Source organism: Lotus japonicus, chromosome 1, assembly GCF_012489685.1.
Source record: "Lotus japonicus ecotype B-129 chromosome 1, LjGifu_v1.2".
In the NCBI taxonomy this organism is placed as follows: domain Eukaryota; kingdom Viridiplantae; phylum Streptophyta; class Magnoliopsida; order Fabales; family Fabaceae; genus Lotus; species Lotus japonicus.
In genome coordinates this window covers 109,795,979-109,865,618 of record NC_080041.1, presented here as the reverse complement: position 1 = coordinate 109,865,618, position 69,640 = coordinate 109,795,979, and the positions used below count along the sequence as shown (strand labels likewise).

Below are 69,640 nucleotides of genomic sequence, written 5' to 3'. Positions count from 1 at the left end.
CTCTAGATAACAAGGGAGTAAGAGAACAAAACCCATCAAAAGAATCAAACTTCTTAGAAAGGCTTGATACCCATCCACTTTAAGTAAAAATAAATTAAAAAGACAGAATATCAACAAATTAAAATTAAATCCAACAAGCACCAAAAAACGTAAGGTGATCGACAACAACCTTTAATTACACCACTCCCATTATGCTCTGCCCCAGAGCACAATGCAACCAGCATGCACTAAAACCAAATGAGAAGTTTAGGGGCCCTGGCAGTAGTTAGTTATTCAAGTGAGAAGTCTTGCAATGGTGTGGGTGTTAATTTTAACACATAAAATAATTAATTTAGTTAGGTATTCTTGTTTCACTACAACATTTTGTGATTGTTTTTAACCATCAGACACTGTATGTTAAAAAAAAATGCAGATTGTAAACTGACACAATTATGTTTATTTTTTTTTAACATACACAAATTATAACGTTTAATTTTAAAACCACCATAAAATTTATATGCCAGAGGTGGAACTTGTAAAAAATATATGAAGGGGCCAATTGTGAGAGAATTTTTTACTTAATATACCAAACGTGGCCCTCTCTCAAGATGATACCTGCCCCATATTCACATATATTTACAGTTCTTAGTATTTTAATATTTATATTCTCTCTTTTTTTAGTCCAATAAAGACCACAAGACTCATTATCAAAAAAGAAGACCACAAGACTTCTATGTTGTGACATTTTAGACTAAGACTTCAATTTCAAGGTTTACGTATCTCATCAATTATCTCAAAATGACAGGTGTCATCAAATCATCAATTATCTCAAAATGACAGGTGTCATCAAAGTTCAACCTCAACATCTCTAAAATGGATACAAGTGCAAACTAACTATTCTTGTGCTTTCACCAGGTTTTCACCACGTTAACAAAGCCACCAGCTCTTCTTCCAACAAAAAACTCATTCAACACATGACTCCGTGTGTCCAAAGAGAATCACAAACTTGCATAACACAATGATACGTGTTATACATTGAGAATATCTATATTTTTTTTTTATATTTCTCTTTTAATTACATCACATCAAATCACATATTATATTTATCACTTATGTCTCATCTTTTTTTAACTCATTCTTTTCGGAGCATATATATTTTGTGGCATTTTAAACCATTACAACATTCATAACATAAACTTCCAAAATCATGTCTATATTTTTTTAACAAATATAAATTATGACAGTTAAAAACCGTAACAAAACCCATATGTAGCCGATGTTGCCACTAAGTTCACCAGTGTCCATAACAAAAAAACATGGTGAATTCTGTGGTACCCACAATTTTTTTTTGGGTGTGATACCCACATTAGGTGATTCAGTAGACTAATGATATGTTGTAATTGAATTTATAATTCTCAATGTTATAATTCTAGTCCCAATAGTACTCTAATTCATTGGGCAACTCAACTGTCCCTCGACGACTTTTGTTGATGTCCACCACGACCTTGCAGAGGTTGCAGTGAATCTCAACCTTAACATTGAGTCTGAGCGACATGATTTTGATCAAGTGAGAGGCTTAACACCCATCTAATCGACGTCATTAATCTTAAGGTACATTATTGAAAAAATACAATTGCTAACTCATGTGATACATAAGTCTTTATTATTATGCTAACTCATTTAGGGTATCATACCTTGACCTGAAGTAAGGTACCGCAGCAAGCACCAAAAAAACATTACCATGAATACTTTAGTATATGTTTGTTTTTCAATTACATCCTAACATTTTTTCTCTTTAAAGTTCAAGTGATTGAAATTTGAGAATGCCCCTAAAAGTGCAAACGCTCGTTCGGGCAAATATATATACCCTTATTAGAGGGAATTATAAAATGAAGTTGAAGGTTATGCATGTATGGACATTAATTATTGATAATCACGATAGTATATAGTTTGAATAGCTATTATGGCTTTTGAAAAGCATTGAAAGAGATAATTTAATTAACGAATTGAATACTTGATATATAGTATATATTTTTGCCATGTTGTGTACTATATTAAGAATACTTTCATTGGTCATTAATTGGTTGGTAAACTTTGTCCATTTGGTATATCTCTGTGTCCCGTTTCATATAAATAGGGAATGCAAGCCTCAACCTCATATCCTAAACCAAGGAACACTAGCTACTACTTACGTAATAATCACTTTTTGATTCAAAGTGCTTCATCAACTTTCAGCACAATGGCAATTGAGCAAGTCCTTCACATGAATGGAGGTGATGGAGATGCAAGCTACGCCAACAACTCCTCATTTCAGGTACCATGTTCACTCTTTGATATAATATTTATATTTGTAGTGTTTGCATGCTATGCCAATTAAACGGTTTTGGTAATTAAATCACATCTATATGTTATATGATAATCCATAAGATGTAATTAAATATATTCACATCATAATTAGAAGTGCTTAAAATGCAAATAGTATTATGTTAATAGTATCATATTGATTAACCTATTCTCGTTCTTCACATGCAGAGAAACGTGATGCTGACCACAAAACATATACTTGAAGATAGCATAATAAGGCTGTATTGTGCAACATTTCCAAGCTGTTTGAAAGTGGCAGATTTGGGTTGCTCATCAGGTCCAAACGCGCTTATGGTGGCATCTAACATCATCAACACTGTTGATGCAGTGAGCCAAAACCTGAACCTTGAGCAACCAGTGTTTCAATTCTTCCTCAATGACCTCTTTGGAAATGATTTCAACACCACCTTCAAGTCACTACCTGATTTTTATAAGAGATTGCAACAAGAGAAGGGTCACAAGTTTGGTCCATGTTTCTTTAGTGGAACTCCTGGGTCATTTTATGGGAGACTCTTTCCCAATGATTCTGTTCATTTCTTTCATTCCTCCTATAGTCTGCATTGGCTTTCTAAGGTAAATTATACAACCTTCACTTGTATTTAAGTTTTTAGCCAACATATGATAGCATGCCGAGAGTGACTAAACCACTTAGAGCGTAGTCAACTAAGGTCTCGTGTTCGAGTCCTTGTAAATCCGTTAAATACTTGGTAAGAAGGGCTTTGAGGCTCATAGTGGTCTTATCCAACTGAAATAAAATTGACTCAGTTAATGATACATGTGATTTAAAATAAAAAAATAGAATGACTAAATAGAAATAAAGTCATGACTTAAAAATATAAGCTTTCCAACAGTGACCAAATTTTTAGTCCCTAATACATTAAAATCATTCGCTAACCGTTTAGCGACCAAATTAGCGAGTGATTTGCGCTAAATCGGTTACTATGCAGTGAATTCCTAGTAATAAAAGACAACGTGAAAAAAAATAAATTAGTGGGAACTAAAATTATAATGTGTAAATTTTCATATTACAACGTGATAATTGCTTTGGATTTTGTTGTTGTTTTGTCAACAGACTCCGGATGAATTGACTGTTGTTGCAGAACCATTGAATAAAGGGGCCATCTACCTAACAAAGACAAGTCCTCCAGCAGTGCACAAAGCATATTTTGCACAGTTTCGAGAAGACTTCAAGTTATTTCTGGGATCACGTTCATGTGAACTGCTTCCTGGTGGTGCAATGGTCATAACACTTATTGGTAGAGATGAAAATAATGAACTCATAAATGCTTGGGTGGTAATTGGTATGGTTCTCAATGACATGGCCTCAGAGGTATGTTATACATGCATATATACATAAATACAAATTCTGAGTGCCTGTTTGGATCACAGCGTTATGAGAATTTTGGTTTTGGATAGAATTCATTTTAATAAAATTAATTATGGTAAATATGAGTTGAAAGTGAAGTGATTTATGTTTAAATATGTTTATTGGAAAAGTGATTTCTATATGGTAATGTTGTGAAATCCGGTTATAAAATTTCTCAATTCATTATGTCAACAATACTCTCTCAAGTTTCCTGCAGAATTTGAGACTAAAAACAATTTTTTATGTGGATTGTCAAACATTCTTATAACTATCTAAAAGTGATTTTGAGGTTCGCAAACATGAAACCAAACACACTAAAACTTGCTTTTGGTGCAGAATTTGATTGAGAAGGCAAAATTGGACGCTTTTAACATACCGTCATACTGTCCTACTGCTGAGGAGATACGACAAGTAATTGAGGAAGAAGGGTCTTTTGATATTCAAAGGTTGGAGACAATAAGAACGGATTGGATCAAAAACATCAACGTGAGCGATGATATTGATGAAGACACAAGAGCTGAGGCAGTGGCAAAGTACATAAGAGCTGTTGCAGAGTCAATTCTGAAGTCAGAGTTTGGTGAAGCAATCATGGATGAATTGTTCCGCAGGTTCAAAAACAAGATTGTCAAACTTCATGGGGTAGAGAAATTGGAGCTTGCTAATCTAGTTATGCACATCACAAAAAGCACTTGAAGCCTTCATGAAAGGAGCCTCTATGGATAATAATAATTCCTATTATATATATGTGTGCGTGTGTGTGCAATTTGGATCTATGTAGCAGAGGTTCTCTACAACTCTCTCCTGCACAATTATAGGCACTTGATCTTTGTAATCAGTGATTGAGATTAATCTAATAAAATATAGCTTATATACATCAGATTGGATTACATGCTGCTATCATGTTCACTAAATTACCCCCAAGAAACAAAAAAGAGCAATTTTGACATTATTTAATTTTGAACATGAGTTCATAAAAAACAAAGCAAATGGTAAAGGGAGCCATTGGCAGTAGCAATTCCTTTGTACAACATCATCCTTGAAGCCATAAGTTTCTCGCTTTTAGCAAACACCCACACAGATCTTCCCTTTCTTTCAAAGATGGATTACGATCCTCTCATGTGGAATCTTCACATGACACTATTATATTGAAACTTTTGTGTCTATCTCACTTCATAAGTATTGATTAGGTGGAATCCTCTGAATATTTATGAAGAAAAAGATAAAAAATGTTTCACTTGATATTGTTATCTAATATGAGAGGATCCTAATCCCTTTAGCATACATGCTCAACATGGTTCTACGGCTCATGGACCATAAGAAAGCACCAAACCACGTTTGATAAATCTTCTGAAGGTGAAAATTTGTCTAGCAAAACAACTGCAAACTTACAATTTCAAAAACCAGAAACAATCTGAAGAAGGGAGAAAGAATCTAACAGGTTTTAAACTGCCATCTTCATCTCAATCTTCTGGTGAGGATTATAGCCTACAAGCTTGAAATCAGCAGCTACAAAAGAGTCTATATCTTTCTTCTCTGAATTTATCTTCAAAGTCTGCATTGGAGTTAAGATAGTCATCAAGACTAAAGAGTAAAGAGTCAAAAGACACAAATCTAAAGGAGTGATAAATGGTAAAATATTTGTGGCCAATTATGTAAAGCAAATAATTTTCTAAAGTATTCACACATACAGGAAAAGGTTTAGGTAGGTTAAGAAGCTGCTCCTGCAAAGGCCGCACATGATTGTGGTAAACATGTGCATCCCCAATAACATGGACGAAATCACCTGGAACGAGTTCTGAAATGAAAAAAAAAAAGGATTTGTTTAGTCAATTTTTAAAGCACTTTTTGGAGCTGTATTTTTTCAATTGTAATCTTATCAACCCAATAAACTTCTCGAACCTGAACCCAACTACAACCAACCCTCAGTGGTGAAACAAAAACTTACTGACAAATTTCTTCTGAAACAACCCTAACAAAAAAGCTATAAAAATGATGGAAAGTGCATTATGTGATAAAATATAACCAAAAAAAACAACAGAAAAATAAAAGCTTCATAATCTTGAATGCAAAACTTCAGAAGATACTAATCAACTTCTTCACATGACTGAAGTCCAAAAGAAAATATTAGTTTTAACTTTTTAACAAACCAACTGAGGCGAAGTTTCAAGCGTCAATCTTAGTTAAACAAATAAAATCAGGCTTGGGCTGAGCTGAGCACATTAAAGTCATATTATTACCCCCCACCCCCCTGTAAAGAAAATAAATTGGATCATGACAATAAATCTATGAGAACCACCACCAATTATTATGCTTAAAGCCATTTACAACAAAATGAAATGGCATTACATCACCTCTCATTACAGCTGGAAACCTCAACATTTACGATGAAGTATACACATGATAATATTTAAGTCTATAGCAAATGCTTTGATCATTTACATACCACAAACATGAGCAATCATGCATGTCAGGAGCGCATAAGATGCAATATTAAATGGCACGCCCAGGCCCATGTCAGCAGATCGCTGATACATTTGACATGATAATTCTCCATTTGCTACAAAGAACTGCAAGTTACAAATTAAAAATTAACAAAAATTAAAAGATTTAAAAAGGAGAGGGAGACTTTTCAAAGAGAACCCTAACTAAAGCTGCAGACCTGTGCAAACATGTGGCAGGGTGGAAGTGCCATCAATTTAAGATCAACTGGATTCCATGCAGAGAGAATGATACGTCGATCATTAGGATTATGCTTTATCTTGTTAATAACATCTAAAAGCTGATCATATCCTTGGCCGGAGTAGTCCTTATGCATGTCACTATACCTATAAAATGTAAGATGGAAAGTAAAGAGCAGAGCAATGCCACATTAAACAGTTTATTAAATATTCACCACCTGAGAAAAATAACTAGTTGTCCACCTACCTGGCACCAAAGTGCCTCCACTGAAACCCATAAACAGGTCCTAAGTCACCCTCCTCCCTCTCTGTCAAACCAATACTGTAGTAAAAAAATGTAATGCCAGTTAGTAACTGCAAGAAGAAGATAAGTGTACAATCTGTATTTAAAAGTTGAACAAATGACAATCATGCTTGCCTATCCAGGTATTCTCTGGATGCATTGCCATCCCATATATGAATGCCTTTTTCCTGCAACACCTGTCAATATAGAATGCTTTCTGAATATAGGTCATAATAACCGTATGTCCTTATCTACTATACCAACAAAGTAGCACAAAAACGAAGGAGCTAGAAAGAATTACAACCAGATTTTACTGTTCAACACCACATAACCAAACCTAAGGGACTAGTACATACCATATTCATGTGTGTAGAAAAGATTGTCAAAAGTTATAATTACCTTGGCATTTGTTGAGCCACTGATAAACCAAAGAAGTTCTTCAACAACCCCTCGCCAAAATACTTTCTAGAAACCCAATGAAGAAATCATGTCAGCTTCTCTATCAAAATGTACAAATAGACATTCCTCTTTAACCGTAAACATCCAAAGTAATTAAAAAGAAAATAATGTTTTGCACAGTAGATTAAAAACATATCCTAAACCATAACCACAATTGCATGCCTTGGTTGTTAGAAGAGGAAAGCTTCTGCGGAGATTGAACCTCATCTGTAGAATTATAGAGATAAAGTCAGCATATAAATTATGATAAACTCAATATATCAATTGACACATTACCTGGCAACCAAATTTTGACAAGGTACCAGTCCCTGTCCTATCATCCTTAGTTGTACCTTCAGATATGATTTCTTGAATCAGCCTAAGATACATGTATTCCTCATGTCTCTGAAGAATCATTTCAGGAAGAAAGTCAAAGTTTTGAACCTCAAACTTTAGGGAATCTGAATTATTATCAAAAAGTGGATCAGTATTCTGACTCAGGGACTCTGCTGCAGAACTCTGAACACGCACATACGTGGCGAAAGAATAGCGGATGTCGTTTTCCACCTTAGGAAAGGATGAGTACCATAACTGATATTTAGTGGAATCAACTGGAGGCATAAAAGTGTCACACTCAATGCTTGCATGAATTTCAGTGAAGTGGATAGCTTCACATCCAGGTGCATTAAGAACTTCTCTGTACATTGAAATTATCAGCCATAAGTCTATAGCAGAAAAGGATGGAGCACAAGAAGGGGGAGAAGAACATATACCTAAATATCTGACCGCCTCCTATGACAAATACTTTCTCAATTGACAGACAGTAAGGAGAAGCAGCTAAAAGTTCTAATGCAGAAGAGATACTTCCACAAATCACAACATTCTCTGCCGTTCCAATATCAAAGCTACCTGAGCGTGTGAGAACAACATTAAGCCGACCGGGTAGAGGCCTATACTTAAGAGGGATACTCTCCCATGTTTTTCTTCCCATTACTATGGCATTCTTCTTCCCGGGATCAGATGTTGCGGTAGTGATCTCCTTAAAAAACTTGAGATCGGTAAATAATCTCCAGGGTAATTTTCCATCCTTACCAATGCCCATATCTTTGGTGGCAGCAACCACCACTTGGTAAGTCCTCTGCAGATTAGGTAGTGGGTTGATACTGCCATTGCCATTTCCACTAGAGACTACAAAAGAATCACCAGTCATCATAGAACTCAAAAACCGACAGAAGCTCGAAGACACCGTCTGAAAACAAGGGCTGCACGGCCTATTCTTCGGGAACTGCAGTGGAATCTGAAACTCAAAAACGTAATAAATCAAAGTTAATAATTATAAGTGGCACCACTCATGCAAAACAAGATCAGATGAAATGCATACATACAGCATAAGAAAAAAAAAATGAGGATATGCAGAAAAGACCTAAGCAATTTACATTGTGACAGCATAATAGTTAGTATTACCCTAGCATTTTGGTGGCGAATTAGTCTAATAATAATGGTGTGATATTATTGGATACCTATAAGCTATATACTACATGTTAGAATGAAAGGAAATATATACCTTCCATAATCGTGAGTATGAATTGATCATATTTTTTAAATTGAGAAGAGCAGAGTTATAGTCTTAAAGACATGACGATGATATCTGGGAAGAATTAAAATATTTCAGTAGAAACAGAAATGAATGAAATATCATGTCATATATAAACTAGCTAACATAACTATGTAAATGGTAGAGCTATCCTTATATAATAGGCATACCTGTAGGAGGTGGTGCTGGCGGGGTTGAGGGGGGCGTTTGGGTCGATACTTCTTCCCTTTCAAAAAATTGATAACCGATTATGACGATGCAAAACACTGAACTGAAGACAGTAATCAGATTATGGAAAGCATTCAGGATCAGGGGTTTTGCGACACTGGGTAGAAGAACAGAAGATAGTTTGAAAACAAAAAAAGGTTTTTCTTTTCTTTTTTGGGTCAATGGATCCAAATTATATGGATTGTAATGTATGGGCTGATCCACCACTCAATCGTAGTCCAATCCATATCTTTAAATCTCGCAATGATTTTGTGACCAAAATAAAATTGGAATGATTTTTAAATTAAAATATATCCCTCAATAGGACACTTTTTTCAAATTTAAAGATTAAATAAAATAGTTTTATTTTTGAAATTACTTAATTTCTGCAAAGGGGTTGTTCAATAAATAAAAGATAAAAACATTTCCAAATAAATCAACTAAACTAACTGATATGATATGATGTTGGTCTAGTGGTAAGCAAGTTAGACCTCCGAAAGAGTGATGACGCAGTTCAAACCCCAGTAAAATCATTTCTTGAGAAAGACGACTATAATTTCCATACAGATGGAGACATTCGAGTCAAGGACACAAAAAAATACTTTTGTCACTAATTAGAAGGGCTCTTCCAACCTCATTCTACACTTGTCAAGTGATGGGTTGTGTCGAGCAAGATTAAGATTGATTGGTAAGTTTGAGACCCCAACCCAACCCAACTCGCCAAATGTGTTGGGTTAGGCGGGCTTATAGGATTATTTATCGCCCTTATATAGAGCCATGTTATAAAAGATATGAAATCTCACAATTTCAGCATACAAGAGAAAACACGTATTAGATATAGTAAGTAACAACAATATGACTTAAAAAAAAAAACAATATCAATCCAATTTAAGTTTAATAATAATATATTACTTTCACGAATATTATGCTTTTAACTTTTAAGTATAAATTATAGATTTTAATACATGTCAGTTAAAGCCGTTGGATGACATTTCCTCTTTAGTGAATGGGCTAGGCATGAATCTAGACTTAGTGGAGCTCCATATTTAGTATCAGCTGACTTGTACTTCCAGCTAAATCCAGCTCAATTCTGAATATTCAAGTTATTAACAAGTTTCATGGGTAATGCCTCTCTCAATCTCCTGAATCAAACAAAATCATATAAACTGAATGTAATTTGTTAAAGAAAAAGTCCAAAAATAACTCATAATTTTCTGAAAAAGTGAGAATGCATAATGTAACTCAATTTCAATAACAATAATCAGACCAGTCATTTGTAAGAAAAAAAATTATGAGAAAAGGTTCTTCCGGACATTTTAAAATAAAATATGAGGCCATTTATTATATTTGAACAAGCAATTATTATTTGTACCAAAAAAGACAAGCAATTATTATGATTATCTCTAAATGTCAATAGGGTAAAAGTACATGAAGCAATGAGTGCAATGGAAGAGTCTATGTGGAGAGTATATGTGCAAAGGAGTGGCTTGCATTTTGCTAACACCAACTCCATCATCATGCAATCATGTTTGTGAATGAAACTGAAAAAAAGTCATCTCATAGAGGACCCTGTCAATGGAAAATGACTATGAATAAATAAATAGAAACAGCAAACTCTAAAATTGTCTAATAGTTGTTCCAACCTGTCTTACCTGTTTTGGTGGCCGCAATTTGAGAGATTTACTCGGATGATATATTTGCCTTTTTTTCTCTTTGTTTTGCAGCCTCTACATTCCGGTGTCAAGGTATCATCTCCTAAGATTCTTTCACCTGAGTATGATGTTGATCCATGAACAAGTTGATGCATTCATGTTTATCTAATTGCTTCAGCTGCATTTGATCATTAAGATATCTATCTATCTTCAATTTCTTGTTCTTTTTCGGGGTTTTTTTTATCCATGCATGCTAATATGAAGATGATTGATAGCATGTTTGGTTGCAGCATACAATGTTTTACAATCAATTCCGGTTAAAAACTACAATTCTTAGCTTCTACGTGCTTTGAATTCTGTGCAAATCGTAAAACCGAACATGTTATGATTGTTTGCTTGATTGCATTGAGAATAAGATGTTATGATTGTTTATTTGATTGCATAAAGAATTGGTTGTATAAGATTCTGACATGTTTTTCATGGTGAAAAGAAGGCGTAGGTGCACGTGAAAGGCTCAATATTGGGTACCTGATGTATGCTTGTACTTGATTTTTTTCTGCCTTGCGGCGATTTTTGCTGATTCAAGTAAGCTTACAAGATTCAACTCATCATGTGTGACCCTATGTCCGGACCTATGGACCGAACCGTGAAAATTGGTGAGTATAATAATTCGTTGAATTTCATATATCAGAACCTTCCCCTGCATCTTTTGCGGGTGTTTTCTGCATTGCTTGCTTATGTTTCATGCATACATCATCAAATATTTATCAATTCCATATGGTTACATTTGTAAAATTGTACTAACTAGAATTTGGGAATGGTACCCCATGACAATTTTGCATCCGTCTATGGTTTGGTTTCAGTTTCAATAAAACTAAATGTAAAGTTATAAACAAATGAATAACAGATCAAAGTTATGGACATGGACATGCAGAATGTATATATAGAAATGTAAGAGCAGTATAGTTCTTGTCATGTCTCAAATTCAACCAATGCTATTCATTAGGGAAATTGTTGGTTGTTAGCGTGTTTGGAACAACTTTTCTTTCATCAGAATCAATTCTAAAATCCAGAAGCTACTTGTTTTCAAACACTACTCACAAAAACTTCTCTCCAAAATTATTTCTGGCTTCAGAATCAATTGTACAGAGAATTTACAAACACGCTAGCAGTTTGCAATCCATATGTTATCAAGATGGGGAAACATGGTATTTATACTTGCATAGGTTGTTAAATGTTAATAGAAACAACAGCTGCAGCATGAAATGTATAATGTATGAAACTATGAATTTTTCTCTCTATCTTCCTATTCAAACTTCTATGAGTAAAATTTCTACTACTTGTAAACACAGGACCTGAAATTGAATATTCTGAGGATGAAAGGAAGACAAAGCTCGGATCCCTTAAGAAGGTGGCAATCAGTGCCTCATCTAAGTTCAGGCATTCCTTTACCAAGAAAGGAAGGAGGCACAGCAGGGTCATGTCTGTTTCGATTGCGGACGAACTCGACACAGAAGAGTTGCAGGCAGTTGATGCTTTTCGCCAAACACTTATATTGGAAGAGCTCTTACCTTCAAAGCATGATGATCATCACATGATGCTAAGGTAATATTTCTGACATTTTTTCTTGTTTGCTTAATCACTAATGGAAAATGCTTAGAGTTGCGATACGAAACACAAGAAGTGAAAGTTAACTACATTACACTCCATGATTTCCGCGAAATGATGCTGTTAGTTTTGCTTCGTTAGCATTTCTTACTTATTTCTTGGTGATATATTGCAGCTTTGTTTATTTTTATGAGTAGCTTTATCTAATGCCTAAATTTAGCAGCTCTGATTGCCTATAATTGTACTGTATGATGATTCAGATTCTTGAGAGCAAGGAAGTTTGATATTGAGAAAACAAAACAAATGTGGACAGATATGCTCAAGTGGAGGACGGAATTTGGTGCTGACACTATCATGGAGGTATTTCTGTTGAGAAGCATAATAATCAGTTTTCATGTTCTATTCTTCTGCATTAAATTTTTATGTACCGAATCATCATAACAAATTGTGTGTGTTTGTGAAGGATTTTGAATTCAAGGAAATAGATGAAGTTCTGAAGTACTACCCACATGGGCATCATGGAGTTGATAAGGAAGGACGACCTGTTTATATTGAAAAACTGGGTCAAGTTGACTCAACCAAGTTGATGCAAGTAACAACAATGGAACGTTACCTCAAGTACCATGTAAGAGAGTTTGAGAGGACCTTTAATGTTAAGTTGCCAGCATGTTCAATCGCAGCTAAGAAGCACATTGACCAAAGCACAACTATTTTGGATGTGCAAGGAGTGGTAAGTATATGATTGCAATGCTATTTTTCAGTTCTTCAATCATTCTATGCCCAAAGAAAAACCAATAAGAGGAGAAGAAAAAACTATTGTAACACCTTCAATGAATATGATAGTCACCATAATTTCAAGGAGACAATTCGCATGTTTGAATTAGCCTATTTTTCCTCAGAATCAAGTCTTTAGCCCAGAAGCTACTCATAGAAACTTCACATATTGATTCTCAATTAGAATCAATTGTAGATGGACTTCCAAACATGCACAATATCCATTTCTAGTCATAACTATGGATATCATGTCAATTGTTAAAAACGTTTTCCAAAATGAAGGAAACTTTATATAATTGTTGACAAGGACTCTTGTTCAGGGTCTTAAAAGTATGAACAAAGCAGCAAGGGATCTCCTCCAGAGGCTTCAGAAGATTGATGGTGACAACTATCCTGAGGTACTGGTTTATCTACATAAGCATGGCATTAGTTTAAATGGCCTTCTAAGTTCACCCTAATTTATTTTTCCTTTCTACACAGTCCCTGAACCGTATGTTTATCATCAATGCTGGTTCTGGATTTAGGCTCTTGTGGAATACTGTTAAGTCATTCCTAGACCCCAAGACCACTTCAAAAATCCATGTAAGCATTTCTAGGCTACTTATCATTTTGTAACAAGGTCGACTCTCAGTTAAGCAGGGACATTAAACAGATTAATGTTTTATTGATCAGGTTCTAGGTAACAAATACCAGAGCAAGTTGCTTGAAATGATTGATGCCAGGTTAACTTTATCTTCTTTCCATTCAAGTATTTCATCTAATACTCATATCCATAAATTTAGGCTATCCAAGGTCATCTTGTGATAGGGATACTCTCCTGGTGTCATGTTAAGTTTTGAAACAATCTCTCTCTTCATAAATATTTAGAGGGATGGATACAAAATAGTGATGAGAGAGATGGATACAAAATTTTAACACGACAGTCTTGATCCTGTTGTGACATGTTTCACTTATTTTTTAAGTATATTCATGCAATATGGAACCTGCATTACTACTCATTACTATAAATAACACTTACATTTGTTTGTTTCATATTTACCAGTGAACTTCCAGAGTTCTTGGGTGGCACTTGCACTTGTGCAGATAAAGGTGGTTGTATGCATTCTGACAAGGGGCCATGGAATGATCCAGATATCTTGAAGGTAGTAGCTTAATGCAGAGAGAAAACTTTCTTTAGTTATATAACTAGCAAAGAAAAACATTTAAGTGTTTCCTCTGGATAAACTAGATGGTTCAAAATGGCGAGGGAAAATGCAGCAGGAAAACCTTATCCATGATTGAGGAGAAAACAATCACAGAAGATGGAACAGCAAATCAAAAGGTACCCAGTTTCCTTCTGTTTGACAATTCCACAGTGCAAAGCTTTGTCCTGAAACTTCCGCTATGTATTCCTATTCCACATTGTATGACACTTGAGTATTTTTCTTTTTTGCCTTCAATGTTAAGGGGTTCAAAGATGCATTTCCACAATCACACGACGTGCAATGTTTATCGCCAACAATAAAGCAATGCAGTGTGTATCAGTATGATGCCTTTGTCCCAGTACTTGACAAGCCAGTTGATTCATCTTGGAAGAAAGTAGCACAAAATGATAAATTTGCACTTTCTAAAGGTATATGATTGATTCATTATGGAATAACTGCTGATAACAATTAGAACAAAAAAATTCAGTATTTTGAAGTTTATTCCCCTTATGCTGCAGATTGTTTCCCCAACAACAATAACAAGAACGCTAAAGTGATTAGCCATCAACTTGTCGGAGGAATCATGACCCTTGTTATGGGCATTGTGACCATTATCCGCATGGCAAGGAACATGCCTAGGAGAATCACTGAAGCAGCACTCTATGGTGGCTCAGAATGCTATGCTGGTGGCAATATGATGAAAGCGTGTATTTCAAGCAATGACTACATGGCCATGATTAAGCGCATGGCTGAACTAGAAGAGAGAGTCACTGTTCTCGCCGTTAGACCTGCCATGCCACCAGAACAAGAGGAGTTGCTCAACAATGCTCTGAACAGAGTCAGTACTGTGGAACAAGAGTTGGCTGCAACCAAAAAGGTATCACATTATATCGCCTATCATATCTCTTATTTCTATCTTCCATTAATATCTTTCTACCGGTGGTGTTCGTGAATATGAGGTGTGAATTAAATCTTTTTGTTCTGCTATAGGCACTTGATGATGCCCTTGCTCGCCAAGTAGAACTTCAAGACCAAATTGACAAGAAGAAAAAGAAGAAGTTGGTAAGTCATACTAGCCATCAATTTCTATGAAATTCTACTATGAAGTATAGCGTGCATTTATTCATACACTTTTTTTCTGGTTTATGATTACAGTTCCGTTGGTAAGGTGATGGTGTTCTTTGCTGCGTGTTCTCAAATATTTTGCATCAAGTTATGAAGTTTGAAGCTGTCCATATCATCAGCCTCCTTGCATTCAGCTATCTGCTTTATTCAGTATTCGATTGAAAACTTTCGTATAATATAAAGTTTGCCATTCCTTGACAATTGTGTATATATATATGTTGAATAAAACTAGTCACTGTTTTGTTTAAGAAAATTACATTTTCTTGCTTTGGAGATCATTGGTCTCAAATCCATTGGGAGCAAGACTAAGTTTGCATTATGATTGTGACCCTGCTTTGGCCCCTTCATCTTCAAACTTAATGGAAAGGATGTTTTTAGAAGTTTATCTTGCATTCATATAATTATGAACTATATTTATATGTTGGTCTTAAATGGATGATACCTCTCATTTCAAGGCAAAGAGGAAACAAAACTCTTCTTATTGTTTGAGATAAAAGTTTGTTCACATTGCACTTATATCTAAATACATTAGTTCCTTTTTGCACAGCTCGCCAAGAAAATATACAGCCTCGGCTCCAGATCGACTTAGCGAGATATTTCTTTTGTCCAACTTAGCAAATAGATTTTAAGATATTGCCTCTTGAGATAACTACTATCTACTAGGAAGGGATAGCAGAGAGACTAATGCTTGAATAACAGTGCAAGTAATGAGAAATGAGAAGAAATAAAGCTTTTCATACAACAAAAGCAAACAAAACTAAAGGATAAACAGGCTGCCGCAACAAAAGCGACAAAGCTCGTGTTTGACAAGATAGAAAAGATGTCATTCTTGATATTATACACACATTTGAAACAACACACCGTTTACTGATAGTACAATGAAAATGAGTGGGTCAGAGTCACATCATGTGCAAGGTCAACAACCCTCCATAAGAACACACTCCTTCAGAACAGCCGGGGAAGCTTCCTTCTTGAGAATCCTCTTCCTCTGTGAAGCCGCTTCTACCATCTATAATTCTCACCAGCAAAACCTCTTTTTCTGATTAAAACACAGCAAAATGAAGGGAAAATGAAATATCAGAAATCTGAAAAAACAAAAATCTTGTTAAAGGCTTTTACTTTGCTCAACTTACCCGTAACTTGGCTTCTGCTTGCCTATCAATGTAAGCAAGAAGCTCTTCTTGCCTCATTAGAGCCTCATAGAGAGCCTGTGCACAATCCACAAAATCCAAATATTAGGCCCTTACTTAGGTAAGAGGATCAATGAGACCCTGTATTCTTCACATCACACTACACCATGCCATTTTTTAAATGTACAAACAACTGCAGTTCCATGCAGATTGAAATTTTAATGTTGAACGCAACAAGCAGTCAAACATGAAGCAATGACATGTGCTTAGTTTCAAAATTTAAAGATGATAGAATAAGAGAAAAATAAGAAATGGATTTTCAATGCTTTTGGCATGGACTAAACTTCATTATTATATTTTCTCCAAAAGTAGTGAATAACAAGAGCATAGTTTGCTACCTTTTTAGTAGCAATTAACTCAGCTTCCAAAGCATCCACCCGGCATACAGCAGCATTCAACAATTCCTCTTTCTCGTAAGGCATCTCAGACGGCTTAGATTGGAGTGTGTCAACCTTCTCCTCAAGCTCTCCTAACCTTTTCAGCATGGAGGGAAGGAGATTTTCCTCTGTATGTGCTGGAGTTGATGAAGAAGGAATAACCTCCACAACAGTTGTATCAAAAGTTGGTTCTGAAGTACTCTGATCATGATTAGATGATATTGCAGGAAGTTTCTTGGTCACCCGGCACGCAACTTGACGGAAAATAGTAAATATGGTCAACAAGAAGGCAGTTATTGCAACCAAAATCCGAGCTTGAATCCCTTCTGGAGTTCTCTGTGTGGCAGGACGAGAAGGTGCCCCTGAATTGGAAATTCACTTTAATTTTAATGAAGAAAATTACAATAGATAATAACAAGATTCAAGAACCCAACCAACTCTACTCAAAGCTTGAACTCTTAAATAATGGTTTAGACCTCTGGCAGACCCCTCAAGCAAAGCCTCTTTTGAGATTAACTAGCAAACAAAGTCTAGATACTGTCTCAGGGATCCATTCATTTTGGGAAATGGCATTGGAGAGGTCAACCCCAAAAATGCTATAGCAAGATGGTGGATAGCTAGATGGCCACTATACCAAAAATTATGTATACTAATACAAGTAACAAGATAATAATTTACACTACAAACATATGAATACTCAAAAATAAAAATGTTACCAATAATTACTGACAAATTCATCTTTAAGTCAAAAGTCTTAGTGAACTATCCTAGACATCCAATTAACAAACCAATAATGAAAGTCAAGGAGCATAAGGAAAAGAAGTACAGCACTAAATCTTAAATCAGTTTAAGCCACTAATGTGTCAAAAACAGAGGGATAATGATGCCATGGGCTGAGAAGTGTAAACTGTAATAGACAGGAGGAAAAAAGCAGAACAGAGGATGTTTACAAGAGCACACTGCAAAGGCCTGTGTCAGGCTGACAGTAGATCTTGAGAGTAGAGATAGCACGGAAGTTGCTACAGAGAGGGATAATGCCATGAGCTGTGAAGTGAAAACTATGCATAACAGGAAAGTGGACAGGGAAAAAAAAAAAGGAGGTCTAGAAGAGCAAGCTGCACAGACATGCAAAAACCATGAGAACAGAGGCAGGACAGCAGTTGCTACAAAGAGCATAGAACACAAGTGTAATGCTAGAAAATGGTTAAGCTCACAGAAGAAGGGGGAGGCATGACAGACAGCTCCATTTTCCAGAAAACGAGAGGCACGACAGAAAACAAGGGAGGATACTTAGGTATTCAAGATATTACTAGCGGCAACTGTGACGCTGCAATAGCCGCCACAAGTTGCAGCAATTTCAGGCGACAAGGGTTGCTGCGTCAAAACAATTCTCTACGCATTGCAGGGAGGACACACAATGTGAAGTGGAGAGCATCGCAAATCACAAGGAAAAAAACCTGCAATTGACTATCCTTCCAACAGACCAAAGCTCCCATATAAGAATCCAAATATCAAAACTAAATATGTAGGTTTAGGAAAAGGGGGAATGAGGGAGCGAATTGCTATTTATGGAAGTAGGTGGGTGGTATAATGGATTATTTTACCCAACAAACACCACATTCAAATGCAACAAGTACCGTATTAAGTATTCAGAAGTGAAATAGTTTATTATGTTGTTGTAGTTTTAGTTAAATACTTTCCATTTTTTATTCCTGATGATACTCATTAGATGATCACTAAATTATTACGAAATTTAAATTTCATTGTCTTATAAGAACAGTTACAGAAAATGCACTTCATATCTTCATTAAAGCCTATCAAATGATATATAGCAAAATGAGAAGATTCATCAAAAAGGTAAATTAAAAAAGTACCAGGCCAAAGTCACAAACCTTGTGAAGTATAAGACCTCTGCAAAGATGCTTGCTTCTTCAAGACAGCATCCACAGGTTTGTCTACCATTGGAACGTATTCATCATACCCAGAAAAGTTATTGGTATAACTTGACTTTCCAACTATCTTAGCCTGGCAAAAAACACAATATGAAGAATTTAAATATTTAAGACAGAATAGGGCAAATCCTCAGGTTTCTTTATGATTTTATTTTGATTATCCTCATGATGTCTTCAAATATTGTGGACCAATCATTGTACATTTAAATGAATAGACAATATAACAGGTGCAAGAATTATGAAAGAAAACTTTTTTGCCATTTAACTTATTCAAGCCAGGAAAGGGTGCATACAACAAGACCACTGAGACAATCAATATTCAATAGCAAATTTGACAATATGCAAGCACTCACTTCCTCACGAACAGGGGTCAGCCTAAGATGTGAATAGTTCTTCATCGCTTTTGGAGAAGCTATGTCTTCAGCTTCTGATCCCGATTCAGCAGTGGATGTATCGCTGCCTTTGACCTGTTTGGTAGGAAGGAGTGCCAAATTAAAAAATGATAGGGTCGAAAGATGTTGATGAAAATGTGTGAAGGCATCAAATTTGGCTCCACTCAACCAAGGCAACAATCAGCCGATTAAGGAATTACCGTTGGGTATCGTGGCTTCGCATACGCAATAACCTTCCCTTCACTGTTCAGAACTTTTACTACTTGCCTTGCCCGCCGAGGCTCACCATTGAGAACCATCTGCAGAAACTCCAAATGCAATTATCTGTCAGCCTATTACAAGTCAGAATGATATAGACAACTTCTGTCAAAAATCTACCAAAAACTCAAACAAGAACATCATATAACCTTCAATATTTCGGGATTTTTCCAGGGCCCTTTATCAGATCTAAGGCAGCCTCCCTGATCTTCACAAGTGCAGGCACCTCCCAGAAACTCGGGCAACTCACTAAATCAAGTGCATTATATATTAGGCATTTAAAAGGATAATGTTAAGTTGCACTGAAGCTAGAAAGTATGATGCAGTGGCCAATAGGGCGGGTGAGAGAAGCATAGACTAAGAAATTTTAACGCACAAAAATATGAACATTTAAAAAATAGAAATTTTCAGTACCTGGCATCAATTACTTCAAGCAATTTGCTATGATACTTGTTTCCAAGAACCTAAATAATATTTCCAAAGCAGCATCAAGAAATGTCAGCAGCCTCATACCATCATTAAAAAGAGCTTTAAACAGCTAGAAGAAGACAGCATTTTTACATACATGAATCTTTGAAGTTGTTTTGGGATCAAGAAAAGACTTGACAGTGTTCCACAACAGCCTGAATCCAGGGCCAGCATTGATAATAAACATTTGGCAGAGTGTCTGTATCAATACGAAAACAACAATTAATCACGGTGACCGGCATAATCACATTTCAAATTTTCAGTAACTTATGATATTAACATTAGAAAAGAACATGGCAAAAATCACATAAGAAATGAGAGATCACACCTCAGGGTAATTGTCACCATCAACCTTCTGCAATCGCGTAATGAGTTCCCGGGCGGACTTTGTGAAGTTCTTAAGGCCCTAATAATTAAGATTACACAACAAACAAATTATTTATAGAACTTTAGTTTGCAGCCGATGCAAATAGAAAGAGGAATAATTTTAGGTAGCATACCACTCCTTGGACATCTAAGATCGTGGTACTTGAATCTATGTGCCTCTTGGCAGCAATAGTGCAAGCAGGAAACTTTATCGCAAAAGACTTTTCAAACTCTTGCACATGGTACCTCACATATCTATCCATAGTTGTAACTTGCATAAGCTTGTTGGGATCAACTTTTCCAAGTCTCTCAATATAAACAGGTCTTCCCTCCTTATCAACGCCATGATGGCCGTGTGGGTAGTACCTCACAACTTCATCTAACTCCTGGAACTCAAAATCCTGAAGAAAAAACATGGAAAATTAGATTCAGGCAAATCAATCACAGTAAAAGTTTATCTTGTTCCTTCTCACTACTAAACCTGAAGCCCCAAAATTCCATCTGCATTTACCTGCATAATGGTGTCAGCACCAAATTCTTTCCTCCATTGTAGCATTTCAGCCCACATATGCTTTGCTTTTTCAATATCAAACTTCCTTGCTTTCAAAAATCTGTAAAATAATACAATTGTGCACATATAAGACGCTCGCCTAAGATTCATCGCCGTACAAGTAATTTAGCATCTAACTTTAATCTACATAAGAGTATATTGAATTATCATATGGCATTTGTCCAAGATTGACATTTACAAAACAGTATATACACTATGCTATGCTATCTATCAAATAATTTTGCTAGTGAAAGAGGAAAGTAGAGAGACCTCAACATCATATGGTAATCATCAAATGCCTGTGGAAGCAACTCGTCCATGATCAAGGACTGGCGAAACGCATCAACAGCCTGAAGCTCCTCAACATCCCTGACATCCTCGATGGAAACGGAGCTGACGCGGCCGTCACTTTTCCTCCGGCTACTCTTCTTCCTAAGAGAATGCTTGAATTTGGTAGACGCACTGAGCGCTTTCTTCTTGAGCGATCCGATTCTCGTCCTCCTTTCATCCTCAGAGTTCTCGAAATCAGATCTCCTTTCTCTCTTCTCATCACTGCCGGAAAACCCCTCAAAACCTGCCAAAAACATCGAGAATCAGTGAAATGCCGAGAATCAAACGAATCGATCGAGAGAGAGAGGGATTGAGACTGACAAGGTCTGGCGAAGAAATCGAGGGGGCCGGACATTGTTGATGAAGTTCGTTCGATCTGTGAACGATTCAGAAACCCTAGAATTTGTGCAGCGTTGAACGATTCGATTCGAGAATCGTGATTCTTTCTTGTTGCTTGAGTTGAGAGTTAAGTGTGGGATTGGGGGTGTTAACAGAGTGGTTAATTGAGGATTAACAATAATGAAAATAAATTAATTAAGAATAAATAGTGGGAGGTTAACGTCGTGAACAGCTAGAGACAGAGAGGGGAAGAGAAGAAGAAAAGAAAAATGCGTTTGCTTTGTTATTGGAGGTTGCAGCTACGGTGGAGTTGGAGGAGTGTGGGTCCCGCTTTGGTTGATTTCTTCTGACAGCGACACGTGGCGGTAGGAGATATCAAAAGGTTGAGGGAGCGGCACAAGGAATTGAATTGTACTTGTTGGTTGCACCGTTCTTGGGCATTTTGTCAAACATGGCAGCTTTATACTAATAAACTAGTGATAATTGGCAGAGAGAATGTATAAAAAATTCAACTTGTTTTTGGTGGGGAAAAAAAACTAAAGTGAAATGGTTTGGAGTTTTGACAATAGTGATTGTTCTGGGTCATTCTTCATAGCCCAATGTGTATTGAAATTGGGCTGAGTTCCTAACTGGGTCGAGGACTCACCAGAGTGCACCATTTATCCTGAAGAGTGAAGACTATGAAGCTTGGTCTTGCATGCCAATTTTTTGTGACAAATATGACAAAAGACTTATCTTGATACCATACCACATTCTAGATAATTCTTAGCACTTCAACCCAAAAGAAACCTAATCAACATTAGATAGACTATTTCCGCCGGAAGAAACGCACCAAGTGTTGGGTGGACTTCGCATTTTGCCAGCTGTTGTTGCTGTTTGGAGGAGGCCGCGACCTGGCATTGTCAAGGTGAACGTGGATGTGGCTTTGGATAGGGGGAAGATGGCTGGTTATGGCTATGTAGCTCGCAACAGGAATGGGGAAATACTTGCAGCATCCTCCCTCTACCCGTGGTGGTGATGACAGCAGCTATTAGAGAGGCTCTTTGCTTGAGATGGGCTATGATTCTAACTTCTCAACTTGGGTTTCGTAAGGTTCAATTTGAGACAGACAGCTTGCTTCTTCACCAGGCTTGGAAGAAGAGGAGGGGAGCTTCTATTTTATTTTCTATTATTGATTGATGATTGTTTTTCGCTTTTGCATTTATTTGACTTTGTAGACTTATCTTTTGTTCGCAGAGAAGGGAATTCCGCTGCTGATTTCTTGGCACGAAATGCTCCTTCTCTGTCAGATTTGGTTTGGTTGGAGGAGGGTTCTCCGGGTTTGCAGGATTTTCTAGACCGTGATGTAATGGCTTCTATGCCAATTTGATTTTTAATGAAATCCTTTTAAGTTCAAAAAAAAAACATTAGATAGACTGTCCAACCCCGAGCAATCTTAGTTAATGGTGGGGCTTCGATTCATTAGGTGGTATTTGTTTAGTCATTTAGTAGTGGCTGGCATTTTTTTAGCTATGCATTACACATCTCATGTGGATCTAGCTTTCAACAGCGTATAACACGTTATGAGAGATGTTGAAGGGGGTTGGTTGCTCCGTTATATGCATGCAACAACCTTTGACAAAAAAATACCCAAAAGAAACCTGTAAAAGATTCATCCATAAACACTCACATGCTATAGGATTAAAGTGTCTTGACATCGTACCTTCAAATTGCGATGGAGATGGCGCACTTTGAAGGTGCGTGGCTATCACATCTGTAACGTGCGTTGTTAACACACTTTTAAGGTGCGAAAAAACTCAGACCTTGCAAAAAACAGTATGCACAAAAAAGAAGCGAACCCAAAGAAGAAAAATCTACAAGCACATAATTATGTAAATAGACATTATGTACATTATGCAAACTTTAAAAACAAACATCAATACAACATTTCATTGTTAAAAAGTCACAAATCATTGTACTTAAGCACAAGGGAATTGTCACAACAAACCATTCCAAATAACATATGGATCCCATAATATAATTACATTCATCCTTCATAAAATTAAAATCATCATAACTATGTTGCGAGCTAGAGGCTTCAATTACTTTTATTTTCTTCTTTTTGTCAACACCACCGCCACCACCACCTTGACCTACATCTCCACTACCACTATCATCATCATCATCCTCAGGTTCCAAATTTTGCAGTACGATAGCCTGCATACGCCGATTTGCTTCCCGGATCTGTTTTGACGTCTCGTTCGAGACAACTGTTAGAGCACTCAATTCCTTCAATTGCTCAAGAACACCCTAAAACTTACAATTGTTATGAAACAAAACATTAGACTTTATTTCAAGCACACAATTTTGTTATGAAACAATAGAATGAGGGGAATTTTATTGTTCCTTACCACAAGAGTTACTGCCACATGACCTCTCGTTTCAGGAGGGACCACCAGGGGTGTGACACCGACTTGTACCATTTGAAGTAGCAAGGTGTTGTCAATGGAATTGGAGAATGCTGACCACCCACGCAATGAGGAGTGAAATGAAGAAACCTCTCATAAATCTCCTCAACAATGAGTATTTCAGTTGGTGGTTCATTAGGGGTATTCTTGAGCATTTGGAGCTATCTCATCACACGCTCTGGCAGGTATGGGCGTACCATGCCTGAATGGCGAATCCACCCACTAAAAAGACACACCGGCTGAAAAGGTCAATGCACTATGTTCCCATCATAGGGTGTCCATATAACACTGCTCCCGTAAGGTCATCCAGGATAAGCTTTTTCTTATGCAGGTCCATATTCCCCCTCTGTGTGACCCATTTGCAAGCCCTTGTCTGTTTCTCAGTATATTGCATGTTCAGCTTTCTCTCAAACAACGAGGCGGGAGAATGCTCAAATATTCAAGCATGTAATCAAATTACACCTCAACTTTAATTCTTTGTACATTAAATTACATTAATTCCAATTGAACCAAAGTAAGAGATTGTGACATAAATGAAACAGATTCAAGTAGCCTCCAATGCTCATAAAGGAAAGCTAATGTCATGGCGCCCCATGCATACTCCTCAACTGTTTCTAAGTCCAAAAACATCTCCAAGTATGCAACCTCCACCTTGTTGTTCGTCTTCTCAGAGAAGATTATCATCCCCACCAATCGCAGCAAGAAGGCTCTAGCACCTTCCTTGGTCTTTTTTTCCCAGCCATCACCTCAGCAAACTTGATGAGCCATGTATGACGAGCATACGTCCATTGGACTTCCGAACCTCCTCTTCAGCCTCTTTTCTTGTAACACCAAGCTGCTTAACCATACAACAACTGCCTCCTCACGATTCAGATTTGGGAGAGTGAAGAACTTCCCCGACACAGGGATATGTAGCAAAGTACTCACATCATCCAGTGTGGTGGTCATCTCCCCAAACGACGTATGAAAAGAGAAAGTTTCCGGGTTCCATCTCTCCACAAACGCCGACAACATGGTCTTGTCCATAGAGGGAATGTTGCATGTCATCAAAGGCAATAGATCAGTCGCCTTAACCTTCCCTCTACATACTTGGAAAAGGAAATTGATTTTTTATCCTTCCCGAGCAAAGCATTCTCATGATGGTAAGTCTTCTATACACCCTGATCTGTCTCTGCATTTGTTTTTTTTGTAATGTTTCCACACTTGCAATGCTATATGTCGCCTTAAGTTCTTCAACAATGTAGGGTCAAAAGGCCCCCTAGGAAAGTATACATCATCTTCCTCCTCCTCTTGCATATCCTCATTCTGACCTTGACCATCCTCCTCATCCTCCTCCTCCTCCTCCTCCTCACCATAACCATCTTCTTCTTCACCATAACCCTCTTCATACTCCTCATCAACTCTAGCATCACTCATATCATCATCCTCCTAAGGTTGATTTACAATTGGATGGACATCTTGTTGTTACATTGTTGTCTGCATTTTGTCAAAAATAACCTGATGTCGAAGCAGATGCCTTGACATCTGATTTCGTGAAGCTAGGACATCAGTCCTTTGCTTGGAACGTGATGTGGGCCTTAGAAGATCTTATGGAGATATGTTTTTTAAAGTTACTTGAGGTTCAAGTAGCTGTACCAGAATGGTTTCAACTGTGAGTTGTTATTTGTTGAAACAGTCTTTATTAAAAGATTGGTTTCTATCTTCACGTTTGAATTTTGCAACAATATCTTGGAGATTCAGTTTTGATTTGTTGCTACAATCTGTTACTTCAGCCCAAGAAAACCCTAGTGCCCAAGCCACTGCTGCTGAAGTTTATAAAAGGACAAAGACCTAAAGCTTGAAAACCACCGAAGCTAATAGAGAGATATCAAATGTTTTAGGGTTGTTCATTGTTCTTTGTCCTTATTTATTGTGAACAAACTTTGCTCCTTGATTCTATAAAGCAAAGTTGTGTTCCGTGTTCTTTGATTCTACAAACTCTGATTGTTGATTGTTTGTTACCAATCACTGTGGCAGTGATTGAGAGAAAAGGAGAGGGGCTCTCATACTTAGGTTGAGATACTAAGTAGAAATACACTGGGTAGATTAGGAAGTGAACTATGAACTGTGGTGTTCATGAGTGTCAGTAATTCCTGAATCTAGAGATAGTGGATTTCCTTTCTTTGGGTGCGAACCCTCCAGACGTAGGTGAAATTTTTCACTGAACTGGGTTACCAATCCTCTGTGTTCTTCTTTTTTATTTTGCTGGTTTTGTTACTGTTAGTCAATTGTCGAACCGGTTGTCCCAGCATCACGTTCGACATCTGTCATGTGCGAGAACCGTAATTACACATCTTCTGGTTGAGGCTCTTGTACTGCAAGAGCTGCATGCCTTTTACGAGCTTCTTCTTCACGCTTTTTACAGTTCGATGTCGTAGGGTGAACTCTGCTAGCGCGGGGTTGACGTGGGTTGTCCGGATTCTTTGTTCTTGTCACATTTGAACCAATATTGGAATGTTTGACATAAGACACAAAACATAAATGGTAGAAAAGAATTGCAGCAGATCAGTCACTAATAGAAAATGGACTTTGAAAGGGCGTTGTTGTCGCGCTTTGAAAGTGTGCTTTGTGTCGCACTTTTGAAGGTGCATTAGAAACGTTAGCAACACACTTTTAAGGTACGTTGCTAACACACTTTTAAGGTGTGTTAATACCACACCTTAAAAGTGTGATACGATACATAACTGATGGGTCGGGTCGAGTGCGTACCAGATCGCAACGAGTAAGAAATGGAGTGGTGGTTGGGCACGACTGCAACGGTGGTCGATGAAGCACTCCGGTGCGGCGGCGAGCGAAGATGCTCGTAGTGGCGGTCGCGGCTGTGGAGGTGGCCGGTCGGAGATGCTGAGGAAGATGATGGTGATATGAGGAGTTAATGTAGAAAGGTGGATTGTAAATGAAATGGGGTATGAGTTTTGGAGTTTTGGGAAGTTTTAATGGAGGGAATTTTTGAAATGAAAGAAGTGGCGTGGTGGTTGGTTTTGTGAAGTTATTTTAAAGGGTATTTAAGAATTTTCGCACTTTAGAGAGGGATTGAAATAGATGTGGGATTCTAATAACAACTCCCTTAGAGCATCTCCAATGCTAGTTCTTAGCACTATTCATGTGGGCCCGTACTGTCACATGTGCTTAAGCAACTCTTTGCAGATTTTTCTCCAATCATGAGTTCTTAGTTCTTAGTTCTTAACAATATTCATCTGGTCCCACAATATCATTATATTAATATTTTTTATTTCCATATAATTTAAATTTAAATTTAAATGCTAATTCGATACTTAAATTAAATGAATGAGAGAAAAACAATTAATTTTTTATGCTAAGAACTCAAAAAGTAAAATTTTTATATAAGAACTAAGACCTTGTTTGTTAGACCATGAGCAATGGATGTTGAGGATTGATGTTGAAGAGTGTTGAGGATTGTTGAGGGCATCCAATGGTTGTTGAGGTTTGTTGAGAGGAGAGAGGGATGGCCGAATTGTTGAGAATCCTCAACAAAGTTGAGAGGAGAGAGGGACGCCACGTGGCGGGAGCGGATAGGCCCAGCCAGGCGCGTGGAGCCGGCTGAGAGGAGAGAGAAAACGCAGATGGAGAGAGGGAGCTGACACGTGTGAGGCAGTGATTGGTTCGCCAGATTTCTTTTACCCTTATCTTTTGAACTCAATTATTTAATCAAAAAAAAAATTTTCTGGAAAAAAAATTTATACCAAAATTCATGATTTTTTTTCTCTATAAATAGAGACTTGGTTCGTTTGATTTGGACACAGAAAAAAAAATCAAGTTTTTTCACTCTCTTATTATCTCTCACCATCTTACTATCTTTCTATTAGCTTTTGTTTTGAAATGGATCACAACAATCACTATTTCAACACCCAGAATTCATCTAACTACCCATATAACAACCAAAATCCCAACAATTATCCAGATCCAAATCATTTTCCCAACCAACGTCATCAAAATCCCAACAATTATCAAGATCCAAATCAATATTGGTCTAACCAACGTCCTCAACATCCCAACAATTATGAAGATCCAAATCAATTTTCCTACCCACGTCCTCAAAATCGCAACAATTATGAAGATCCAAATCAATTTTCCTACCCACGTCCTCAAAATCCCAACAATTATCAAGATTCAAATCAATTTTCCTACCCATGTCCTCAAAATCCCAACAATTTTGCACCAAATTCCAACCAGCCATCCTTTCATTCCTCTATGAGATATTCATCTCAAACACCCCCGTCTAGTGGTCATATGCCAATGGTGAATGAAAATTTTCCAAGTGTTGATGCACCTGAATTTCCCAAATTTTCAACACAAATGACTCTTGGTAACATGACAGCTGCTAATCAATTCACTCCAAATCAAGAGGATACAACTCCTAAGAGCAAGAAAACCCAGTCACCAGCATGGAACACTGCACAAAATTTGGTGTTAATTAGTGGGTGGATTAACTGTGGAACAAGTAGTGTTGTGGGGAAAAACCAGAGAGGAGAAACATTTTGGAGAGATATTGCTGAGTTTGTAATGAGCATTGCTCATTCGATCCTCCGCGTGATGGAAATGCATGCCGAAACCGCTGGAATTATATGACGATGCAATGTTTCGTCGTCGGTACCGGATGCAAAAACATGTTTTCCTTCGAATCGTTGCGGACCTTTCAAGTAGTGATAACTACTTCACCCAGTGAGTTGATGCAGCCTATAAAGAAGGAATATCACCCTTGGCAAAATGTGCCACAACAATGCGAATGTTAGCATATGGTGTGGCAGCAGATGCAGTCGATGAGTACATCAAAATCGGAGGTACTACAGCACTGGAGTGTTTACGTAGATTCTGTAAAGGAATCATACGATTGTATGAGCACGAGTACCTTAGAGCACCAACCGAAGATGACCTGCAAAAAATACTACATGTTAGTGAAATGCGGGGGTTCCCAGGCATGATCGGAAGTATTGACTGCATGCACTGGGAGTGGAAAAATTGTCCTAAAGCATGGGAAGGTCAATTTACTAGAGGGGATAAGGGAACCACAACGGTTATTCTTGAAGCAGTTGCATCTCATGATCTATGGATCTGGCATGCCTTTTTTGGATGTCCGGGAACGTTGAACGACATAAACGTTCTAGATCGGTCACCATTGTTTGAAGACGTGAAACAGGGAAAGGCTCCAGCTGATTTGGGTATCATTATGAGGTCATGCATCATATTACATAATATGATTGTTGAGGATGAACGAGATTCATATGCTCAACGTTGGACCGATTTTGAGCAATCTGGGGAAGGTGGATCTAGTACATCGCAACCATTGTAAGACCCAAGTTTTTAAGCTTAAAATAAGTGAATAAAGTTCCTATTCACGATTAGGGTTGATGGATCGTGAAGGGAAACCTGAACAAGAGTTTAACGAAATGAATAAATTTATGAAGGAGGAAGTTCAGGAAAAGTCTAAGGATTGCATCAAAGTCGATAAAAGGTATAGCACGATCGATATACGCTTAAACCTAGGGCAGAAACCCTAGTAAATAGCTAGTTTCCACTTAAAGTCACGATGGAAACTAATTCCAAAAATCTTCAGAGAAATGTTAGAACTTCTCTTAATCCTTATATGACAATCGTTTCAAGGTGAAACCCTAGGATGTACGAACGTCCGATTCCAATCATCGGAAGTTTGCCGAAACTAAAACCCTGATAGTTCAAGAAACCTAAAATCAACCGACGATGAAGACTTTTTCTATTCGGAGCTTCAAATGAAGATTCCACACGCATACGCCCATTTCTCTTGATGTTTTCAATCTTTCTTCAGAAGGAAGTTTTCTCTTCCGACATCCACTGCAAAAAGTAACTTATCGGGTAAAATAGATTTACACCGACTCTGGATTATTCACCTTAATTCCAAGAAACCTCTTTTGAGTTTTGGAATTCTGCGGCCAGAACCTATCTTAGGATTCACGGAGGAATGTGCAGGAAAAAAATCGGAACCGCGAAATTTTCATTTTTCCGCGTTTTCCATAAAACTGTACCGGTTTACAAAATATCTTCTCAAAATATCTTTACAAAATATCTTCTCAAAATATCTTTGATAAATATCTATCCATCCTTATCCGATCTTGATAAATATCTATCCATCCTTATCCGATCTTTGATAAATATCTTCCATTTCATTCACTATATATATGTGTAGTTTGAAGAATGAAAAGAGAACAAAAATCTCACCCAAAAACCCACCCAAACCCGCGGCCAAGGAGGAAGGAGGAGGAGAAGAGTTTTTCGCCGATTCTTGCCTGATCGTTCCACAGTTCGTTGCTACGCGTAGGCCTCAAGGTACTGACGCTTTTTCTTACTTCTGATCGTAAATTCTGCCGCTTTTCTCTATACTTTTATGTGCTCTTAGTTTTGAGGTTTTTGCAAAACTATCCAGATAACTTCATCTTTCTATCTAAACATCTTCCCTACGTGCCCAAGAGCATGTTTAGCGAATAATATTACGCCGATTCTCGAAAAACTACCGTCGAGTTTCAATTATGCTCATAATACCCATTTTTGGCTAAAGTTCCAACCTTTGGGCTTAAAACCCACGACTGAACTTAGCGTTAGTAAGATTAGTCGTCATAATCGTCGTTGGTATCAACCCCATCTAATTTGTTTTTCGAAATTCTGATTTTGAAATTCTGAGCTGAAAATAATGACCAAAATACCCCTGCGACAGTTTTCGATCCGATAATTTTTCCGAGTTTAGATTAACCTTAGTTACGACTAATGATAACCTAGGAACCAAGTTTGATCGAAGAAAAATCGACACACACAATTACCATGTGTGGCCGAGAGCTACCCTAGGAGGAGGAAGAAAATTCTTTTTCGAAAACTTGTCCTTTCTCGCTAGATTATCGTACCTCGGAGTATATGCTACTTCGTGTAACCTTAGTGAGTATTGATTGCCGAGTTTCTGATAGATTTTGATGGAATTCTGTGGTTTTTACTCTAAAGGTTCTTTTGAGGAATTTCCCGAAGAACAAGGAGCTGATTGTGAAGGAGTGTTAGAAGAGAACCCTGGAGAATCTACAGGTGAGGGCTTCTCACTGAACTATTAGTTAATGCTTTAGGTGTCGACGAATTCGACTTGATTTACTGTTTATGCACTTGTTTGTGTTTGACTGGAAAAATGTTTTCTGAGGCTTCGGCTGACAATGTAGATTATTCATCTACTGACTGTTATTTTGAGTTTGAATCATATGCTATGCGCTAAATGGTTAATCTAGGATGTGTGATATTTGCTTTACATGCTAAGTGCTATGTGGTTATTCTAGGATGTGTTGATATATGTGACATGTTTGTTGACTGTGCTAATTTAACTATGCCATTACACATATATCTGTGGTACTGGAGAGTGAGAATAACGGGCAAGTCATGCCAATTTTTATGAGAGTTTTGAGAAAGTTTGACGGGACGAACGGAGTTCGGGCCTTGTTATTGATTTAGTGGATCGAGACATTCTCTGGGAATTACTTGGGATTATGGGATCTTTGAAGACTCATAGGAAATACGATAAGACTAAAAGGAAACTATTTTTACAAGGAAAATTCATAAGATATTAAACAACCTCTAAACCTTTAAATAATGATAACAATCTCGGATGCAAGCTTAGGATTGAATATCAGTTTTGGAAAATGAGAATTGTCGTCGAGTCCAAGTTTTAGGGAAATTGTAAGTTCTGAGTATGTTGATACTCCTTCGCTCTTTGAGCAGTTTGTTTAGCCATCCAAGGGATGAGCCGAGAAGCTTCACTGAGGCGTGAGACCTTGTGAAAGCGTGAATCTTCACTGAGGCGTGAGACCTCGTGGAAAGCATGGATCTTCATTGAGGCGTGAGACCTCGTGAACAGCATGAAACTTCATTGAAGCGTGAGACTTTGTGTAAGTGTGTAAATTCACTGAGGCGTGAGACCTTCTGAAAGCATAAAACTTCACTGGAGCGTGAGACTTCGTGATTGTATAAGCCTCCACTGAAGCGTGAGACTTTGTGAGAGCATTGATGACTCGAAGAGTTATCGTGAGTGTTTGCACTCATTTTACGATTAATTGTATTTTGTCGCAGAATCGACTTTTACCTTAGGGTATTCTTTTTAGACACAAATAAGTTAGTTAGAACACGTGGCGACGTGTCGAGTGAGGTCGGAGACGTTGTTTGGCTAATCACTTTGCATTCATGCACTCATTTTGAGGTATTAACACGAGACGGACTTCGGACCTCGGTGGATTCCAAAATGGTCATAAGACCCGGATTTCCATATAAGAACACTGCGGTGATTCTTAGTAGCAGACGGAAATGGCAGACCTTCGGGTTCACTGCTGATCTGACTACACTTTGTGTGGTGTAAGAGACACGCGAGCGGAAATGGTCCCACCGTTGCTGGTGCTAGGATTGACTCGTTGATGCCCATCCGTTCCGGAATGCATTTGTTAACCGGCATTGCACTTCATGCAACATGCATACTGACTTAGTCGTTGAGTGTGATTGATAATTGTTAATCCTATTTGATGCATGCTAATTGTTATTATCGTCTTTTATAATCATTGTGAACTGTACAACCCTAGGATGCTATCTCTAACTTATAAGCCTAAGTGGCTACTCCTTATCTTTACCTATTGGATTTATTATTTACATAATTCTTTGGAGTTGACCCTCGCGTCTTCTGTGTGTGCTTTGGCGGACTACGCCCTTTGTCAGATGTCCATGGCGGACTGGTTCATGATGGTTCACCCTTCGGGGGAACTAGGGTTGAGATGCTGGAACAGGAGCGCATCGCGGTAGCGAGAGAAGGACGGATGGTGTACATAGACTTGGTCGTTCTGAATTCAGATTTGGACGACGATCACGCTAGCACGTAGTTCTGAGTGCTGGTGTGAGCTCCTCGAGATAGGATTAGTGTGGGAGTAGAGTCTTAGCTCTGACCGTCATTGTTTTCTTTGGGGACAGGGTAGTTTCCCGCCTATAGCTTTTTGTGTGGTTCTCTACGGGGATCACAGAGAGTTGGTTGGGCTAGGAGGTCTTGTTACAGGCCGATTGGGCTAACTTATTCTCATTTTTGAAGGTTTGTGTTGCGAACACTTGACTTTTCTTTTGGTTTGTACTTCTTGCCTACGGGCGTTACTTTTCTTACTTCCCGTCACTGGAGGTTTACTCGTGACGTGGTTTGCTACTTACAGCAGGGGCTGTAATTATTAGTGTATATTAGTCCTGTTATCTTTTGTTGGGAGTTTATTTCTTTCAGTCTTTGGTTCTATTATTAAAAAAAAGATATTCACGTTTTTCCGCTTTAAATTTCTTTTTGGTTACTAAAGTGACGCCACCGAAATCGGGGTGTTACAACCATACTCGACCGAGGTGTTACCCGCTTTTGCAAATCATGTGCGTGCTAGATCCGAGTTGCGTGATTCGAACGTTCATCACGAACTGCAAGCAGATCTAGTGAAGCACATATGGACAAAGTTTGCAAATACTTTGTGATGGAAGATGATTTGTATCGTTCTAATTACGTTATTTGTGTGTTGTGTGCTTAGTTTATTGTCTTGCATTTTAAGTTAAGAAAATAAAATAAATTATTGTGTGTTTAGTTTGTCGTCTTCCATTTTTAAGTTAAGGAAATAAAATAAATTATTATCTATATTAAAAAAAAATTAATTTGTTAAGTGTTTATTGTTTAATTTAATTTAAAACAATAATTGTAATTTTATGTAAATAATAAAAACAAAAATATAAAATTAAATAAAAATATGAAATAAAAAAGTGGTGGGGTATGATGAGTGGTGGGGTAGGGTGTTGAGAGAGAAAACCATTGGAGTGAGTAATTGTTGAGAGTGTGTTGAATTGGAGAGAAGATGATATGGAGTGTTGGGAAGAGAAAAAGTGGGGTTGAGAAGGGGTAAACAAAACATTTTTTCAACAACCATTGCTCATGGTCTTAGAAGAGAGATAGAAGAGAGAGAGATGCAAGAGAGATATAGGAGAGAGATGGAAGAAGTAACCTTGTTTGGTTTGCATTAAAGATAGGTGAGAGAGATTGGGGGTGGGTTTTTCCCCTTTTTCATCTCTTCGCAATTTCATCTCTTCGCAAATTGCGAAGAGATTGTGGCTGGCTCACTCTTTTTCTTTTTTTTTTCGTGGGGGTGGGTTTTAAACCGCCACTATTTGCACCTGACACACTTTTTGTATTTAAAATTGTTATTTTAATCAAAAGTCAACTTTTTCTCTCTCTTCCCTATCATTATTTCTCATCTGTCTCTTCTTTATCTTTACCCTACCAAACAATCTAACAAATCTATTCTATTTCTTATCTATTTCTTTCTACTCAACTTATCTCTTCTTTATCTCTCTCTTCTCTACCAAACAAAGCATAATGATTTCACGTCATCCCTCCCGTGATGTTCTTAGTTTTTAACTCAAAAATAAGAACTAAGAACCTTGTATTGAAGATACTCTTAGTTAAAATACCGACATCTATTTAAGCAAATACATTTAGAAAATGCCATTCTCAAAGACGCGCAGAACTACCAGCGTGAAGTACACGGACGGTTGCAGTTGCGCCAGCCGGTTACATGGGACGGAACCGCACACACAATATCATCCTGACACGAATCAACTTTCTATATTTTAAAAATATATCTAGTATGTGGGTAGGTGCAAATTAAAGTACATTTATTTTATTTTTATAAATTCGGGCCCCATCAGCTATGATCGTCATTTGGATTTCACATCCCCACCGTAATTCTCCATTTAACTTGTATAAATAATATATCATAGCCTTCCTTCATTGCCATTTAACCTGAATAATGAATAATCACAGAATACGAAAATGAAATTAAAAAAACTCATGTAAAAAAACAAGAGAAAAAGTTTGATGCACCGATGGTGTAAAACTTTACACCGTCAACCAATCAGATTTCAAGGATGTCAGAAAATCTCTCTTTTCATTTAATTTCTTTAATTGACATGTCACATCTTGAAATCTGATTGGTTGACGGTGTAAAAATACTTTACACCGTCGGTACATCAAAATTAAACTCAAAAAACAATTAATGAGAAAAAAATGAGTTTTATATCCACATCTGTAATAATATGATTAATCGTGAGATAAAATAAATTGGACATACATAAGTGTCTTCAAAATATTTATTACAAACTTCAAAAGTCATTAAATAAAAACAACAATGTAAGCTCTTGCATGCACTGTCTATCGGAACTTTGCACATTACAAAGGCCTCCTAAATCCTAATAGGATGAAGAATTTTCTCTTGGTTGACTATGAGTGCTTTCTTTGAATCTTTGTAACGTCTAGTGCTTATCGGAGTACTAGTTTGTTTGGTTTGCTCATTCCTATTTTCATTTAAAAAAAATTGAAAACTAACATAAAAATATATTTGTTTGATATTTAAAAGTTATTTTGTAAAATTATTTTCTAAAGGCTTAATTGCAACTTTGGTCCCTGACATTTACTAATTCCACGATTTTAGTCCCCCATCTAATTTAATTACATGAATGGTCCCTGACTTTACTGGCTGTCTGCAACGTTGGTCCTGCCGTTTATTTTTTAACAGAGAAGGCTTACGTAGATGTCCAATTGGAGAGAGAAAGAAAGACCGAAGAGAGAGGGAAGCATGTGAGTTGCACGTGAGACCTACAACAATCATTTTCTATCCTCTTCCTCCTGTAAAAACAGAGCACCGTGAGGAAGATGTTTCGAAGCTTGAGATTGAGCGAAAAGGGAAGAGATAAAGAATGAACGAGTCCCTGGAGGCGAGGAAGAAGGTTGAATCAGTTGCTGGTCTATTTCTCTCTCCAATTCGACTTCCACATCAGCTAAGTGACCATCCACGTAAACCTCCTCCATTAACAAATAAACGGTAGGACCAACGTTGCAGACGGACAGCAAAGTCAGGGACCATCCGTGTAATTAAATTAGGTGGGGGACTAAAATCGTGAAATTTGTAAACGTCAAGGACCAAAGTTGCAATTAAGCCTTTTCTAAAATGTGATAAAATAGAAAAATAAACACAAAATTATTTTCATTTTTATCACCACCGTCATCGTTACCCTCACCTCTGTCACCCATTGTCGCCATCAACATCCTTGCTAGTTGCTACCACCATCATCATCTCTGTCACCACCATTACCAACACCAACACTATCAAGGGAGATGTGTAGCTCACATGATTAAGTTAAGGGTAATTGTAGGTGAATGACCAGGGTTCAAACCCTGAGGAGAGATAATTTATACTAATTTACTAACACACTAACATTTTTCTAAAAAAAATCATCAACCAGGGTGTGATGGAAAATGGTGATGATGGCGGCAGCGGAGGCGATGATGATGGTAGCAATAGAGGTGGTAGTGGCAACAATGGTGAAGGGTGTGGTGGTGGTGACAAAGAATCAAAACAAACATAATTTATAAATAGTAAATTTGAAACTGAAAAAATTAAAAAATTAAAAAATTTCAACCAAAATGAACTCTTAACTTGTTTTAGCTTAAGTAGTCTTACCGACTCAAAATTGCAAAAATAATTAAATAAAAAAACCTAACTCTTAAGTTTCTTATTTTCTTTTATCTTGTTTATAAATATGAGAGTGATTTATACTCTTAACTTTATTTTTCGAGTTATAATATATTCACAAACTCTATTTCTCTTATTTGTCATTTTCATTTAGTTTTTCTTTATATCTCTTTCTTCTTTTATTATCATGTCTCTCATTATATTACACATTTCTTTCACTTTTATTTTTATCTTTTATTAGAGGTGTTAAGTGTAAATGTGAACAAGAATATTATTATTATTTTCAACCAACTTCCAATTGTAAAGGAACTTGAATTCGAAACTTTAATTAGCAGAGATTATTATTAGAATGATACACTCCAAAATAACCAAATCAAAGCATGTCGCGATTTGGAAGTACTTTCAAATAAAGACGATGCGTCCTCCCTCAATTTTTTTTTTGTTTCCCAGCTGGATCTTTATAGTTGCAGCTCAACTCTCTCTTCTCTCTGCATTCTACTATTCCCTTCTTCAACTTTTATAAAATAAAACTCCATTTTTTTTATAAGACATATAGGAAAAAATCTGATCGAGTCCGAAACATCTACATGAGCTAACTCTTTCAAAAAGTATTTTTTCTTACACACAAGACTTGAACCCGAAACATTGTTAAAGAAGAATAAAGTATATACCCTTGTCTTTAATTCCTTTCAAAGATAAAAAAATAAAAAACCAGAGACTCCTTTTCCTTTATTTTTCTAAGTCCATTATTATTTTTCTCTGTTTATCTTTTTGAATTTCAACATCACACTTATTTTTTCATCAACTTGTTAGCCTTTTTGGTTCTATAAATTCACTGCTTCAACATACACATCCTTCCCCTTCCCCCATTTCCTTCTCCTTCTCCTTTCTTTCTTTCAAGATATTTGGTTCATCGGAGCTCTGCCTCTGCACCAAACTTTTCTTGATTCCTTCACACTCTTCGGTGAATCTCCTTTGGTTCTTGTTTTCAGCACCAAAGTTTGAATCCTTTTCACGCTAGGGTGACTCTGTCGGAACAACAAGTCACCATTTTTTCCATTGGACAAGTGATAATTATCAGAAAGTTCATTTTAAATGTCCGACAAATTTTTATTAATGTTTGAGATTCATGTATCAAATTCTCAGTGAAATCTTCTTTTCTGGGTGTATGATCAATTCCACTGTTAGGCGCAGGACCCATTTAGTTCAATCATTCTCAGTTGTCTTCCTTTACTGGCTCTACTATGTCTCATGATTCCTGTTTCCCCTGTTTTTTCTGATCATAGTTAAGGCTTTGTTTTTTTTTCCTCTTATTTTCTGCAATTCTTTTTTCTGTTTTGTGTCTGGGTCCTGCGATTAAGTATTAGCTTTTGATTTTGAGTCGTATTGTAAGTTTATCTATGGCTTCTTCAAGCGGAACATCTTCAGGGTCTTCGATGATTCAGAACTCTGGTTCAGAGGAGGAGTTGCAGGCGCTGATGGATCAGAGGAAGAGGAAGAGAATGATATCAAACCGTGAATCTGCAAGGAGATCTAGAATGAGGAAACAGAAGCACCTTGATGAGCTCGCTGCACAGGTAGCTCAGCTCAGGAGCGAGAATCAACAGATGCTCACATCGCTCAACCTCACCACACAACGATTCATGATCATTGATGCAGAGAACTCTGTTCTCAGTGCTCAAATGGGTGAACTCAGCCACAGGCTAGAGTCCTTGAATGAGATCATCGACTTTGTGAATGCCACCAATGGTGTTTTTGCTGCAAACTCCTTCGTGGACCCCATCCCCAGTGCTTACTATCTGAACCACCCCATCATGGCTTCTGCAGATATATTGCAGTACTGATATAAAGAAGATCTATTAGGCTTAACTTAATTCATGTGTTTCAGAAACAGAGAAAAAGAGGGTTTTGATGGTTTCTTTTTATGTTTGAGTCTGTTAGACATTGTCATCAGTACTAGAGTAATCAATCACTGCTAGGTAGTGAGTGTGTGGGGAATAATGATGATTGTGTAATGTGTCATAAAGAGGGTAAAGCTTGTTGGGTGCTGCTTTCTGGAAATGGGGCCTGTATTGTTCTGAAATCAGGCTATTAAGGTTTTTTTTTTGATCAGAGGCTATTAAGGTTGTATGAGTTAAAGCCAATGTTAATGTTGTTGTTCTCCTTTGCTATATTAATGTAATGTAATGATATTTGACCTATTCCTCCTTTTAATGATTTTGTCCTTTTTTCTTACAAAAATTACTTGGTGACCTTGGCCAACCATAAGTGTGGTGATGGTAGCACGAGAGATTAGTAATCAATTGTGATACTTTGGTTAAGATTAAAAATTTATTTATTGACTCTCTTGTCGATGCTCTTTTTAATTTAATTATTGAATAAGAAATAATTGTTATCATCTCAATTTTACTTAATTAAAAATATAAGACATAAAAATGAGATATATGACAAGCCTCTTAAATTCTAATAAGAGAAGAGGAAAAATTAAAAATAAAATAAGATGTTTAAGAAAGTAATGTGAGTGAATCCAAACTTCTCAAATAAGTGCTTTCTTTGACTACACTTGAGATGGTAATCAATTTTGATACTTGCTCTCAATGATAGTTGGGTGGACAAAGTTGAATTAATTATAATAGTAACTAGTTGAACATTGACATGATGTGTGCAATCTTCCAATCAGTGGGCATGTGCAAATTTTACTTTTTCAATTTCTCTTTGGATATTTTTGTCCTTTCAGTGGGTTACCTCTAATACGTGTGCTCATTTGAACCCACTAAGCCACTATGTAGGATATTCGGTATATTGGGCTTTCACAGTTTCACCATTTTGGTAAAAAAGCCAAATATGCATTAGCAAAGTTTTTTTTTTTTTTAAAGTGAACTGAAATAATATTAAGGGCCAACCGGCCTAGAAGCAATTACATCCAAATCAACCAAACCAGAAACGGCATCAGGAGCCTCTTCCACCCATACACAATCCGCATAAGTGGAAGCGTTCTTAGCCAGAAAGTCTGCAACTGAATTACCAGAACGTCTAACAAACGACAAGGAAAAAACATCAAAAAACGGAATTAAAGAACGACAATCAGCAAAGTTTCTTGACCCTTGGTAGAGTGAAGAATTAGATTAGTAAAAAGTAACAGCAGTTTAACTTCTAATCGTGCCAGAATCATTTCTGTTATCACAAAATCTAATCTTACAATATGCTTGGATGTGTGTCAGATAAACACTATAAATTCATGTTTGTATATAAATAAAGCTAACGTGAAAACATTTTCATTTCAATTTATAAAAAAGTGATTTCTTCATTTTTTGCCTATAAATGTGTGCTAACGCTGGTTAGCATTATATTGACGCCAACTAAAATCTAAACATAGTCTAAAACATTAGCTAAGACACTCGTAACTTGTAAATGGATACGTGTAACCAAACCTGCACTTAATTGCTTATGTTAAAATCAATTATTCTTCAAATGTAGAAAACTACTAAGTTTTCGAACATACACCAAAGCTTTAATTATTAAGTGCGCATGTTCAAAACCTTCAACAATTGCTTCTAAAATTAATTTATGAGTAAACTTTTATGAATAACTTATGAGTCTAATTGTGAAAAATAATGCAAATATGAAGTTTTTCTCTTTAATAAAAGAAAAGATTTGTTATTTTTCTGTTTTTATAGGTAAAACCAGGAGAGAACACTCCTCAAATGAAAATAAATAGAGTGTATATGTGTTTTAAAATTGATTCTGAGAAAATAAACTAAATATATTATAAGAAGATGATATATTAGAATTCTAAGAAATTAAGCATGTTTGGATTATGTTCAAATCTTTCATAATTAATTTAACTCGATCTCACAAAAGCTACTAAAAGTAATTCTATCAGAATCGATTCTCCTTATTAAGTGAGAATTTTCCATTTATTGAAACATGCATTAGCTAAAATAATTTTTTTGTTTCTCTAGAGAGAGGCCTCAAGTAATCCCCAGAGATACGCATCATAGTTGAAGGAAAAGTCCAAAAGTAGCCAGCAAGGAAAGGGACAAGTGCATAGGAGAATTGGCCTTGGCCAATGGTCATGGCATCCCAATTGCCGATCTTGTAGTCTTGCAACTTAGAAGAAATTCCTTGAAATGCTAACCACTCAAACATGTCCGGATCCTATGTCTGTGATATGTCTAACTTCAATTGAAAAACCATTATATTTCCAGGTGCTATGAATCTAACTTATGTTCGCGAGAAGACATTCACGTCAAAGCATGTTTAGAAATCCTTTTACAATGATTCTAAATCAAACACAATTATAAGAAGAAGCATCCAGTAAACAAAATTGATTCTGAAAAAAAATTAACTGATATTAACAAATGCCCCACTTATATGAGTTTAAAATGGAAAGCTAAACTGACACATCTAAAAAAATGAAAGTGAAGATTACAACTTTGGGCTAAAGCTGCTACACCAAATGTTTGGAAAGTAATGGAGTCTTGTTTTAGCAAAACATCAAAGATGAGTGCGCTCATGTTGTGGTGAGTCCACAAATTCCACGTGCTAGGAACTAAATTTTGCAGTACAAGTAACTATCTTTAGACATGGTTGGCATATGCTGTGTTCAGCCCTCTAACTTTTACTAGAATCTTATTAATTAAGTCACTTGAGAGCATGTTGTTTGGTCACATGGAGCTTACTGAAATTCAGTTTATAGTACAAGAAAAATTAATATCAAACGTTGTGATTCTTGTGAATCACTGATAAATTAAGGAACCTTAGTTGAGCACTTAGTACAGAAATGGACCAGGAATCACTGCAGGAAACAGAGAAAATGTAATGTTACGGGTTACAATGCTTCTATTACATGTTAGGTTCATAATTTGCTTTATTAATTATTGTATGTTTAATTACGTAAGGTTTGTTCCAAAAGAAAAAAAGAGAGGATGGAGAGCGTCTTGCTATAATAGTAAAAGGCTGCTTGCCCCTAGATGTTGGAGTTAAATATTAATGCCCAGAAAGGAAAAGTAAGCACGCCAGCTTTAACTTGTACTAACAAAGTATAGTAGGTTTATTTAAGAGAAAGAAAAGTATGGTAGTGATAGCTTGTGAATGGTGTACACTATTAGTGGTAGTCACCCTATAAAAATTCGTTGAGAAGTCTCATATTAATTAGATTAATTTGTTGAAAAATTATATATATTGAGAAATCTCATATTACATGTGAGAAGATAATTCTTACATCTAAGTTATCTTTTGAAGTTAAGTTAAACTTAACTCAAATTTGTATTTTTGCTTTTGACTTTTTCTTTTTCTTGTATTGGGTTAAAGTACCCCTTGTACATCACTACTTCTATTCAATATAATTATTAATAAACACACAAAAGTCGGAAAAATGTGGTAAAACTTGATATGATGAAAAACTTGATATGGTAAAACTTTTTAATTATAAAAAAACTTCATCATATCAAGTTTTACCATATCTATCCGACTTTTGTGCGTTTATTAATAATTAAAGAAATAAGAGTAAATTAAATTTGATAAAAATAGATTTAGATCAAGTTTTTTACAATTATGAGGATTCAGATCTGATGTTCACAAATAATTTTCTTTTTATTATAAGCTACATGTACTCACTTATTCTTTATGAGGATTCAGATCTGATGTTCACAAATAATTTTCTTTTTATTATAAGCTACATGTACTCACTTATTATAAGATACTATTACAATTTATCTATCTCCAAAGCTAACTCAGAGATAAAATTGTCTTTCCATATAAAATAATCATCTTAACCATATCTCTAATCAATATGAGATATCTCAACATACCTCTCACGATTATGACTGAACATATATGAAGCGTGAGATTTACAGAAACAAAGAACATACAACAATATATAAGTGTTCTTCACCAAACATATATATGATATGCTTTGATACAATATTAGAATTTGAGATACTAAACTGATTAATTCTGCCTAAAAAATTAGCTTAGAGGTGAGGATTGACTCTCCATATATAATGATCATCTTGACAAACACTTCTCAATAAAAATTTGAAAAATCATGATAAATATAAAAAATAAAATTCTTTTACTATTACCTTCTTTATATGTATCACTTTAACCCACTTATTGAGGAATTCATACATCAATATCATATACACCAAGGTTTTTCTTTTTCTTTTTTGAGGTGGGGGATGGCTGCTTGAAAGCTCCACCATCGTGTCAAAGTTATTTGTTTCAAGGAGAAGGATCTAGAGAGAGACAAAACAATTCTTTCTCAATTTTGTAATTTGTATTAAATAAATTACAATTTTCTATCTAATATTATATTCGTTCCTCTTATCTCATCAACAAAAATTTCGTCTGAAATTGAAACATGTGTGATTGCGTACATATGAAAAATTGTATGTACAACTTAACATTTTTACTTTCAAAAATAAAAAACTTAACATTTTTGTAATTTTTCACTTTTAAATATAAAACAACTTTTGTTTCTTTTCCTTAGGGTCAACTCCAACAGTAACTGAATGAGCAACTAGGACATGAGCTTTTTTTAGCCTTGTAGTTGTAGATCAACTCACACAATAACCCAAAGAGCAATAATTGGAATGTCAAGTAATTAATGGCTGCACAATATGGTTCAAAATAACTCTGCCAATAAGGTGTAGCACAACTGATAGATAGTTGGACTCATTAGCCATTTAGTCCAGGGTTCGATTCCTGGGTCTCGAATGATTAGTCTCATGACTGCCGGCTGTGGGAATACCTTGGGAAACCAAAAAAAAAAATGGCCTAACACTCATACGAGTCTTTATATATAGGAGTAATAGAAGAGACAATCTTCCCTAATAATCCGAAATTTCAATATATCATTAATATAATAATATGAGATCCGGTAGGTTTAGAGGTGTCTCTTCAAACCCTACCATTTATATATATATAAATATTGTGAATTAAAGTAAGAAATTAAAAAAATTACTTCAAGTACTTAAATTGATGTGATATTACGGATACTTGTAGAAAATTATCGGTTGGAGATGCTTTTGTAGTCCAACACTTATACACTTCTTTTTCTTAAGCAATGAGAAGAGATTTCTTGTAATCAGTACACAGTTGTCTTTATATGGTGCATTTTCTTTCATAAGATAAAACAAAACACTGATAAGGGTGGACTCCATGGCTGCCAAAGTGCCAATGCTTCGGTCACAACCCAAAGATGTTTAATATATGATTAATGCTCATGGTGATTACTTACGCAACTTATTTTATTTTACGAGTAATGATATATACACACCTCATCTTTTAAACATTTCATTTCCACATATTTTTATTTCTACTTCTCTCCTCTTATCATCTATCACATCTCATACTTTCTCTCTCTTACTTTTTCTTTTCTTCTTATCTTTCTCTTCCTCCACCTCCATCCACCTCAAAATGAGGTGTGAAGAAAATATTATGCTCTTTACTAATAACCTTTATAGTTCTTTTCAAAAAAAAAACAACCTTTATAGTTGTGTAAGTGTTAGTATGAACACACTCTAAGAAGTAACTTTAAACCGGATTCACATTAGAATTTACAACACAATATAATTGAATCAAGAGGGGAGAGAGGATCCTAACAATAGCTTCCATTCAATCATTCAATTCATTATGTGCCCTACGTCACTTAACTATAATCCACACACATATCAATTGAGTTTAACTCAATAGATATTTGTTAAAAAAAAAACTCAATAAATATAAATATATACATGATGATTCCTAAATCCATAATGAACTAAATAATTACATGAGCTTTCATGAAAAATATCAAATTATTCATTCAACCAGTTTTGTTAAATCAAAATTCACAAGGAACATAAACCCAAAAGACTTTTTGAATTTCCTGTAAAAATGCTCCTCTCTCAATTCTTTTTTTTTTGTTACATGGATGGGGATGAAACCCCAGGCACTAAGGCTTACGAACACCCACAGAGGGTGGGAAGTTGGGACAAGCGTCCTTCTCTAAGATAGCATGGGCATTCGCCGAAGGGTGAATCAAACCAATGAGCTCCATATTGGAGACCAAGGCCTACTTTGGCCAAGTAGTCAGCCAAATAATTTGCCTCCCGCGAGGAGTGTTGAAAAACAAGGGCTCCATGGACCTGTTGGATGCGGATAATGTCTGCTGCAACCTGAGCATATTGGTGCTCCCTCAAGTCAGTCGAGTGAAGCAAATTAATTACTTATGGCGAGTCTGATTCGACAATGATGTTGAGGAAGTCGAATCCCATAGTGGCCTCAACTGCGAGTTTCACAGCCAAGAGCTCAGTAAGGAAAACATTTGCGTTGGCTAGTTCACCCAAATTCCAGGAAAAACCTCGCAGCCAAGAACCATTGGCATTACGGTATACTCCTCCGCAGCTTGCTTGGAGGGTACTGCTCAGAGCACCATCTACATTTGCCTTGATCCAGTCCACATCTGGTCTGATCCACGCAGTATCCACGCTCTTGGAAGGCATCTCCTCAAATATCCGGCGCTGGTGACCTTGCAGAGAATTAAGAGCAGTTATCATGGGGACGTGAGAGCTCGTAAGTTCCATGCCTAGCGACTTCATGAGGGCCCAAATCCGGTTGAAAACTTGTTCGTTTCTCATACGCCAAACGACAGAGAGCACTGATGAGAAGAATTTTGGCCAATCAACGTCGTCACGCCCTCTCACTTGACCAGTAATATTCCCAGAAAGCCATGAGTCCCAGTCCAAGTCAAAGAAAGGGCCTTGAGAGTAACCCAAAGCTGAGCACCAGAAAGCTCGAGTAGCACTGCAGTCGCGGAATAAGTGAGCATAGTCCTCTGAGGAGGAATTACACAGAGGGCATAACTCACAGGAACTCATATGTCTTCTCACCCGAACTGCATTGGTAAGCACCCCGCCATGACAAAGCTTCCAAAGGAAAACTCTCAAACGTTGCGGGCCCTTGATATGCCAAATAGCCTTCCATAGTTTATCCTGTTGATGCTGGTTATGGGAGCTGCAGATAAGGTCATAAGCAGATTTAGTGGTGAAGGCGCCGGTTGCTGTCCCAGCCCACATGATCTCATCGTTGCCACTGTGAGGCTGGATGGAGTGAAAGGTGACAATCTCCTCAACTGTATGAAGAGGAAGTAAGCTAGCAAACTTATTCAATTTCCAACCCGTGTCTGTTGAAGCATCGAAAAAATCCGCCAACGGAAGATTAAAGTCTTCTTGAGGTATAAGATTAATGACCAGGTTCTGCAAAATATGCCCTGACATTAACCACTGGTCTCTCCAAAAACGCACACTAGAGCCATCTCCTACTCTCCAGCAGCTACCAGAAATTACCCGTTCCCAGTTGGACCAAATACCACGCCAAATCATGGACTCTCTACTGCACTTTTTCACCGTAGGGAGGATCCCATTCCCACAACCATATTTACCACGGATGGCACGAACCCAAAGAGAGTTTGGTTGGTGGATTAATCCCCAACCCACTTTCATAAGAAGCGCATCATTGAAGTCTTCGGTGTGACGGAAGCCAAGACCCCCTTGGTTTTTGGGGCTGCAAATAGTGTGCCAACTCACCTGGCTCACCCGTCTAACTCCATTCTCAGCTCCCCACACAAAGCTTCGTTGGAGTTGGTCCAGCTTATCACACACTCCCCTAGGGATCTTCATGGTTTGCATGCAATAAGCTGGAAGAGCTGCCACAACCGATTTTGCAAGGGTGACACGCCCTGCAAGACTAAGAGTAGAGGCCTTCCATGCTGATAGACGCTTCTGAGTTTTCTCCAAGATGAAATCATAAGTAGCTCTAGTGGGTGCTTTGTGAAGAAGCGGGACTCCAAGGTACTTGCCAAGGTCAGATGTAAGTCGAATACCTGAAGTTTGGCTTATTGCATTAGCCTCACCTCTATTGACGTTTAAAGAGACAAGTATTCAGGATTTCTCCTTGCTAACTTTCTCCCCGGACGCCTTACAGAAATTATCCAAGCAACTCATCATGACATTCATTTGAACAACCGACGCTTCTCCAAAAAGCAGAAGGTCATCTGCAAAAAAGAGGTGAGTAATTGGAGGGCCATCTTTTGAGAGATAGATTGGCTTCCAATTAGAGTTATCCACTTCAAGTTGGATGTGGTGAGCCAAACGCTCCATGCAAAGGACAAACAAGTATGGTGAGAGAGGACCACCTTGTCTGATACCTCGTGAGGGAGTAAATTTTGTCATCTTACTCCCGTTAAACATAACCTGAAAATAACTCAAAGAGACACAATTAGGAATTAGATTACAAAAGTCCTGCTTCAGACCCACCTCCAAGAGGGTGTCCCGGAGGAAGCACCAATCCAGCCTATCATAGGCTTTTTCCAAATCAATCTTCATGGCCACCCACCCTTTCTTACGCTTCAAGAAACGCATAGAATGAAGACCTCCTGGGCAATAATGATATTATCTGAGCTTTGCCTACCAGGGATAAAGCTGCACTAATTGGGGGAAACTAAGAGGCCAAGAGAACTCTTCAAACGATTAGCAAGAACTTTTGTCAAGGTTTTATAGATAACATTACAAAGGCCAATCGACCTATACTGAGATAAGAGGTTAGTTTTCTCAATCTTTGGGATCAAGACGATAAGAGTATTGTAACACCCCGGTTTCTCAACTGAGGAGTCACATTAGTTACCTAACAAAATCTAAGGACTATTTCGTAATCCTAAGAAAACACAATATATTTTTTTCCTTTTCGAAACAGCTGAACATAATTGAATATATAACATAGACTTTATTCAACAACCCGTTCCCGACATATAATAATAGTGTCTTACAATATCGTAAGCAGGTTTCCAAAATAAGTACGCTCACTGAAACAGTGACGAAGATAAGGTTTAAACAACAGAGTTTTTAGATGGAGAAAGGAACTCAGACATAGTCCACCAAAAGGAAGAAGCAACTGCTTCATCCACCTTTACACGACCGCCCACGGTCACGGTCTCCAACTCGAACGGCTAAGCTTCAGCGGAAGGCTCACCATTGCCTAATAGCGTTAAGCGCCCAAACAACAAGTTGCAAACAGAAAGGGTTAACTCCATGCAACTACCATGTACAAAAGAGAAAATCATGTTATTCAAATTTAATTACCTAGCATGGTAAATAAACTAGCAACATAACTAAACTCATATATCAACAACTTAACATATAACATCAAATCAGATATCAAAAACTTCAACAGTATAATATCAATTCAGATATCAATAAACCAATAACTAAAATCCAACAACATAGGGTCAGGTGTTAGTTCCCTATAATGCAACTATATGCTACTACCAAAATGGATCGATCAGCAACGTCTCTCAAGACGGGACGATCACGTGGGACAATCACCACCACACCGCCACTACGGACGGGACAATCACGTGGGACAATCACCACCACACTGCCACTTTAGGACATCCCGAAAGATGGGACGATCACGTGGGACAATCACCACCACACCGCTACTTTATAACGCCTTAAAAGACGGGACAATCATGTGGGACAATCACCACCACACTGCCACTTTAGGACATCTCGAAAGATGGGACGATCACGTGGGACAATCACCACCACACCGCCACTTTATAACGCCTTAAAAGACGGGACAATCACGTGGGACAATCACCACCACATTGCCACTTCAAGACCAAGCCCTATATGCCAAGTCAATCAACCACAATGCCCAAACCAATGATTTATTCGGAGTAACCACATGTTATTCCTATTATCAACAAACATAACTCAATTCACTCACATACTAACTCAGTTCAATGACAGAAACCAAGAAACGGCCGAAGCCTCTCAGAAAACGGAGACACACGTCTCAATAAGTTCACTCGGCCGAAGCCTTCGGAAAACATTTAGCACAAGCCTCAGAAAACATTCAACATAAGCAAGCATACCACATTGCAAGCATAATAATCATAATCCAATGTCATTCAATATAAACATCTTCATCTCAAACGCATGCAGTGCGATAAAAGCAGACAAGACTCAAAGACGCTCTAAAACTGAGTTACCCTTACCTTCGTGAGTAGAAGTTGGGCATGGAAGTTGTGAACCTCGATGTCGATCCCACGCAACTGGAATCAGGACGATTGAACAAGAAACGAGAAATCGGCTCGGAATCCTCTTGCTCCTCCTTGCTCTCGGCCAACTTGGGGAAAAAGTGAGGAATTGTGGACTGATGATGATTTTGAAGGAGAAATGGTGGTGATTAGTATATTTATGTCTTGTGTTGTCAACATATATATAGGTGAATGAAATGGAAAGATATGTACCAAGGATCAGATAAGGATGGATTTGTGGAGGGATAAGGATGGATAGATATTTTGTAAAGATATTTTGAGAAGATATTTTGTAAAGATATTTTGAGAAGATATTTTGTAAACCGGTACAGATTTGTTTAGATATCGGAGGATTTAACTCATAGAGTTAAGATAAAATATAAGAGTAATATATTATTATATCAAAAATTATGGGGAACTCTATGAAATGATAAAATATAAATTTGAATCACTTTGAGCAAAATAAAATGATCTATGAACCAAGAAATGGGTAGAAACTGAGCTAAAGAATAATTGTGAGACAATTAGAGCAAATATGACGTCCTCATATTATGCGTCTGAGCTAAGTACAATTTATAGGAAATGGAAAACGCGGAAAAATGAAAATTTCGCGATTCCGATTTTTCCTGCACATTCCTCCGTGAATCCTAAGATAGGTTCTGGCGGCAGAATTCCAAAACTCAAAAGAGGTTTCTTGGAATTAAGGTAGACAATCCAAAGTCGGTGTAAATATATTTTACCCGAAAAACTACTTTTTGCAGTGAATGTCGGATGGGAAAACTTCTTTCTGAAGAAAGATTGGAAGCATCGAAAGAAATGGGTGTACGCGTGTGGAATCTTCGTTTGAAGCTCCGAATAGAAAAAGTCTTCATCAACCGTCTATTCTAGGTTTCTTGAGCTATCAGGGTTTTAGTTTCGGCAAACCTCCGAGAATTAGAATCGGACGTTCGTACATCTCAGGGTTTCGTATCGAAACGCTTGTCATGGAAGGATTTTGAGAAGTTCTAACATTTCTCTGAAGATTTTTGGAATTAGTTTCCATCGTGTCTTTAAGTGCGAATTAGTCGTTTACTGACGCTCTCGTCCTAGGTATAATCGAATACTACTTGTGCTATAAACTATATCGACTATAATACTATTCTTAGTCATTTCCTGAACTTTCTTCTTCATAATATTACTCCAACCATCAAACGAAAGTCAAGTTCCTCTCACGCTGACACAAAATCCTATGCGTGAGTTGGAAATTAATTATTTATTTAATTCTAAAATCTTGGGTCTTACAAGTATCATTTACCTCTTTGATTTTCTCCGGTTGCTGTACACAGTCATGGCTAATTTCACCACTGAAGGACCAATAACTTGCCATTGGGATTGAAAGAAAAGAGGATTTAAGTCGTCTGGACCCGGTGCTTTCATAGCACCCATACTGAAGACAGCAACTCTAATCTCTGCAGCCTCAAGTGGACCCATAATCTCGTCTAAAGTTTCCCTTGGGAGGGAAGGGAAGGCGTTACGGACGTGGTAAGGCTCACCAGGACCCGGACTAGTGTATAAATTCTGGAAAGAGGTCACAGCCATAGACCTTAGTTGGTCCTGGTCCGTGATAAGTTCACCAACATCATTGTTCAAAGCCTCGATCTTATTCCGCTTGCGGTGGACCATAGTGGTCGTGTGAAAAAAGTGAGTGTTACGGTCTCCATGGTTCAGCCAGTTCACCCTCGATTTTTGGCGCCAAAGGAGCTCTTCACGGATAAGAACCGTTTGGTATTCCTTCCACAGTCTCTTCTGAAGCTTTTCTAGGTAAGGAGAATGACTCATACGTAAGTGATTATTAATACCTTCCAATCTGCGCATAAGTCTCCTTTTGGTCCTGCCAATCTCGCCAAAGACATCCCTATTCCACGAAGCTGCTTCTTCACAAAAGGCTTCTGAGGCCGGAATCCACGAGTCATGGTGAGAGTCCCACGAAGACTTGACAAGGCGAGGGAAGTCCTCATGGGTTAGCCAGGCTGCGAGAAAACGGAACGGACGTTGAGAAGAGTCCATATGCTCCGGTCCCAATTGAATTAAAATCGGTTTGTGGTCATATTTAAGTTTGGGAAGATGTAGAACCGTGGCCTCTGGGAAAGAAGAGATCCACCGAGCATTCCCCAAGGCCCAGTCTATGCGCTCTTTAACTCCACGACCCTTCCACGTGAAAGGGGGGCCTTTGAAGCCCAAGTCGGAAAGAGAACAAGCATCTAAACAATCTCTGAATTTCGCCATGCTTAGAAGGTTTGGAGGGCCACCTCCCATTTTGTCGGAGGCCTGAAGATAGGTATTGAAATCTCCTACTGTCACCCAGGGTTTTGTTACTTGAGAGGCAATATTCTGAAGCTCCTGCCAAAGAAAATTTCTTATAGACGCATTCGGACTGCCGTAAACAAACGTCACTAAGAAATTGGGCACATTGTTCTTCGGGTGGATACGTAGGTGAACAAATTGGCGATGAGATGAAAGAATTTCCACATCCCCCCAATGCTTAGACCATAAGACCCAAATTCCACCCGAAAAGCCTTCGGCTTCAACCACAAAGAAATCTTCAAAGCCAAGTGTTTTCATGATCTTGGGGAGATTAGTAGTCTGCACTCTAGGTTCATAGAGAGCTAAACACGAGACTCTATGTCTCATTACAATATCTTTAAGAAGGAGAGGGACTCCTTGAGCACCAGCACATATAATATTCCAACTGAATAGGTTGTACAACATCATAAACAATGTAGAGATGGAGGGGAAAGCTCTTTAAGAGCTCCTGTGCTTCCTAGGAGATAAACTCCTATCACGTTCTCTGAACGTACGACCACCCATGTCTCCTGGAGCATTGGAGGAGGCATTAGGGCTTCGTCTTGGTTCAGAAGAACCTTCCACTCGCTGATGACCGCGAGCTTTCATCTTGGTCTTTTTTAGGGAAGATGACCCCGAGGTGGGTCCCAACTTGTCGTGTTGACCGGACTTAAAGTGGGAGGGATGAGCGACGTCAGCCCTAGATTGTTGTGGGATGGCACCCTGAGAATTAGGGTTTACTTTGGTCCCTGTGCCGCCATCATGGGGTTGGGGACCTGTCGGCGCAGAGGTGATCTTTGTGGGGCCAGAAATCATGGTTTCATCATTCGGGACTGAAGAGATTCCCTCATGATTAGGCTCATCATTGGTATTAACTACCTTCCCTTTTGTAGGAGAAATTCCCGAGCCAGCGGAGTCCACCATATGTTGAGGTTGACTTTCCTGATTGGTCGGGGTATTCTGATTCAAATTGTTTTGCTCCGGAATCTGCACTTAGGCTAAAATCCCGGAACTGCTGGCACCAATCCCGGAAGACCCGTGAATTGCATCCACGTCCATTTGCTCCAAAATGGAAAACCTAGTTTCGGCGCCCTTCCCGCCGGAGTGCTTGGTCTGGTTGGCTGCTGCTTGGTGTTTATTCTGGCAGTTCTCTTGGCTATCATCCATGGACCAAAGTCCTCTCCATGTGCCTCCATGTTGGATTCAGTTCCCTTGACCTGGTTCGAAATCTCATGATTACCTTCATCCCTAACCTTTTGAGGGAACATTTCCTTTTTGTGGCCAAATTTACCACAATCGAAACAAATTAAGTTTAGTCCTTCATATTCGATCTTGAATTCTTCCTCCTCGAAGACAAATTTAGAGACAAGAGTCTTCCTCAGATCAACTTCCACACAAATTCGTGCAAATCGGGCACGTTCAGAGGTCTCCCCCGGTTGACCCTTGCTCGCCATGGTCTTCCAGGTGTGGTCATCTACTTTGACAAACCTTCCCACGTTCTTGCCAATTTCCTGTAACACTTCTTGGCCATAGCACTCCACAGGGAAGCTTGGAACTCTGAACCACACTGCAACTCTTGTCAGTTCTCCTTTTAAGGGAATGAACATTGGTCTCCATTGTTGGATTACCAGATAGTGCCCCATGATGACCCAGGGTCCCCCGGAAAAGACATGAGCACAGTCAACCCTATTCGTAAATCTCACCACAAAGAAGTCAAAATCAAGGTCGATCACCTCCATATCTCCTGAGGGTTGCCATAACCTCCTCAAGCGATCCTTGAGTAGGCCAAGCCCAATCCTTTTGCCTAGTAGTTTAACTATGATCGAGTTTTGCCACGGACGGCGGAGCTCCTTCTTTTTTTCTTTTGACAGCTTGATCACCGGGCAGAGAGGATTTCCTTGCACCTCTGATTGAGACAGATGATCCCCCTCGTGCTCACTGTCTTCTGAATCTGATATCCAACCCTCTGGAAGGACATCTTCTTCCTCGGACTCGTTGCCCCCATTAACACCGAGGCAGATATCTTTGTAGGAGACCACCCTGCGTGTTGGGATATATCTTTGTAGGAGACCACCCTGCGTGTTGGGAACACCGTCGACGCTTCTTGAGGTTGGTCCCCGCCACCACTGTCACCCTCCGGTAGGGTACCGGAGTCAGCCATAGTACGCTAGAGAGAGCTAAAAACGTTCTTAATTTTTTTTTTCTTTTTTCAATTCTATCAAAATCATTGGATCCAGAAAATTCTAACACGCACTTTTTTAAACACAATAAATGAACGCATTTTTTTTTAAAAGTAACGTGTTGATTTTTTTAAGAATAAACCAATTTCTTTGCTTCTATTTAATCTCTTTAAAACTATCAAGATTTCCATTAAATTCATCTGTAAGAAGAAAAGGAACATTGCACTTATTACTAAGGTTGAAACAGAGGAAGTAACTAATACTAAAGTTAAGTTAGATCGAAGAATAATATACTAATTAAGATAAGCGTCTTCAAGGCAAAAGTCAAAGGCAACTATATATGAATATATCAATGCAAAAGCAACTCCAATATGCTTCTTAGAAGCGTAATGCATGACTACAGCTGAAATGGCATATATTTTTTGTGCATATAGCAAGATTTCAATTGGAGGGTACACAACAAAGTTGGGAGAATAATTTTAAATTTTCAAACGGGACTTGGTGGTAATCTATTGTTTGGAACTTATCTGCAATTTTAATCTGCACTAAGGAATAAAGCCCTATGCTTTATTTCTTATCAGACTTATCTGTTCCTACTTCCTATTAACAACTCATGTTCCTCCTCTTAACTCTGGTACACAAATGAAGAAAGAATAATTTTCAGTTTACAAAAGGAAAAATAAAGGATTATTCAGATTTTAGAAAATTAAATCCTCGATCTACATACTTGTAGGTGATTAGTCTTTTCATTATTTGCACTTCAAGCTCAAACAAGCTCTTGTGGGAGAGAACGTATTAAAGTTTAATATAAATCATTCATGTATCTTTATCCAACAATACTTAGTTTTAAAAATAATTAGTTCATGACGAAATCTTCTCTTTAATGTAGATTCTTGCCATTTGGAATCATTATTAGAAAAAGAGAATAAACGCAGCAGTAGGGGTAGGGGGGATAATTTCCTTATTTTGTTAATTATTTCAATTTGATTATGTATTCCCTTCTAGAAGCATAGACTTGAAATGCAATTCCGGACAAGTTTTTTTTTTGACACTCATTCTTTGTTCTGGAGTTAAAATAAATATAACTAATAAGATTCTCACACTTACAATACTAGGTGTACATAGCTACAAGAATGGTGAGTCTTGGTTTCCATTATTTACTTAACTGACAAAAAAAAGTTAAAAAGCTGAAACCACCAAAGTCACATTTCATTTTCTCCTGTTTGAGAATATAGAAAAAGATCAACAAAGATGAAAAAAGACATTAAATTTAAACAAACAAAAAATGATGAAAGTCGGTGTACTATGGTATTCTGTTTTATTATTCTATTTGTGGGATAGAGTGTGTACTAAGCTCAAATTATTAGTATTATATTTATGGTATATCATGTATGTATATATTATATATATGGTCACGACATTTGAAAAGAGGGAACAGGGATGATGAAATCTCCCATGATGCTTTCTTTCATGGATTTGAATATTTGATTGCATGTTCAAAATCTAAGTTTGGTGCATTTATTTTATTGTAGGAAAAGGCACAAGCATGTGGTGAGCCACACTATTGAATGGTTCACATGCTTCGGTGAAAAGTTGTCCTAATTCTTAGCATATTTAGCAGGAGCATATAGTTTTTTAATTGGTTTCTGATTGAAGTAGGTTGCGGTGATGTCATTTAGCAAGAGTACTGCTTTAGAATAGGTTAAGCTCTTAATTAAAGATGGGTTAAACGATAAAAAATATATAAATTGCATGTATAACATGGTGTTTAAGTGATACGTGACCACCAAATTAACACTACATCATTAGAGGGGTAAAAGGCCATTGCTCAATTGGACTTGGAGACAGTATATTCGGATATCCATTTCACTTTGGGCTTGCAGTTTTATAGAAAAATTAACTGGTAAAACTGTTCCTTCATGTAGACTGACCTATATCAATACACCGGCTGACCACGTCACTGTGATATGCACCATTCTGTCTTTGAGGAACGTTGTGGTTGGTTCAAGTGGTAGCCTACATTCTCTTTAAGCAAATATCGCTTGAGTCTTGTGTATGGAGAGCTAGCCAACCAAGATGTGCATGTTCTTAACTCGATTGAGATTGCTTCCTGCCGAGAACACCTGTTAAAAAATAAAATGAAGTAGCAAAAAGGGTGAATCTCCTCCACCGGCCATATAAATTCGGTTCAATCATTGATTTTCAAAACCAATCATGAGAGCTAATAAGAAAGGTTAGTGGCAACTGGCAAAATGATTTTGATAGTTTGTAACATGCATTAATTTCAAACTCATCAGACGGCTTATAACAAAACAATTGTAAAGCATTCATCCAATGTTTGTATTCTTATTCTTATCTTTTATGAATACACGTCTCAGCAGGAACAAAACAAGAGCACAATAATCATTAGAGTATAATTCTTAATTTGAAGTTCTTAAATTACTTAATCATGTGTAGGCAAGCCATTACAAATTTACAATAGTTAACCTTTCAAATAATAATCATGATAGTCAAAGTTCTCAATGATTTGGCAACACATGATTAAATGACTATATAAATTAATCGGTGCAGATTATTGTATTTTACAATGATGTCAATAAGGTTTTAATCTATGATATCAACTTATAGCTTAATGATACATATTAATCTGTTATCAACATCTTTAAGCCAGCAAAAGAATGTAACATACATGAACGCAGCTTATCAAAAAAAAAAAAACTACATGAACGCAAGTCCATAACATACCTGCAAATCTCTAACATTATCCGACCAAAGAAATTGCATAGAATGAAAGCTGTTCTGCCTCTCCAACCCTCCGATATGACTAATATATACTCTTAATATGTACATTTTCCATGGACTATGGATCAAAGTGTAGCCCATCTCGAATGCATTGCTCATTATCCAACATAGTGAGTTTATCCATAAACACACTTTTCTTCATTGACATTTGATCAGAGCAGGGTCATAGAAGAAAAAACTCCCACTAGGAGAGCTAGCCCCACTAGAATGTGGGTGTTCTCGGCTGGAATGGGATTGCCTCCCGTAAAAGATACTTGTACTAGACCGAAAAAAGAACAGGGCTATAGTTCATGAGTTATGTTTAAAACCTGCAATCATTCCATACGGCCAGTAATATCCCTTGGCATTTGCATTTGTCCATGGCCGAATTAGTCATCAAAGCAAGCAACTCATGGGACTCTGCATAGTTATTTCTCTTTTAAGTTTTCCTTTTACATGTTACAACATTCCATCCAACTACCATTCTCGTGCTACCAATAATCCTTACAAGAGCAATCTCCATTTTTGAAATGATGGAAACGAATTCTGTCTCTCACAATGATATCTCTTTGGTATATCTTAGAGATTAGTTTCATAAACTCGTGACAGTCTTCGCAAGACCTTAGGTTCTTGACAATCCTGATTTTGGACCCCTGACTTGTCCTTATCAGTCCATAAGCAAGAGCTAGCTTCTCGCTATGGTGAAGCAACTGGGTGGCTTTTTCCTCATCATCTATCTCGAGTAAGACCTCTGATAATTTCGGATTATACCCTTCTTTTTTAAGTTTATCTACCATCTCATCCAATTTGACAAATATGTTATCTGCTTCAGGGTGATTATAATCTCCCATCACAAACTCATGTAAAGCCCCATCAACTTCAATCCTACTAGACCCTGGTGGCTTTATGAGTCCCTTTTTATTCATCAACTCTCTAACCTCTGCCTTGTTAGACCACTTCCCTACCGAAGCATAGACATTACTAGCTAGTATGTAACTTCCACTATCATCCACACCCATCTCAAGGTGCTGCTTCATCAAACGCTCAGCTCTTTCAGTATCCTCATGAACTTTGCAGGCCCATATCAGGGTCCTCCAAAGAACCGCATCGGGTTTCATAGGCATTGCATTCATGAAATCTTCAGCTTCCTTCAAACACCCTGCTCTAGCAAGAAGGTCCACTACACAACCAAAATGCTGAATTGTAGGTTCTATACCGTAACGCTTCTTCATATCACTGAAAACCATGTAAGCTTCACGAACCAAGTCTGCATTCCTACATGCTGATAAAACTGCTGTCATAGTCCTCTCATCAGGTTTCACATTGCATGTTTCCATTTCAAGAAACAAGTCAATAGCTTCCTTGCATAGCCCGTGGCTAGCAAGGCCAGAAATCATTGCAGTCCAAACATAAACATCTTTGTCCACGACACCATCAAATACCTTCTTAGCACTCTCTATACACCCACTTTTCGCATACATATCAATAAGCGCAGTGCTAACATTACACTTACATTCAATTCTCTTCTTTTCCTTCACAATCCCATGCACTTTCCTCCCCATGCTCAATGCTCCCGAGTCCGCACACGCTCTCAAAACAGACACCACCGTAGCATCATTCACCTCAACTCCCGCTTCCAACATTCTCCCAAACAGCTCAATTGCCTCGACAGGGCGATCATGATCAACAAGCCCATCAATCAACGACGTCCAAGAAACCACATCTCTATCAGGCATTCTATCAAACAGTTCACGCGCAACACCCAAATCACCAAACACAGAGTACATGTGGATCAGCGCATTCATGATATAGCAATCAGAGCCAAAACCCATCTTAGTAATGAAACCATGGAGCTGTTTTCCTTGACGGGCAAGCTTCAAACGAGCACAGCATTTGAGCACGAAGGGAAAAGTGAAGTTGTCCGGTGCGGGAACACCGTGGGTGGGTCGTCGGAGCATGAAGATGAAGAGAGAAAGAGCGTGGAAATGATGGGTCGGGTCGGAACTTAGAGAATAAGCTCGGAGCATGGTGTTGTAGTAGTAAGAGTTTAAAGCGGGATTGGAGGTGAGAAGAAGACGAGCATAGTTGAGGTCGCCGGAGGGTGAGAGAGCGGCGAAGGTGAAGAGCTTGGAGAAGTTGCGTGGAGCGTCGTTGTTTGAAGTACCTAGTTTCAGAATTTGGGCATGAAGTTGCAGAGCCTCAGACATGGTTGTCACCTCCATACTCAACCCATCAGTTACACTCACTGACGGATCCAGAATTTTTAGGTCGTGGGGGCAAATAATACAAATAATATATTTCTTGGTCCCTCACTTATATACTTGAATCTAAAATGGTTCCTAATAATTTTTTTTTCTTCCCCAACAAATATAATTTTGTTTGATTTAAAATAGTGCACCTGGTGTCATAATGTTTATTTGACATTTTTATTTATTAATAACCGGTCTATATAAGCGCAAACGTGGACTTTTTACATCAAATTTAGTCCTGATAAATTTCTTTCATCAAATTTAGCCATTCTCTTCATAATCATCTTAAAATCCAGAAATTCATCACAAAACCCACAAATTCCCCTTCAACCTTTTCCTTCTCCTTTTCCCACTCTCAACCAACAAAACTCCACACCCAGCACCACCAAATCCCGCACCCAACAAAAAAAAGGGAGTGTTAAAAATTAAGGAGTTTTGAGTAGGAGAGGAAATTCTTTTTCTATAATAGAAAGAATAGTAAAGTTGGATAAATGTGTTCCAATCTATTATCTTTTGGATATTCGACTTGTTGAAAAAGTAAAGAAGTATAAAGAAGTGAGAGAAAACTTTGTTAAGGACGTGAGGTCAAATGCAAGAAGTACAAAGAAGTCAGATAAAAAAGTTGAAGAGATTTAACTTTTAGTGGCATTGGAAGTAAAATAGTGTAGCTATGGGGGCATTTAGTTTTTGGTGGGGGCAATTGAATATTTTATATTAGAAATAGAAGGGTATTGGGAAGAATTTTGCTCAAGGACGTGGGGTCAAATGCCTCACCCACTTAACACGTGGGTTCGTCACTGGTTACACTCACAACGTAAAATCTCTTGCCTTATTGGGTGTAACGAGATAGACACTTGACGTACGCAGTTTCTGGCGGTTAACTCCTGGTAACTCCAAACGCCACAAATTTACCACAAAAAATTAATATATGTATTGTATTTTTCTATTTTAACTTTTTAATTCTTACGTAATCTGAACCGTTAAAAATATTTTATCAATATATTTAAGAACTGAACTTTCTTTTTTTAACAAAACTCATTATTTCCGTACCATCATAATAACATGGTAAGACAAGTGATCCATGATGGACGAGGTCCATGCTAGCCGCCTCCCAATAAAACATGAGAAGTTGCTTCCTTTTTGTAAGGGAAGGAGAGAGAAGAGGTCTTAGGAGTGAAGATTTTTAAATGTAGCACTTAAAAGAGTTGATCAATGTGTTACTTTGATGTGAAATTTTAATTTTTCTTTCCAACTTTAACATATTGTTTGATTATCCAAGTATTGAATTTAGGTCTTGGTTATTCTAATTAGAATTGTGAACAGGAACATTATCACTCAAATAAAAAATGGACACTATAATTCTAGATGTAAGTTCTAGTTGACATTGTCATAAACATGTTGTAGAAACATTTTGGTTTTGCCTAGTAAGCGTCTAATTTAACTTGAGAAAAAGTTTGATGCACCGACGGTGTAAAGTTTTTTTACACCGTCAACCAATCAGATTTCTTGAATGTGGGAAAGATAGATTTTTTATTTAATTAAACCAAGTGACATGACAAATCTTTAAAATCTGATTGGTTGATGATGTAAAAAAACTTTACATTGTCGATGCATCAAAATTAAACTCATTTAACTTTTGGGTTGCTCATAAGGGTTGTATACTTTTTTTTCTGGCTTTACAACGTAATAAAAATCACATCAATATCATTTTTATGGCGTAAAATATACCCAAGATTATAAAACTTAAAACCGCACAATTTTCATTTAAAAAAAACTTGTACAATTCATATTCAATTCAATTTCTAAGATGAAATTCAGATATGGAGATCAAAACTCACTAACATAAAATTGTAAAACACTTGAACTCATTAAATTTCATATCTCCTTGATAAGCGAACTAAGGCTGAAATTAAAGTTAAAATAAGATTAAATTAAAATGAAAACCAATAAAATTGTGCTAACATACAACTAACAATTTTTACAGATCTAGTGTGAAAAGATGGTGGTTTTATCTACTCGTACACGTTGTTTGTAAGCTTAACCTAACCATGAGTTCATCACTTAAGCATGAAAGACACCATGCTGTTGCTGTGCATACTAATGGATTATATATACATCCTCATTTCATTTCTCATTTCATCATCAAGCAGCAACACAAGTGAATAATTATCATGGCAAGGTTCCTTCAGCGGGTTCAAATCTTTGCAGCTTTCTTTGCTATCCTGCTCCTAGCAACATCAGGCAAATGACACTACATTACTCATGATGTTATTTACAGCATATGCTAGCTATGTAGTAATTTTTCAATTTATAATGTATTATACATAGTGCTTATATATATTGAATTAATTTGCTAAGCTATATATCTATTGAATGTGGCAGCTTCTGAAGAAAAGGAACCGAAAGATGGATGTTTGCGCAACAGCAAAACGTGGCCCCATGCGAGATGCTTCCACTCTTCAATCTGCGATCATCACTGCAAGTACTTAGAAAATGCAATATCTGGCCAATGTGATTTCCTTCTCAAGAAATGCAAATGCAAATTCTGCGATGAAGACTCCACTATGAATTGATGATCCTCATAATATATATCTTTCTTTCAGCATGTCTAAATAAGATCGATTCCCTATATACGTACCGTGTATTTTGGGGATCGAACCATCTTTTTAAGTTGTTGTTTAGTTTCATGAATAATTAGAGGAGGATCACTAATTTCTAGTCTATGTAATGTGATAGCCAATAATTTGCATGATGTTCCAACAACATTACTTGCTTTTGTAATTTTTGGCCATCACTTATAGGAAATAAAAAAGATGAATTACTATACTTTTTTGTGTTTTTTTCTGGCATAACACAATTTATATATACATGACTTTATCATATTAATTTACCAAAAACATGAGTCGAAATTCAATATAAATAATCAAACCAAATTCATAAAAGGATAATGATGAATAATAAGAAAGATAACACCAACGAGTGGTTGGTTCAAGTGATACATGCTTAATTTTTTTTGAGCAATGTCTCAAGTTTGACTCTTGCAGATAGAAAAAACCCTATCATAAGAGTTAGCACTATCATAATATTCCGCATGGAACATGATTGTCTCATGTGTGGAAGAAAAAATAATAATAAGAAGAAAGGTAACAAGAAGAACTTAAGAACACACAGAAAAATACATGATTGTTTGGTTTTTCCTATATTTAAGCAAATTCAACTTTTTTTTGACGGGCAACAAATTCAACTTAATTACACTATTCTTTAAAAAAAACTTAATTACACTATTAGTTGGGCTAGCCCAATAAATATTTTAACATGCTTTTGACCATTAAAAACATCATCATCTCACTCCAAAGCCCAAATAGTCAAAAGAGTTAATGAAACATTTTGGGTACAAAAGAAACATGAAAGCATTTATCGATGAGAAAACGAATTGAAATGACCAATGAATAGAAAGAAACTAAACAGAACACGAGTTTCAGAACTGAATTGAATTACCAGAAAATAACAGAGATCCTTCTTTCATGGCCGTGTCGTCGCGGCACAATCATTTACCTATGTTCAACACAGCGTCGTAATGCTAACTGGTTCTTCATTGGTTTATTTTCCTAGTTTTGGAATTATGTATTGTGATTCGAATATCAAACCATGGTGAAGGAGACAACGTACTACGACATTTTAGGGGTCAACGTTGATGCATCCCCTGCAGAGATCAAGAAGGCTTATTATATCAAGGTAAAACCCTTCAATTCTGATTTCTCAAAGAGAATAGGCAAGTGATTCTATAATGCTATTAAATTTTCCAATCTGGTGAATATATAAAATTACAGTAATGCACGGTTGAAGCATTATGATTTATGAATCTGGCTTAATTTTGTTCATGGTGGGAGATGTTAAAGCTTTTATCATTTAATAGAACCACGTATATGTTTCCCTTGTAAACATTTGCTTTAGTTTGAATTATTACCAATTTTGATCTCAATAAGCGGCTATAGAATGAACATTGAACTCTTAAAAGTTGTATAGTGATATTATACCACTTGTAAACGTCTCCACCAGACAGTTAAGCCATTGGTATAAAAATACAATCATGTCACCAATCATGAGCTTTAACTTGATATCTTATGGATTGGGAAGAATTGATTCTTGATATTGTGTAACCTCTCTATTGTTACCAACAAATTGTTGCTTTGGCACCATGTCTATGACCAACTTTTCTGCTAAAAGCTTAAGCCATTAGTTGAAGGCTCATGATTGGTTTTATATCTAGCATTGGTGTACTGTTCTTCATCAAAGAGCCAATCTGCACAGATAATACTGTTTCCATTATTTTTCTTGCTTAGAACTTATGATTTTTGTAGGCCATAAGGAAAAGTTTGTTAAAACTTTTTTGTTGGAAAGGAAAAAAATGGCTCTCTTCTGCTTGCTTTTAGATTCAACATTTAGAAAGAGTGAAACGTGACTTTTATGCAGATGGTTTCCTTTCTCTATTTTCCTGACTGACTCGTTGATTTTTTCCACTTGAAAATTGCTTCCTTTGGTTCACTTTGATGAGTTGTGATATATCTCCTGCCTTGCTTCTCTTTTATTTCCTTTGCAGGCTAGGATAGTTCACCCTGATAAAAATCCAGGAGATCCCAGGGCTGCAGAAAATTTTCAGGTAAGCATTATAAGGCGTAGGAGTATTTTGCTTTTGGATTTCTTTCCCCCTTTAATTTGCTTCACTTTTCTCCCACATTCATATTAAAAATATGGAATTTATGCACAGATACTTGGTGAGGCTTACCAGATTTTGAGTGATCCCAAGAAGCGTGAAGCATATGATAAGCATGGAAAGGCAGGGTTACCACAGTAAGTCAACACAACCTTTTATAACTTAGTAGTGATTAACTAGTTATAACTTGCGAGTAAACTCAATGAAATGGTCAAGTTTTGTTCTTACTCCTTGATGATTTTTTTTTATCCTTAGTTAGAAAGTGGTTTGGCCATGCCAATTATGTTAATGTTAGTGTAACTGGTGAAACTTTTTCAAACAGTTTTTTTGAGCATTTTGGTTAGAAAATAACAGTAATTTGACCTAGAGATGCCAGATCTGCGAACTTTTTTCACTTTTTAAGCCTTTGAAATTATAGTTGAGACAATATATAGGCTATGTTTGGCATGCCATTTCAGCTAACTTATAGCTTATTTGACTAGCTTAAAGCTTATTTGACTAGTTTAAAAGCTCTATAAAAGTGTTTGGCGAATGAGCTTATTTCAGTAGCTTAAAGCTTTAAGCTATAAGCTATCTGAGGTAGCTTATAGCTTAAAGCTTATAGCTTATTGAATTTATTGTCATTTTTATCCTTAATATTTTATTAAAATTCCACCATATAGGTATTAATGTTAAAATAAAATAAGTAAAAATTAATATTATATTTTTAAGATGATTTTTTTGTTCCTTCGGAAAACCTATTTTTAAGATGATAAATAAATTGAGTCAAATTAAAATATTTAAAGTTATAATAATTTTAATATTAATATCTTATAGGTATTAATGTGAAAATAAAGTAATGTTAAATATAAAAATAATCATACAAGGATGTCCTCTTATGTCATTTTACAATTTCAGCTTGTTCAACTGCTAGTTTTACCAAACACTTTTGTTACAATTACAGAGCTTTTCAACTTTCACCTATAAGCTTTCAGCTAGCTTATCAACTTTCAGCTATGAGCTAGCTTTTCAGCTATCAGCTAGCTTTTCAGCTTTCAGCTAGCTTCTCAGCTAAACATGCCAAACATAGCCATAAACAAATTCCCTTATTATTATTTTTCTCCAGAGAATCCATGATAGATCCAACAGCTGTATTTGGAATGCTTTTTGGAAGTGAATTGTTTGAAGATTATATTGGAAAACTTGCAATGGCTTCTTTATCATCTATAGAAGCTGAGGAAGTCTCACTAGATCTTGAAGTTCGTATGCAGAGAATTCAAGAAAGGATGAAAGTGCGTTTCATTTTCTAGAGGTCTAATACATATTTCCTTCCCTAGATCCCCTTCCCCCTCCCCATATTTTTCTATCTGAAGCTTTTGCCACGTTCTCAATTTGTAGACATGGCAGAAGGAAAGGGAACAAAAGCTTATAGTGACCCTGAAAGATCGCTTACAGCCTTTTGTTGATGGTCGAACAGATGAATTTGTATCGTGGGGAAATTCAGAAGCTTGTGACCTATCAAACGCTGGTAAGTTCCCTCATATGCTCTAATTCTATGACTATTAGTGAATCATGTATTACAAATAATCTTCATTTGAGAGGTTCCAGCATCTTAAATTTATTCTTAATCATAAAATCGCTAAATATAAAATGATTAAATCCTTTTCAAGTCCTCAATTTAATCTAAATTATTTTTCCTAATATGGTCATGCATCTATATCCAAATTTGGGATGGTCAATATTTTATTAGTATGCCGAGAAACTAGAGAAAAGATGATAATGTCTAACTAGTGTGAATTGAAGAGTCTAATGTCTACAGATAAAGTTAGAAAGAATTGAAGAGGTCTGCTTGAACTTTTTGCTTCTACTCTTCCTTCTCAAATATTATGTCAAATGCCTCCTCCTTTTGGTTATTAGTAACATGTGAGTAGACAAGACAAACTACTTTATTTTTCATTTGTTCTTTAAGAAAAAAATGCTTCATCTTTTTTGTTTGCATTTTCTTATGTACTCAATTTTGTAAAGACTTGCACGAAAACCCCAAGCTCTTGTCCTTTATTTAAACATCCTTGGCAGCGAGGTGGGTTGTTCAAGTAGGAAGGCTGCTGGGTTGGGATACCCTTTATTTTTTATCCTGAATTTTGATTAAAGTTGTGTTTATTTGTTTACTTATTCAAGTGTTGAAAATGTGGATTTTGTGAGTTGGCTAGGAACCTATGACCTTATAAGATGGTAGACTAAAGATTAGAACATGCTTTTGAGAAGATAGAAATGAATGTTGGTGCAAGATGAAGATGAAAAAAGTGAGGGAGTGCCATGGGGAGGGATTAAGGTATGAAAATATTAATAAATTGTCTATGATAGTCACTTGTTACCGATATAAGCAGATTAGACACAAATGTCAACCCTCCTTCAGTAACTCTAGAGAAAATGTAGATCAAATGAACATGGTTCATATGAGAATAAAACATTGTATTTATGAAATTCATATTGGAAGATGCTACAATATATGTTACTTTTCAGCTTTTGGAGAGGCCATGCTACATACAATTGGTTATATCTATACCCGAAAAGCTGCCAGAGAACTTGGAAAGGATAAGCGGTATATGAAGGTTCCTTTTTTGGCAGAGTGGGTACGAGACAAAGGACACTGGATAAAGTCACAAGTGATGGCAGCCTCAGGTAGTATGCTATAGTCAATGATCTGTTATCAAGCTGAGATGACATTAACCTTTCACAATTTTGGAATTTTGAATTGGCCTCAATTGCTTCTGTAGGTGCCGTGTCCTTAATTCAAATACACGAAGAGCTCAAGAAGCTAAACCAAGGAGAAAACAAGGAAGAAAACTTGGTAAAAGCTATCGAGAATAAAAAGGATGCCATGATAAATTCCCTTTGGCAGATCAATGTGATTGATATTGAATCAACCCTGTCCCATGTCAGCCAAGCTGTAAGTTCAAGTACTTGTCATGACATATACTTTAAGAAATCACATATGCAGTAAGAACAATGATGAGTTAGAAATATATCAAAATATCAATTAATCATAAGGTTTTAATGAAAGGATCTCGCACTTGCTATTTTCTCAGGTTCTTAAAGATCCTGGTGCTTCCAAAGATGTTCTAAGGTTACGAGCCAAAGCGTTGAAGAAGTTGGGAACTATCTTTCAAGTAAGTGTTTCATGGTTTTTCGATGTTCATGCATCAATAGCACCTAGGACTTAGGAGTGAGGGTTTCTCAATAATTATCTATTACTTTTATTCATATCTAAAATAAATTGGTTGGAACTTGTAATTGAGAAATCATAATTTTACCTCAGGGTGCCAAGGCTGCTTACAATAGAGAAAACAGTCTTCGCCACGAAAGTGACAGACCAAGAGACACGTCTTCTTCATCATAGTCATTAATAGTCATGGAAGCTCCCAATTTTGAAGGATTTCCAAACATGCACTCTTTAATTTTTAGAATATAAAGGAAGTGTTGTTATCTGATGGAATATGTCCTATTACTTAACTGTTAAATCTAATTTCTATGATATGTAAATGGACCAATAAGATATATGATGTGTGAATTTTAAGTATATATATATTTTTGTTGAGAAGCTATATAGGAAGGAGATAACTCATAATGATTTCACCATTGAATTTCATGAACTTCCTTTTTCGTAGTAAAAAGTTAATCGCTCAAAATGAAACCCCTAAAAGCAAGTAAGTTGAATTCTGCATATATTGATTCTAATAAATTTTTATCAAGAGTAAGCTAATTTATTATGTTATTTTGTCTATTTAAATGAAAATTAATAGAAAAAAACACAAAATTCCTTGGGTTATTCTAAAATAATATAATAAAACTATTTACAAATTGATTGTTTGTGACGGAAAATAAACTTGTCGACAAGTTTGTGACGGAAGACAATTCCATCACAACATTTTGCGACGAAAAAAGTATCTTTATCAGCGTGTTTGCGGTGGAAACTTAATCCTCACAAAACCCTTGTCCCTGTCAAACCAAGGATTCTATGACGGATTGACTTTTCGCTGCAAACAACCCATGTTGATAAATTATTTTCAAACTATTTTTTGGTAAATTGTTTTATTTTTTAGATTATTTAAATAAAAGAACCCAAAATATCTCCGAATGATAGCTCAAGTGGTAAGAGCTAGGGAGCATATGAGTTGGGTGTGGGAGGTCGAGGGATCAATACTTTGAGGGTGCAATTTATCTTTCTGATGTAAAAAAAAAAACAAGAACCCAAAATTTACATCTTTAAACATAAATCTCCATAATATTTATTACTTTAAAAATATTAACAAAAATATGTAATTTTTTATTTTCTAATATATATCTAAAAAAAATCTTTTTAATGTTTTTTTATCAAATTAAATAATTTAAAATATTTTATTTTAATTTATTTATCAAACATTAACTCCCTATAAAAAAAAACATCAAGCACTGCCATTTAGTTTCTATTAAAAAATTGCTTTGTGCTAACTGCTTAGTTCAACCGAAGTCTTGTGGGTTGACCAATTATTGTGTTCTAAGTTGGGGTAGAGAAGATAATCCTTGAACAAAGAGGACCACGAACATCCTAAACACACTTTTAAGAAAAGAATTTAAAGATAAGAGTATTTTAATTTACATGCTCCTCTTTGTCTCCACTAATGTCCTTTCATTTGGTATTTGGTGCATTGTCCTTGTCATCATAGATATAATTGAGACCACTTGTCATCCACAAATATTTTTTATGCAAACCTAATATCTCCTTTTAAGCAAGACCAACAGATTGTTATCCCCTTAAACCTAGGGATGCTATATATATCTAATTCTCATACACAGTCTCTTCTCAATTAAAGTTGTACCTATAGCACAAGAATGAGTCTCGTACTGTGCTGTTTATCACTCGATAACAAAGAGGTTATAATTTAATAGGAGATACTTAAAAGTTGTTTTATGAAAGTAACCGGTGTTGGATAGAAGACTGTTTTAGTTGTCGCTCTTCTCTGTTTTGAAGCAAAGAAGGAAGTGATTTGTTCAGCTGTAAACTTTGATGTTCTTGTTTACGACTCTACTGCTAGAAAGGATTCCTTTGCCTATTATTTCACCCAATGATTAAAGAGAACTTCAGATTCTTGAGCTGAAAGCATTCCGTCCGAGCTGGCTCTTGCTAGGGAAATCTATACATTTCTTATTCTCTCTGTCCCTTTTTCTTTTTTGCTTCTTTTCCTCGATGCGATAAAATATATAGTTAGATCTGATTTGAGGTTCAAGAGATTCGGAGTAGTTCAAATAAAAATAAACTTATTCAACTTATCCGATCCCATGCGCTAACTATATTTTTACTTATTAACAATAATAAAATTTATAATATGTTATTTATAATAGATTTCTTATATGTAAAATTAATTTGGGAATTTTTTTAACTTATATTGAATCAAGTTTTTCTTAATCCTAGATATATTCAAAAACATAAAAAAATTCCAAGGTGTTAGACTTCTTTTATTTATTTGGTCGACACTAATTAACTACTAAGACTCAGTGCCCCAACAAAAGGAAAGTGGTCTCCCTTTACCTTTTCGGTTTGAATTTTAACTAATTAATCCTTTCAAAAAAAAAATTAACTAATTAATTAAAGAACACATAACTTTGCTTTCTTTCTTTACAATGAGTCTGTCTATTTCAGGTTTTCTCTTTGGTGCTTCCTCTCTAAGGGAAACATACCAAGTTCATGGCTCTCATTCTTCTCAAGAAGTTCAGCCTCCTCTTCCTCTTCATTTCTGCATCACTTTTATCAACTTCTTTTGCAGGTATATGTCACTTTTCTTGTATATACCAACCCTACTTACTTTTTAATATGGCTAAATTAACATTGAACACTGATATTAGTCATCACTATCGATCGTTCACAGCTTGGTATTGCACTTTGTAATGTTAAAGTATGTTTGAATTAACTTCCATTTTATCTGTGCTTAATGACAACTTAACAGGTCGACAAGCGAAGTTAATCAATAACTTGGCTGCAGATGTGGATTTAGTCCAAGAGGAGGTACATATATGAAACTAACATCATTTATTAATTTTAATTCTTTGCAGAATGTTTGGAAAAGTCTGAATGAAATGAAATTCATTTCGGTAAAAAATAAACTGATCTAAACATGCTATTGTATTTGCTGATTTCTTGTTCCTTGTTCTCTCTCTCATTCATTAAGCCTTGTACCAAACAATATGGTGCAGAACTCGTGAGCTAACCACATCTAATGTGCAATTTCCATTTCTATATGTAATTAAGGAGTTTATTGTATACTTTCACAGTTTCATATACTTTGCTTAATTTGATATATATATATAGGAAACACCACTGAATGAGGAAGAAGTAATCAACATGCACGAGAGGCTTCTAAGGGCTAACGCAGGAGATTACGGAAGATATGACCCAACTCCAGTTCTATCTAAGCCTCCTTTCAAGCTTATACCCAACTGAATTATTGTTTGAATTGAGCATATGTTCATTAATTAAAACGTGGCGGCCACATATGTGTTATGAAATTAATGTAGCACTTGAATAAATACCAAAAATGATCTACTTTTTATGTTATGTTTTTTTAAAGGAGATTTTATATATTTATTTATTTTTGAACTCGAGAAATATATATATATATATATATATATATATATATATAGAGAGGATGTATCTTATGAGAAATGTAGACTTATGTGAGAAAATGAGAATAAATCACGACCGTTAGATCTAACCATCAACGGTCAAGATTAAAACATTAAGTCATGTGACTTTTTTAAGTGATCATGTGACAATCACATGACCAT

General features: G+C 36.7%; 8 protein-coding genes across 12 annotated transcripts; 5 read left to right on the top strand and 3 right to left on the bottom strand.

Moving 5' to 3' along the window:
* Positions 1–2,218: 2,218 nt before the first annotated feature.
* On the top strand, positions 2,219–4,402 carry LOC130729140 (probable caffeine synthase MTL2). The gene is made up of 4 exons (XM_057580778.1): positions 2,219–2,293; positions 2,512–2,916; positions 3,416–3,673; positions 4,046–4,402. The coding sequence occupies exons 1-4, from the start codon at positions 2,219–2,221 to the stop codon at positions 4,400–4,402; spliced, it is 1,095 nt and encodes a 364-aa protein (XP_057436761.1).
* A 132-nt stretch (positions 4,403–4,534) lies between these two features.
* Positions 4,535–9,048, bottom strand: LOC130729138 (bifunctional dihydrofolate reductase-thymidylate synthase). Of its 2 annotated transcripts, XM_057580773.1 has the most exons (12): positions 8,873–9,048; positions 8,673–8,756; positions 7,882–8,405; positions 7,406–7,805; positions 7,292–7,336; positions 7,070–7,135; positions 6,806–6,867; positions 6,635–6,709; positions 6,369–6,534; positions 6,153–6,276; positions 5,398–5,504; positions 4,535–5,261 (listed from the first exon to the last, which is right to left on the bottom strand). In XM_057580773.1, the coding sequence occupies exons 2-12, from the start codon at positions 8,700–8,702 to the stop codon at positions 5,151–5,153; spliced, it is 1,710 nt and encodes a 569-aa protein (XP_057436756.1). In that variant the 5' UTR covers positions 8,703–8,756; positions 8,873–9,048; the 3' UTR covers positions 4,535–5,150. The 2 variants fall into 2 exon arrangements, with proteins under 2 accessions (XP_057436756.1, XP_057436757.1); XM_057580774.1 differs by lacking the exon at positions 8,673–8,756 and having other exon boundaries at positions 8,873–9,047.
* A 1,499-nt stretch (positions 9,049–10,547) lies between these two features.
* Positions 10,548–15,635, top strand: LOC130729139 (phosphatidylinositol/phosphatidylcholine transfer protein SFH3-like). 2 transcript variants are annotated; one of them, XM_057580775.1, is made up of 14 exons: positions 10,548–10,654; positions 11,052–11,217; positions 11,914–12,166; positions 12,430–12,529; positions 12,633–12,899; positions 13,264–13,341; positions 13,424–13,525; positions 13,616–13,665; positions 13,986–14,085; positions 14,172–14,264; positions 14,390–14,555; positions 14,646–15,004; positions 15,118–15,189; positions 15,283–15,635. In XM_057580775.1, the coding sequence occupies exons 2-14, from the start codon at positions 11,172–11,174 to the stop codon at positions 15,292–15,294; spliced, it is 1,698 nt and encodes a 565-aa protein (XP_057436758.1). In that variant the 5' UTR covers positions 10,548–10,654; positions 11,052–11,171; the 3' UTR covers positions 15,295–15,635. The 2 variants fall into 2 exon arrangements, with proteins under 2 accessions (XP_057436758.1, XP_057436760.1); XM_057580777.1 differs by having other exon boundaries at positions 10,630–10,654; positions 11,055–11,217.
* Positions 15,636–15,967: 332 nt separating this feature from the next.
* LOC130729136 (phosphatidylinositol/phosphatidylcholine transfer protein SFH8-like) lies at positions 15,968–21,744 on the bottom strand. 2 transcript variants are annotated; one of them, XM_057580771.1, is made up of 14 exons: positions 21,457–21,744; positions 21,076–21,379; positions 20,767–20,866; positions 20,390–20,656; positions 20,218–20,295; positions 19,987–20,088; positions 19,836–19,885; positions 19,571–19,670; positions 19,364–19,471; positions 19,125–19,238; positions 18,712–18,844; positions 16,781–17,181; positions 16,386–16,460; positions 15,968–16,291 (listed from the first exon to the last, which is right to left on the bottom strand). In XM_057580771.1, exons 1-14 carry the CDS (start codon positions 21,488–21,490, stop codon positions 16,271–16,273), a joined length of 1,887 nt encoding a protein of 628 aa, XP_057436754.1. In that variant the 5' UTR covers positions 21,491–21,744; the 3' UTR covers positions 15,968–16,270. The 2 variants fall into 2 exon arrangements, with proteins under 2 accessions (XP_057436754.1, XP_057436755.1); XM_057580772.1 differs by having other exon boundaries at positions 19,364–19,462; positions 21,457–21,742.
* Positions 21,745–37,351: 15,607 nt separating this feature from the next.
* LOC130729135 (bZIP transcription factor 11-like) lies at positions 37,352–38,709 on the top strand. Its single transcript, XM_057580770.1, has one exon. The coding sequence runs from the start codon at positions 37,909–37,911 to the stop codon at positions 38,350–38,352; it is 444 nt and encodes a 147-aa protein (XP_057436753.1). The 5' UTR covers positions 37,352–37,908; the 3' UTR covers positions 38,353–38,709.
* Positions 38,710–54,805: 16,096 nt separating this feature from the next.
* Positions 54,806–58,147, bottom strand: LOC130729134 (pentatricopeptide repeat-containing protein At4g21065-like). The gene is made up of 2 exons (XM_057580769.1): positions 55,841–58,147; positions 54,806–55,218 (listed from the first exon to the last, which is right to left on the bottom strand). Exon 1 carries the CDS (start codon positions 58,096–58,098, stop codon positions 56,368–56,370), a length of 1,731 nt encoding a protein of 576 aa, XP_057436752.1. The 5' UTR covers positions 58,099–58,147; the 3' UTR covers positions 54,806–55,218; positions 55,841–56,367.
* A 3,399-nt stretch (positions 58,148–61,546) lies between these two features.
* Positions 61,547–66,423, top strand: LOC130729133 (chaperone protein dnaJ 10). 2 transcript variants are annotated; one of them, XM_057580768.1, is made up of 9 exons: positions 61,547–61,860; positions 62,726–62,785; positions 62,894–62,976; positions 63,993–64,110; positions 64,217–64,346; positions 65,342–65,500; positions 65,596–65,768; positions 65,908–65,988; positions 66,138–66,423. In XM_057580768.1, exons 1-9 carry the CDS (start codon positions 61,774–61,776, stop codon positions 66,216–66,218), a joined length of 972 nt encoding a protein of 323 aa, XP_057436751.1. In that variant the 5' UTR covers positions 61,547–61,773; the 3' UTR covers positions 66,219–66,423. The 2 variants fall into 2 exon arrangements, with proteins under 2 accessions (XP_057436751.1, XP_057436750.1); XM_057580767.1 differs by having other exon boundaries at positions 63,945–64,110.
* A 1,266-nt stretch (positions 66,424–67,689) lies between these two features.
* LOC130732422 (protein CASPARIAN STRIP INTEGRITY FACTOR 1-like) lies at positions 67,690–69,410 on the top strand. Its single transcript, XM_057584473.1, has 4 exons — positions 67,690–67,732; positions 68,499–68,622; positions 68,803–68,861; positions 69,165–69,410. The coding sequence occupies exons 2-4, from the start codon at positions 68,544–68,546 to the stop codon at positions 69,294–69,296; spliced, it is 270 nt and encodes an 89-aa protein (XP_057440456.1). The 5' UTR covers positions 67,690–67,732; positions 68,499–68,543; the 3' UTR covers positions 69,297–69,410.
* Positions 69,411–69,640: the final 230 nt, after the last annotated feature.

Bases quoted from the DNA above. Each gene is read 5' to 3' on its own strand.
- LOC130729136 (XM_057580771.1), bottom strand. From the start codon at position 21,490: ATGTCCGGCCCCCTCGATTTCTTCGCCAGACCTT. The intron at 19,671-19,835 runs GTACTGAAAATT...CACTTGATTTAG, and splicing joins CTTGAAGTAATTGATGCCAG to TGAGTTGCCCGAGTTTCTGG. The intron at 16,292-16,385 runs GTAAGTTGAGCA...TGTTTTAATCAG, and splicing joins AAGCAGAAGCCAAGTTACGG to AAAAAGAGGTTTTGCTGGTG.
- LOC130729135 (XM_057580770.1), top strand. From the start codon at position 37,909: ATGGCTTCTTCAAGCGGAACATCTTCAGGGTCTTCGATGATTCAGAAC.
- LOC130729133 (XM_057580767.1), top strand. From the start codon at position 61,774: ATGGTGAAGGAGACAACGTACTACGACATTTTAGGGGTCAACGTTGAT. The intron at 64,347-65,341 runs GTAAGTTCCCTC...GTTACTTTTCAG, and splicing joins TTGTGACCTATCAAACGCTG to CTTTTGGAGAGGCCATGCTA. The intron at 65,769-65,907 runs GTAAGTTCAAGT...CTATTTTCTCAG, and splicing joins TGTCCCATGTCAGCCAAGCT to GTTCTTAAAGATCCTGGTGC.
- LOC130729134 (XM_057580769.1), bottom strand. From the start codon at position 58,098: ATGGAGGTGACAACCATGTCTGAGGCTCTGCAACTTCATGCCCAAATT.
- LOC130732422 (XM_057584473.1), top strand. From the start codon at position 68,544: ATGGCTCTCATTCTTCTCAAGAAGTTCAGCCTCCTCTTCCTCTTCATT. The intron at 68,623-68,802 runs GTATATGTCACT...ACAACTTAACAG, and splicing joins TTTATCAACTTCTTTTGCAG to GTCGACAAGCGAAGTTAATC. The intron at 68,862-69,164 runs GTACATATATGA...ATATATATATAG, and splicing joins TGGATTTAGTCCAAGAGGAG to GAAACACCACTGAATGAGGA.
- LOC130729139 (XM_057580775.1), top strand. From the start codon at position 11,172: ATGTGTGACCCTATGTCCGGACCTATGGACCGAACCGTGAAAATTG. The intron at 12,530-12,632 runs GTATTTCTGTTG...GTGTTTGTGAAG, and splicing joins GTGCTGACACTATCATGGAG to GATTTTGAATTCAAGGAAAT. The intron at 14,265-14,389 runs GTACCCAGTTTC...TTCAATGTTAAG, and splicing joins ATGGAACAGCAAATCAAAAG to GGGTTCAAAGATGCATTTCC.
- LOC130729140 (XM_057580778.1), top strand. From the start codon at position 2,219: ATGGCAATTGAGCAAGTCCTTCACATGAATGGAGGTGATGGAGATGCA. The intron at 2,294-2,511 runs GTACCATGTTCA...CTTCACATGCAG, and splicing joins CCAACAACTCCTCATTTCAG to AGAAACGTGATGCTGACCAC. The intron at 2,917-3,415 runs GTAAATTATACA...TTTTGTCAACAG, and splicing joins GTCTGCATTGGCTTTCTAAG to ACTCCGGATGAATTGACTGT.
- LOC130729138 (XM_057580773.1), bottom strand. From the start codon at position 8,702: ATGATCAATTCATACTCACGATTATGGAAG. The intron at 7,337-7,405 runs GTAATGTGTCAA...ATAATTCTACAG, and splicing joins TGTCAAAATTTGGTTGCCAG to ATGAGGTTCAATCTCCGCAG. The intron at 6,868-7,069 runs GTAATTATAACT...CTATATTGACAG, and splicing joins GTGGCTCAACAAATGCCAAG to GTGTTGCAGGAAAAAGGCAT.